Source organism: Clinocottus analis, unplaced genomic scaffold (genome assembly GCF_023055335.1).
Source record: "Clinocottus analis isolate CAN_PGR_092001 unplaced genomic scaffold, fCliAna1.0.p SCAF_7, whole genome shotgun sequence".
NCBI classification, from domain to species: Eukaryota; Metazoa; Chordata; class Actinopteri; order Perciformes; family Cottidae; genus Clinocottus; species Clinocottus analis.
In genome coordinates this window covers 1,057,938-1,130,026 of record NW_027176229.1, presented here as the reverse complement: position 1 = coordinate 1,130,026, position 72,089 = coordinate 1,057,938, and the positions used below count along the sequence as shown (strand labels likewise).

The following is a 72,089-nucleotide window of genomic DNA, read 5'->3' as shown; positions in this document are numbered from 1 at the left end:
TTATTCAACGCGGGTAATATATATATATATATATGTATGTATATGTATATATATATATATATATATGTATATATGTATATATATATAATCCAAGGACGAGTCAGTTGTCCTTTGCTGCTTGCAAACGTCTTTGCAAGCGAACCACAAAGCCTCACAGGTTTTGTTCGGGTTCCTGCTTGCATCCAGTGTGTGCTGCTCTGTCTGTGTCTCTTATCTGTGTTGTTGTTGTTTGCCATGTGCTCATGTTATGCTTTTGTCAGCCTACAGTTGCCCATGGCTGGTTTTCCACCCACTGCCACGGGCCCAGCTGTGGTGCTTTGACGGTAATCACCTGCAGCCGTTAAAAGGACCACGGCTGTCCCTGACGCGTTGTCAGGTCGTTCCGGCGTTCACGTCCTTTGTCTTCTGTAGAAAGAGGTTAGTAAGGAGCTCGGTTGAGTTGCCACCCCAACTCAGCAACTGATTTAAGGACACTAGCTCGGTCGAGTTGCCCTCCCGACGCTGAGAGGATTTCCTGACTTTTCTGTTGGACACAAGACGGTAGTTTGTTTTGTTTTGTTCATATGTGATGTGCAGCCTTCTACGGAATAAAGTCCACTCTTGTGTTTTGAAGAACTGTGTGAGCGTGCATTTGGGTCCTCACACCACACCCACCTTAACAGAACGACCTGACCAGAATGATGGACCCAGCCGCCACAGCAGCTTCACTACCGGCGGATCATCTGGGCGATTTCCACGCAGGGCGCCCTCCTCGGCCAACACCAGCCTCGCTGGGCGGTTCTCCTATGATCGCTTCTTGGAGGAGTTCAAGAGAGTCTTCGACCACCCGGTGTACGCCAGGGACGCTCTAAAAGCGTGGCGGAATACTCCAGTTTTTCAGATAGCCTGAGGGATGAACTCGCCGTCCGGGACGAGACGGACTCGTTAGAGGAGCTTATCGCCCTCTCGATCAAGATGGATACCCGCATTCGGGTATCCAACCACCGTGTTTCCAATCAGAGCTGCGGTGCCGAGTCCGGCTCTTTCCCCCTGCAGACCGGACACCGGTTCTGAGGTCACCACAGTGCCCCATGAATGTGGATTTGAGAGAGGTTTTCAGTAAAGAGCGGGCCCTCTCACTTCCTCCCCATCGGCCCTACGATTGTGCTATTGACCTACTCCTTGGCGCTCCCTTTCCCACAAGCCGATTATTTAATCTTTCCCGGCCAGAACGTGAGGCCATGGCGAGATACATTACAGACTCCGTCGCCGCCGGGATCATACGTCCATCATCTTCACCTGTGGGAGCGGGTTTTTTCTTTGTTTCAAAGAAGGAACAGAGCCTTCGTCCCTGCATTGATTACCGAAGTTTGAATCAAATTACTATCAAAAATGAATATCCGTTACCACTTATCTTCTTTGTTTTTGAGTCTTTAGCAGGAGCAAAGATGTTCACAAAACTAGACCTCCGTAACTCATATCACCTGGTCAGAATTCGTGAGGGGGGCGAATTGAAGACCGCTTTTAACACGCCCCTGGGACAATTTGAATATCTGGTGATGCTGTTTGGATTAACTAATGCCCCTGCGGTTTTTCAAACCTTGGTGAACAATGTCCTCTGTGACTTCTTAAACCGTTTTGTGTTTGTATATATTAATGACATTCTCATCTTGTCCCCGAACCCCCAGGAGCACACAAACCATGTTCGCCTGGTCCTGCAGCGATTGTTGGAGAATCGGCTCTTTGTAAAGGCTGAGAAGTGAGAGTTCCACGTCACCTCTGTGCAGTTCCTGGGCATTTTCATCGAGGAGGGCCGGATTAGAAAAGACCCCGAGAAGGTGAGGGCTGTAACGGATTGGCCGGTGCCGGCCTCAAGAAAGAAGCTCCAACAGTTTCTGGGGTTCGCCAATTTCTACCGTCGGTTCATCCGGGACTACAGCAGAACCGTCGACGCGTCTCACATCCTCCAAAATGCGTTTTTCATGGACCACAGAGGCCGACAGGGCTTTTCGTGCCCTCAAGGAGCGGTTCGTCTCGGCTCCAATCCTGGTCCACCCAGACGAGACCAGTTTGTCGTCGAGGTGGACGCTTCGGATACGGTAGTTGGAGCCGTACTTTCCCAGCGGTCAGCTTCTGACTCCAAGCTTCACCCTTGTGCTTTTTTTTCCCGTAGACTTTCCCCGGCGGAGAGGAATTATGACGTTGGCAACCGGGAACTATTAATGGCCTTAGAGGAGTGGAGGCACTGGCTGGAGGGATCGGCGCTCCCCTTCATAGTCTGGACCGATCACCGGAACCTGGAGTATATTCATTCGGCGAGACGCCTCAATTCCCGCCAGGCCCGCTGGGCGTTGTTCTTCACCCGTTTCAACTTCACCATCACCTTCCGGCCGGGGTACAAGAACACAAAGCCGGACGCACTCTCCCGTCAGTTTGCCCCGGAAGAGGGGGACTCGACTCCCGACACCGTTCTACCCGCCTCATGCGTGCTTGGTGCGGTTACATGGGAGATCGAGAGGGTGGTCCGTGAGGCCCAGCAGACCCAGCCTGACCCGGGAGGGGGTGCCCCGAACCGCCTGTTTGTTCCTTCGGCTGTGCGGTCCAGAGTCCTTCGGTGGGCCCACGAGTCTCGTCTCTCTGGCCACCCCGGCATCTGTCGGCCAATAGGTTGGCTCCGCCGCACCTTTTGGTGGGCGTCCCTTGAGGAGGACACCCGTTCCTTTGTGCTGGCCTGCACGACGTGTGCCCGTAACAAGGTTTCGCACCGACCCCCAGTGGGGTTACTACGACCACTCCCTGTGCCCCAACGCTTGTGGTCCCATATTGCGGTGGACTTCGTTACGGGCTTGCCTCCATCAGACGGCAACTCGGTAATTTTGACAGTGGTGGATCGGTTTTCGAAGGCGGCTCACTTCATTCCCCTGCTCAAGCTTCCATCAGCCCGCGAGACCACCGGGTTGCTTGTTCTGCATGTCATCCGGCTTCATGGCATCCCTGCGGACATAGTCTCGGATCGTGGTCCGCAGTTCACTTCGCAGTTGTGGAAGGCCTTCTGTCACACCCTTGGCGCCACGATCAGCCTCTCTTCAGGGTTACACCCCCAAACAAACTGGCCAAACGGAGAGGATGAACCAGGAGCTCAAGGCCATCCTCAGGTGTGACCGCCACCAACCCCGCCTCATGGAGTCGTCATCTCCCGTGGGTCGAATATGCCCACAATTCCCACACGGCCACTGGGCTATCCGCATTTGAGGCCTCTTTGGACTATCAACCTCCCCTATTCCCTCGCCAGGAGGTTGAGGTCGCGGTACGGTCTGTTCTGAGCAATGCCCGTCGCTGTAGACGCATGTGGAGAGTGGGGCGGGCTGCACTGCTTCGCACGGCGGAACGGAATAAGCAAGTGGCAGATCGACGACGAGTCCCAGCTCCGGACTATCAGATTGGACAATCAGTATGGCTTTCGGCCAGAGACATCCCCCTCCGCACAGTGTCCAAAAAGCTCTCCCCCAGATACGTCGGCCCTTTTCTTATCGTCTCTGTCATCAACCCAGTCTCGGTCAAACTTCAGCTGCCTCGTTCTATGAGAATTCACCCGGTATTTCATGTCTCCCTCCTCAAGCCTGTCCTCTCCAGCCCCCTTTATCCAAAACCAGAACCACCTCCCCCCCCAGCTCGGTCAAGTTGCCCTCCCAACATGAGAGGATTTCCTGACTTTTCTGTTGGACACAAGACGGTAGTTTGTTTTGTTTTGTTCATATGTGATGTGCAGCCTTCTATGCAATAAAGTCCACTCTTGTGTTTTGAAGAACTGCGAGCGTGCATTTAAGTCCTCACACCACACCCACCTTAACAGGTTTGACTGGTGATGATCGCCCGCTTGATGAAAGATCCTAAAAAGGAGGAAGAGAGGAGAGGAAGAACATTAAAAGTTTTAGTGTGTGTGTGGAGGGTGGGGGATAAAGAAAAAAAGGATACTTCTAAAACACTTTTCAAAACAGATAAAGAATCGAACAACGCGATCAAAAACACATAAATCAGCCTGAGAGCAAAACCACTGCACTGAAAGGAATAATAAAACAGTGAGTAAAGCATTGTCTTATCAACAGAACAATTCAATACAGTCAGAGAAATAACTTGTCACCTGATTCACAAACATTAAGCCCATTTGACCGCTTAGAAAGTCTCCGCTTGTTGTTTCTTCACTCCAATGTTTGACACTCGGCATGTTTTTTAACGTTGAATCTTCATATAGGACTTGTGACATCACAACAAGATGGGAGCCAATCACAGTCCAGTATGGCAAACAATTTAATTAATTTTATTTTTTTTGCATAGCCCAAAATCCCAAATTGAAAAATGTACCTCGGAGGGCTTTACAATCTGTACACATACGACATCCCTGTCCCAGGACCTCCCATCGGATCAGGAAAAACCCTTTCACAGGGAAAAAAGGAAGACATCTTTGGGAGAGCAAAAGAGGAAGATCCCTCTCCCCGGATGGACAGAAGCAAAATGTCATGTGTACCGAATAAACAACGTAACAGAGTTACAGCACATTACATGAATATGACAGAAATGATTCACATAATAAGTAGTATACGCATGGCCAACGATCCAAATAATCAGCCATTGTCAGCAGAAGAGGTAAAGAGGCTGTGGAAAGACAAGTAAGTGTTCTTTGTTAATGTCATGTGGAAGAACATGGTTGAGAGTGTGGTTAAAGCCAGTAGTGTCTAGTAACAAAGTAGAAATACTTTGTTACTCTTCTCTCATTTTGTTACTCCAAAACATTTCTCTTGAAACCTTCGTTACTCGCTACAGAATCAAATCTATCGTTAGAAAAAAAATGAATCATGAGACCAACATTGGGAACTGTGTGGAACACTGACTCCACCAAGCAGGTTTGGAGAATCACAATATTACACATTTGCCTCTACATCCTCTCGTCCAGCGGTCCCAAACCTGTTTTGCGCCATGGCCCGGTTATGTGAAGACAATATCTACACGGACCGGGTCCCACCTTGGAGTGACGAGAGAAACGACACTGGACATGTAACTTAAACCTTTAGTCTACTGCTTAACTTAATCCTTTATGTCAAGTCTACTCCTTAACTTAAACCTTTAGTCCAGTCTGCTCCTTAACTTAAATTTTTAGTCCAGTCTGCTCCTCAACTTAAACCTCGAGTCCAGTCTACTTGGTAACTTATAACGTCTGAGCCTCTTGTCGAGGGACTCAGAAAGGTGGATGTATCCGGTCATTTTCCAGCTTGATTTTTTTTTGTGAATTTTTTTTCATTCATTCTTTCTGTGCTGCCCGATACCAAGGTACTAAAGGACCCACAATCCAGTACTAAAGGACCCATGGCCCGGAACTAAAAGACCCATGGACCGGTACTAAGGGACCCACGGCCCAGTACTAAAGGACTTATGGCCCGGTACCAGGGGACCCACGGCCCAGTACTAAAGGACCCACGGCCCAGTACTAAAAGACCCATGGACCGTTACTAAAGGACCCATGGCTCGGTACCAAATGACCCATGGCCTGGTACCGGGCGGAATGAGCATACTTACACACGCATTGTTACAACTCCTTCATAGTGTCATCTTACCTTTTGGAGAATGATCATAAGTTGATAGTAGATGCAAAAGTATTCTTATGTACAATATATCATGTTGAACAGTGTTGCTCCTGGATGAATCACAGGTAACACAATTAAACACAACTTGGTCCTTGGTCACGATGCCACAGCACTTCTCAAAATTTTGACCCCTTTGCTTTTTTATTAACGTTTACTTTTATTTTCCAAAACGTACATCTTATATCAGAAACATACTTGGATCCTCAAGTACAGAAAATATCAAATTCTTTAAGACTTTTACTCAAGTAGTATTCCAATAGGAGACTTTCACTTTTACCTTTCCAGTAAGGTATCTTTACTTTTGCTGTGGGTACTTCATCCACCGCTGGTTAAAGCAGTGAGTCGGTCCCTGTACTCTCTGACAGAAGCCAATCAAATCATCATCTCCAAACGATTGCCTGCTGCTGATGTAGCGCTTCAATATTTAATAATGTCCGAACATGATTCAGATGAGCAAAATCACCTTTTTATATCTTCTCTGCCCGTAATCAATGGGTCTCGACGCTTTTTGATCGCAGAAACCCACACAAGCAGGATATGATTAATATATCCCCGTCTGGCCGCACAGGCTATGGGTCGTAACTTTGGTGGTGCACGTTAACGGGCATGATGAACGACATAGCAGAGTCCGCCACCCAGATCAGATTTTAAAATGTGCTCCGTCGCCCCCTTTCTGTCTGCAGGATGCATTTACATATTTATCTATATATACATATATATTTATACATACAGCGGGTATGATGAATATTGAACACATTTTTCTTAGTAAATATATTTCTAAAGGTTCTATTGGCAAGACATTTTAATCAAATGTCGGTAACAACCCAAGTGATCCAGACATACAAAGAAAACCAATCAAATAAGTTCAGAACTTATGTCTAATAAAATGGAATGACAGGGGAAAAGTATTGAACACACAGGACTAAAATGTATTTACTACTTGGGACAAAAGCCTTTGTTGGTTCAAGACACCTTCTGTATGAGAAACTTGTCTCATGCATTGCTCAGGTGTGATTTTGGTCCATTCTTCCACACAAACAGTCTTCATTCTTGAAGCCTCTGTGGAAACTCTGATCTTTAGATTCAATAGTTATTCCTGACTGGAACCCCAGAGACTCTTGGGCCAGTCTACCAGCTTTATTTTCATTCTCTGAAGCCAGTTGAGAGTTTCCTTGGCTGTGTGTTTGGGACCATTGTCTTGCTGAGATGTCCACCCTTGTTTCATCTTCATCATCCTCGTAGATGGCAGCAGACTTTTATTAAGAATGTCTTTGTACTTTTTTCCATTCACCCTTCCTTCAATAATATGAAGTTTGTCAGAGCCGTATGCTGAACAACAGCTCCTCCCTATGATGCTCCCACCTCCAAGATTCACTGTTGTCTGTTGTTTTTGGGGCCTTTGACCTCCTAACGTGGTGTATTAGGGCATCCAAAGAGTTCCATTGTGGTCTCTTCTAACCACAATATATTCTCCCGATATTTTTCAGACTTATCTAAATGTTGCGTACAGGGTTCGGGTTGCAGGTTAGCTCATTGCAGGCTCGCAGCAGACCTTTTTAAATTATCATTATTAAAATAACTAATGCTATGAGGTTTTAAATTAATGTGGATTTAGACTGTAATACCACACGTTACACACTGACTGCGGTTACATGTATTCGAATTACTGGCTTAATCGGACTAAAATCGAATTATCACGTTCATGTAAACACCTTTGTTCGAATAATTGCGGTCCGACTACGATCGGTGAATCGGATAGGAACTGGATGCGTTTTTGCGCATGTTCAAGATCCCGCCGCCTGCTCCCTCCCTCCCAGGTCGTGACCCGGAAGTTGAAAGAGACGATAAGTTGTCACTGCCGGGAGCCGGCCGGCAGAAACAAACAAACGTAAAAGTCGGGATACTACCTTCAGTGGGTGTCTTCGCTAGCTCTCTGATGTAGCCAGCTAGCGCTGCTGCTAGTTCCCTGTTTGCTCTCCGCTAGCTCCCCGACAACCACCGAAGCTAGCGGGGCACTCTCATTATAAAGAGTGAAGAGGTCAAGCGGAGATGGCTGTATCACCACTAGATGTAATGAAAACAGCGCCACCTATTGTATCGGATATGACATGCTTTCGGCCAATGATTCGATTTATTCACTGCCATGTGTATTAGGATAATAGCAGTTGCCCCGAAAGAGAGTATAGTCCGACTAAAGCAAGATTCGAATTAATACCATCATGTAAACGCACTGACAGACGCGTCACAACTCTGCCCGTTGGTTTCCATCGTGTTCAGGAATGAATGGAAACCAATGGCTCCATCGCTTTATAGGAGGCATTCCAAGATGTACAAATATCCATGATTTGTCGTGAAGGTAAAACAAGAGAAAGAAGATTGTTTTGGTTCCTCTTCCAACACGGTGTTTTCATAGCGCCGGGAGTTAATTCGTTTGTGATCTTCTGAACATTCGCTTCGCCTTCCGTTCGATAGCGAGGCGCAGAGTGTAATTGTCGGCTAATGGACTCCCATTAGAGGCAGAGGCTCAAATGATCTGCACTCCTAATTGATTCTGAGCCGGCTAAATAAAATGAAATTAACGACGCTGAAAGTAAACTGCAGCGCTTTCAGAAAATGCTGATTGAGGACCCGGTGGCCCTTTGTGGTCTGGAACCTCTCCTATTAACTGCTCTTTACTTTCCAATTTGTCTTGGATCTCTTTCTTTGGAGGGCTGCGTTCCCACATAAGAGTTTCCTACTTCACTTCCCTCCCTGCAGTTAGTATGAAAACAAACACCTCCCCGCTCAGGTGGAGCTCTTGGGCTGCGGTCAAATAGTCCTTTTGCGTTAGGAATCTTCCTAACTGAGGGAAATGACCCTGAAGTACAAAAGTGGGCGCCATGATAAGTGCTGGTCAAATTCTCTAAACGCAAAGGAAAGGAGCTATATGCCTCCTAACTTAGCTCCTTTAGCTTAAGAAACACTGGAACTGCCTTTACAAAAGGAAAGGAGATAATGCCGACCCACAATCCCTTGCGGCGGCAACATTGAGAGTGACGTTTCATTCGTCCGTTCACGAGAACAAACTATTATGATGACAAAACGCAGATCATGAAAATAATAATTAGTGTAACTTAGAAATCCTTGTAATAATCGGTTAAACCGGCTGGCAAACTACGAACATTACGTTGCTGTTGCTGAAAACTACTGTAAAGTGATCAAACTGTTGTAAAGTGATCAAACTGTTGTAAAGTGAAGAAACTGCTGTAAAGTGATAAAATTGCTGTAAAGTGATGAGACTGCTGTGTTTGATATTCTCTCTCTCGTGTTGAACTTCCCTCATTCTTTCACTTTCATATTCCTTCTTTCATTTCTATTCCAACCTCATTAATAAAATAAAATCATGAACCAGATTGTTTAAATCGTCTGCATGACGCAACACAAATAAAGTATTTAAAATGCTTTATTGTGGTCCGAGATGGACTACAATGTTGTAGTTTCACCGATGCAGACAGACCAACGTCACTAACATCGCCCGGCGTTGCGTCAAAACTACGCCGTTAGTGTAAGTAAAGTCTCATCCACTAAATGCTGCGCTTGTCTTTTCCGAACCTCTTAATGAAGTCTCATTCCCATCTTGCCTTGATCCCGTGACGTTTCCACAGAGCTCAAGGAGAAATGCTTAGGGTTAGATGTTAGGAGGTAATTAATGACTATTCGTCTGCAGCCTTGGACTTCAGTCATATTTATGTCACTTGTTTGAGGCAGCCTGCAGTGTGCTTGTGTGTGTTGCAGGTCCCTGGTTGGCGGAGCTAATCAACCCAACTGGGCGCACCTGAGCAGGCTGTGTTGTGTAGTTCGCCATGTGTGGCTAAAGAATGTTTGTTCCCCTCTTTGTTGTGACCTAAGAGCCGGGTCGTGACAAGTGGGCGCTCGTCCATTGGAATCTTGTAACTTGTTGATTTTGCTGTCGAACGGGCTTTTTTAGGGGAGTGTTAGCTCATGCCAAAGAGTTTGTGATAGTTATATCGGCTTTACCCCTTTGGTGTTCGTTTGGGGTATTATTCTGTTGTTGCTTCTGTAAGCTTGGTTCGACCACTTGCTCGGAGGATGGCCATAATCTCGGGAAGGTTGACAATTGCTGGAGGCCTTTTTCGTACTACTGGTATTCAGCGTGTAAGTACCCGCCACTTCATGAAGATCTTAGTTAGCCTGAAGGAGGCAGTTAAAGGTATTAGCGTCCATATTAGAACATTAGAGGCACCTGGCTGACACTTGCTTTGACCCACGGTACAGGGAGATTTGATTTACTAGTTTTGATTTTTTTTTTAAATCGCTGAAATTGTTGCTTTTGTTAACCCCCCCCCCCTCCCCCCCCCTCTCCCATCAGAGGAGCTCTTAGAAAAATGCACAAAAGAGCAGCTACTACAAATAGCAGATCATTATGACGTTTTCATTTCTGTGCAGCGGCTAAAAGACACGGTGAAAAGGCTGAGCAAGCCAAGTTGGCTCTGCAGCAATAAAGGCTGCATTTAATCAGAAGTGGGAAAATAGTGGAGAGTTTGAAGGACCTAGACGGTTCGTCACCGCGGGCGCCTTCGGATGAGTCGTTTGTTATTTTGGGTAACCTGAGTTTGTTTAGTTTAATGAAAGGGATTCGGAGATGCTGCGCTCTCTCTTTGCGCACATTGCCGGTTCAAAATCGTGGCCCGAGTCAGCTCGCACGTTAATGCTGCAGTGTGCGTTGACTGGGAAAGCACAGGAGGCCTATGGAGCGCTGAGTGAGTCTGTACGGATTATTCGGTCGTCAAGTCGGTGGTGTTGAGGGCTTACACGTTGGTCCCTGAGGCATACCGCCACCGGTTTCGGCCGTGGAGAATAGGGGATAAGCGTATGTTTATTTACTACGCAAACAAAAACACGTCTTGAGAGCAAATTTCTCATTTGTGTAAATTATTTGTTAGTTTTGCTTATGAAACAAGAATTTCTGGTTACAATTCAAAAACCTTTGCTCTTAAAACAAAAAGCTACAAGTTCAGTTTGGACGTAGTGGGCGGGGCATGCGCTGCTGAATGAGCGAGGAGTTTCTATTGGTGGGTTTGACTTGCTCCTGGCACGCTACACTAACGGTTGATTGCTTTGTTTTGTCAAAAGTATCTTAACTGTGGCAGCGCTTTACTTTGTTTCCATGTTAGTGCCGTTGTATTTTTTTTAAAGAACGACGTGGAGGGCTGTGTGTTGATGTGCAGCCCCACTTTCTGCCAAAACCGTGTCGGATGGTGTATCCCTTGGGATTTTACTCTCGCTACTTCCTCATTCAACAAAAGGGGAACACATCCTTGCGCCCCTTTTTTAGATCTCCGTGTGTTAAACGGGCACCTACGCAAATACGCGTTCAGGATGTTAGCACACAAAGGGCTCTGTCGTTCGATTTGTCTGGGGCCTTTTGTATTTATTTTATTAAATGCATTCCAATATGAGGTTAATTTCAAGTTCTTTTTTTACAGCAAGAAAAATGTTAACAGGTGGGTAAAATCATAGGATTCAAAGATATGTGTATCTAAAGATGGAAAGAGGTCTGAAGTTAATGAGGCATAAATGCAGAGTTCAGTGTAAAATAGTGAAATGTAAAGATATTGAATGTTGGCATAAAACATTCACAGTCGAACATAGAAACACACTTGCAGTATTTGCTGATTTATACTATCTGTATCTAAAGATGGAAAGAGGTCTGAAGTTAATGAGGCATAAAACAAAATATGTTTACGTAAGAATAAATCCAAACATGATCTGTAAACTACAAGTAGACTAAAAAGCGTGACTAACAGGAAGTCATGTTTTCTGTGACTTCCTGTGTACACTTTGAAGGCTGCTTAAAAACTGTCCGACTTGATCGCAGTTTTTTTGGCAACCCCTCATGCTGCCGCCGCCACCCGCTGTCATCTGAATTCCAGGGGAGAAGCAGCTCTAAGGAACGAGCCTTGTGACTCAGACGGCGCTGAAGGCACAGGTACAAAGTCCATGGTGCAGTCACACCAAAAGCCAGGACATGAAAGTACAAGAAAGTATTTATTTACAAAAAGCAACACAGGGAACAACGAGGACTGTCGGTGGCACCAAAGAAAACATAAACCCACCTCCCCATTGACAAGTGCTTTGCACCCAAAAGTACTCCAAGCACTCTAACCCAGGGAATTAACAAGGAAACCTACGTGCATGTAATATGTAAACCCTGGGGTATCCTACCTGTCCTCATTGACCCTGTGCACAACAAAAGGAATTAAAGACAAAACAAAAGTATGCTGCTAACAACTGAAGTAATAGAGTTTAACAAATGTGGTGTAACTAGAGATGGGCAAATGATACCTGAGCTCCGAAGTTTGTGTCAGTGTAATGAACCGCCGTGTGTCGACTCCAAGTGTCGGAGCGTGTATCAAATGACAATCGTCACGTGACTGATGACGTCCGAAGCTTCGAACGTCACTTGTGCTTCACGAAGCGTTTCATTGGTTTGATGCGTTGGACAGCTTGAATGTGTTGGCGCCTGACTCTGCTACACATGATGCCTCAGTGTCAATCAGCAATGTTGCACAAAACACTGCCACTTTTACCATCCCATGTCCATAAGCACATTCCACTGCCACTTCTATTACATCTTACCTTACTAGAATAAGCTTTGAAGGACAAATACTATTCATAAATCTCTAGGCATACAAATTTAGAGCCGTAATAAAACACAAAAATGAATTTCATTGTAAATGCATCTGTAGTCTAGTGGGTTACACACACGCTAAATAACCTTTTCCGTTCCGTGAGGAGAGGATCTAATCCCATCATGAACATGCCGTTTCATATTTATTGACCAGCATTTTGTTGTATTGCAATGTAAAGAAGGACAGAAACATTGTTAATGGTTGTATATAACATCAGATACATGAATGAACAGGCAGCTTTAATTGACTTTTACTGCAGGAATGTGAGCATTGAGGTGTTCTGGTGCTTCGGCCACACTGTTAAGCATTTGCTTTAATTCCAGTCTGCCACCTGATGTCACTGTTCTTCTTGAAAGTGAAGCCCTGACACTTCGAATCATTTTTGGTACGAATAGGAAGAAAGCCTTAAGGCTTTATCGCCCATCCCGAGGTGTAACTAAAGACAAATCAATAAACCAGCAAAAAAACAAACAGTAATACCAAACAAGCAGTCAGCGCTCAACCAAAGCTCAACCCAAAAGCAACCAACCACTCCTCACAAACACAGGACTATTTAAAGGGGAACGGTTGATGGGAGATCTGGAACAGGTGTGCACATCTGTGAAGTAGGAGAATGAAAACAGGAGGGGGAGACAAAGCAATAATACAAAACAGAACACTATACATGGAGGCCTAAAACATGTACACATACAAGACGTACAGAACAAAGTACGTAACAGTGACATAGCAAATTATTACTTTTTTCTTGTGCTAAATGTATAATACACACTACCTCTTGCAGATCTGGCTCTGGCACAGGTACTTGTAGCGTTTAATTCTCTAAAGCTGACAAGAGGGCAAGTGTCCCTCTGAGCTTAAAGGGTGGCAATTCCAGGTCTCCACAAAATGTTCCAGATCTTTATTTAGACGGGGAATGAAGACCCTACACAAAAGAGGTGAACCACATTTGAAAGGTCAATGAAGCCATCTTCCAAGCACGTTGTAGTATTGACATGTTACAGCACTCCAAACATCTCTCCAAAGGCGTTCCACCCTGGAAGCAAATTTCATGATGAAGTGGCTACATTTCAGTCTTTTAATTTTTATAATGTAAAGATTTATAAATATGCATACATTTTTTACCTTTGCTTGTGGACCCTTTTGCCAGCAATAAAGCTGCCACGGTGACCACTGCGAATGTAGCCGTCTCACGGTAAACACGCGTCTCGCAATGTCCACATTTTCCACCTCTTGATCAGCGTGGACTCTTAATGAGGCAGAGTAGCGTGACACGGGTTGGACAGCTACACTAATTACATCGAGAATGATGGTGTACCTTCAAATATTCAGAAGATTTGACAATATCAGTCATAAAAAAAATCCTTAATTAAAATGAATATATTTGGTAATTCAATTAAAAACAATACCTGATCAACTTGTGATTGGTGTCAATGTGGACAAGAGACAATGGAGCTGGAACAGAGTGTGTCTGTCTGGCAATGCATGTCAAATGAACCAGTCATGCAGCGACATCGACACGCTGCATGGACAGCTTCAGTCCACTCCATGTGACACGATATTCCATAGCCAGTAGAGACCCTTTCACTAGCCCATATCCCGCATCAGGCATTCTGGCTTTAATAGAGCCTACCTTTTGATCAAGTACAATGTCTGATATATCAGAGTAGGTCTTTCTGACCGAGAGACTATGCTCCCTCATCCTCCTGTACAGTGTGGATCTTGAAATGCAATGGGAGGTTGCCAGAGTGTCCTTTGGTAGCTTCATGCTTCGAAGGTTTTTTAAGTTCTTGGGTATTAATGATAAGTTTCGGTAGACCGACAGTACCATTCCATTCAACTACACTGTCAAGGAATGGAGCAACAGTGCTGTTTGAAGTGTAAGACTTGATCTCTTCACTTGGACTTTGTAAACCATCGACTACACACTGAGGAATATCCATATAGGCTGCCTCGGCTCGGAGAAACTGGGATTCCTGAGAGATAATCATGTGCAGCTAATCAAAATCAATTGGCTCCATTGGGATTACTGCAGAAAGCCGATCCCTGGTCCTGCATTAAAGTGGCCTTCTAATGGATTCCTGTAAGAGGGAAGATAGAAATGTATTAGAACAGTGGTATACATTTTTGTTTTAGATGTTTATACCGATAAATGACATTTTGAGGTTAAGATACCTGAACAGAAGCTCTTTGCGGAAAAGGTTCCATTCTGTAGGAAAGTGAATTATGATCACATTTTATTATTATTATTATTATAAATACAGAGAACATATTGTTATATTGTACAACAAGGGATGCCAGTTATTGACAACAAACTAACCAATGTAAGGATTTAACTATCATACAGAACCCGTCCATAACACACAGACACATATAAATCTAATTTCAATGTCTTTTGTGTCACTATTTTACTCTCTGGTGCTTACCATGAAAGGCACAGGTGGTACAATTTGGTTAATTATCAAATGACACAAGCCTTTGTATCCACTATGTATGTGTGTATACTGCACAGCTTCCTCCACCAGGTGGTGCGTTTGATAAAGGGATGTTTCAAGCAGGTGGCTATGAAGTAAAAGTTCTTAGCTAGACTGTCACGTTGTCAACTGTACCTACCTCTGTTGGAGAAAACCAAACTCAAGTGCAAACAAATCCACCTTCATACAAGCAGACCCATCTTGAGTTTGCCCGTGACCTGACGGCTCATTTTGTGCGCTGCAGTTTTTTTCTTCTTTCAAATATGTTTATTGATCAAACCTCAAAACATGAAACAAGCTGTATAGGAAATGACTGGTTAACAAGGTTTGACTTTTTTTTTTCTGACGCACAAATCCCCCCCACCCACACACACACCTCCTTATCCCCCAAGCAGGCAGTGAACAAGCATCTCCCACCCATCCACCCTCCCATACCCCTCCCCCTCTCACCCACCCGTGTGACCTATTACAGTTTTTCTTGATTGCTTTAATGCAACAAAAATATGCAACAAAAGCAAATTTTGCCTCCTGACAACACAACTTGCAAACAAGTGTATGAACTCTTCCAATCAATCATTACACTATGGACAACAAAATCCAAAATACAGCACTCAGTGCAAATCAGTGCACCAGTGCTTGTCATTGTAGCCAATTTCTGTACGCAGCTTTCATGCCAGTGCCATTTGTTGTCAAATTTGCCTTCATGCAAAGAATTGGATGCTGAATCAGAAATGCTTTGATGCAAATATTACACAAAATACATGTAAACCAAAATAAAATCTATAAGAGTATAAGAAATGAAGAAAACAAAAATAATATCAATTACAGTAAAGTTTAAGAAATAGCCACTAGTTTCTTCCGTCTTGACGATGTGGCCACATGGCCTCATACACATCACATTCAATATCCTCTCTTGCAATGCACCAAGGGAAAAATCTTCTTGTATGCCTTATCCAACCTTGACATTTCTCTGCACCTATTTGTCGGGCAGCAGCAGTCATTGCATTCAGCAAGAGCATCTGCTCACAGGGACAGTCATCGTGAACCTGCCACCTCCAGCACTAAAGAACTTCTCTATGGGATTCAAAAATGCTGGAAAGAACTGCATCATCATTCAACGGTGTACTGCAAACCACTCATTGACAAGGTGAGCCTGGTGAAATGCCACATTGTCCCAGATAATGATGAAGATTGGCATGCCAGGCCTCAACAGCCCTCTGTTGGAAGAAAAATAATATTCACACTTAATCATGTACTATTTCACTGTTATATTCAGACTTCTCATTGAACTGTCTTTGTTTAATCTTACACACAAACTCAGCATGTCTCCTGACAGCAGTGAGACTGGGGAATGTGTATGTTTTATCTGAAAGAATGTGCAGTTCCTTTGTTATCGTATGACCCTTTCTTACAAACCACTCTATGGGACGAGGGGAAAGGTTCCCGATTAGGCCGAAGACGTCATGAGGGTTTCTGTTTGTGGGTCATGATAAGTATTTAAGAGGTGGTTCTTTGAGAGATCTGTGAGCAGTCTTGGATATGCAATTTGTCTATCACCTTGTACTTCTGACTCTGCTCCTTCCTTGCAACGAATACATGTTCCTGTTTTAATGATTTTACTCCGAGGGGGTGAGTGAATTGTTCCAACACCCTCTCTCAGGTGGGAAAAGCCTGTCATGAAATGCATTCAAGAATCTTATGAGGCTCTCAGTGTTGTATGGGCCAATAGTGGGGTAACAGCATGGGACACCATCATTGGAGATGGCAGCACACATGGTTATGTTGGCGCCCCTCTGTCCTGGAACTGTGATAATGGTCCTGTACCCAAGAGGTTCCTTCCATGTCTCCTTACTTTACAGAGATTGAAGCCGGCTTCATCAACATGAATGAAGACATGATGTGCCCCGTCAGCTTCAAGCTCCATTATTCTCTAAGTAAAAAAGGCTAAATGACAATGAAAAGTGACTCCAACTGCATGGTATGACAAGGCATTACAGTAAACTGTAGTAATGTTTCCTTACCTCCACATATTAGCATCTGGCCTCCTTCACAACGTCAGAGTTCCTTTGAAATGGAGCTGTATAGAGCTGTTTCATGGCCGTATGGTTCCTTCATAGGATGCGGTCAATGGTGGTCACACTCGCGTTGTTGAAGTAAATTATACAGACAAAACAAGCTTAAATGAAGAACAGGCCGACACAATTTTTTTAATATATTTTTTTCCACTTAATCAAAAATGCATGAACCTCAATCAAACCAGTTCAGCTTGTTAATACACACAGATTAGCCAGCCAGCGTTAGCGGTCACCTGAGGTTAGCAGTGTGGTGATTCAGCGTTCCTCAGTCGGGCTTCATTTCTCCGGCGTACGGATGCGTTCTTGATAGAATGCCTCCGCGTCGGCAGGAGGGTTGAAAAGATGTTCTCTGTTGTCATAGGTAGCTCACCCGCATCTTGGATTTTGTCGACCTGCCCGTCATTTCTGTCCTTTTCGAGTGTCGATATCATACGAGGCGTGCAAAATTAGATAGTAGATGGTGATAAAAGGTATTATGGTAGAAATAATCTAAAAGTTATCGGAGCACAGCCAACGCACGTCTTACTGCCACATTGCGCAACCAGAAGTCGAGGGTGGAGAGTTTTAACGGCCTGTGTAACTTAATAGTGCTGGAACAGGTTAGGTATTGGTATTAGGTACTGTATTGTCAATAATGTACTGTTCAAGGGTGTTGTTCGGCCCGACGCGCACCCTTGAACTCTACATTATTGTAGATACAGTACTGCCTCGAGTGCCTTATTTTTTTTATAATACGGTTACCAGCGACATTATGAATAGTAATAATAGCTGACTTTCAGCACAAAATAGATAATAAAATAAAAATATCGCATTCAAACATTGTGTATCGCATTTCAGTAGCGTAGAGAAAATAGTCCCACATACGGGACTATAAAACTGACTACCGTATATAATCTCATTATTATCATCTATCAAGAGTTGTGTCTCTGCTCCAAACTATCTGCTAATTGGTTGATGTTTATTTCATATTGGTCGCTGCAGCTTTTAAGGTCATTTTGTCTGACACAAGAGAAATGCAGAGTTCAGTGTAAAATAGTGAGATGAAGAGATATTGAATGTTGGCATAAAACATTCACAGTAGAACATAGAAACACACTTGCAGTATTTGCTGATTTATACTTTGTGCAAACGTCTTGTCGTAGTGCATGCATGGATCGTATGAAGCGTGGGAGCTATTTCTCATAAAAGACATACGTGCTGATAAAGATCCACCTCTGGGAAACTCCTGGAAAGACATGCTGAAAAAAGGAAAAAAACAACAGTTGGCAGGAACAAAAGAGAGAGAGGAGGCGTGAGGAGGTAATTGTTTAGAACTTGCAAGAAGCGAAACTCTTCATCCCATTTCCAGTCAACGAGCACCCATCTCACTTTCACTTTCTCTCCACAGCTGTATAAATACACCTGCAGCTCCTCACAGCAGCACCTCCACCCTCCTGAAGAGACTCATTGCAGCCTGAGCTCAGAGCCACGAAGACACCAGAGAGCAGAGACATGGCCTCCACCACTGCAGCGCTCCTCCTCCTGGGAGTCCTCTGTGTTGGGTTTGCATCCGGTGAGTCTCCTCCACCTCTTCCACGGCCTCCATACACATGTCTGCTGATTTCCTCGTCCCGGTCCACATGTTGTGTTGTCTGACTCTGTCTCTCCGTCCTCCTGCAGCTGAGATCGCGGTGGACTGCTGTCTGAAGGTCTCTGAGAAGCCCATGCCGCTCCAGCTCCTCCAGAGCTACACCCTTCAGGAAGCTGGGAAAGGATGCCAGATCAGCGCCACCGGGTGAGTGCTCACATGTTCCCGCAGTGGGATCATAAACTAGGACAGAGAGGGGAATCTTTCTGCTGATCATTTGGTTTCACGGTTACAGTCGCCTGTTTATCTGATCTTTACTACGTCAGAAGGTGGTGTTTTCTCCTCCAGCTCTGTCGTCTGAAGTCTCTCGTCTGCTTCCACAGGTTCATCACAAAGCTGGGAAGGACTCTGTGCGTCTCCCACCCCAACGACAAAGCCTGGGTGAAGAGCTACATCAAGCACCTGGATGAGAGGAGACTAAGACCTCACTGAACCAGGTACACATGCCAACAAATACCTTCTCGCTCCGTCAGTCCAACGCACGGCGTCCCTTTTTAAAACTTCCACCGACGGCTCATCGCTGCACTTCCTGTCTGCAGGTGCGGAGAGTAGAGGACTCTGGGAGAAATAAAGGCGGCTGCAGATCAAGAAGGACCGACTGATAGACGAGAGGCGTTCCCAGAATGCTGTTCTGTAGAAGATCAACACAGTTCCATATTTACTTCAGTGACTTTGCTGTTTGAGTCATAACTTGTACAAAATGTTGAGATGAGTGTGTGTGAAATACTACTGTTGAGAGGATTCTAAAATAAAGTTGTATATTGTTTTGTAACCTCTCGTTGTCATCTTTTATTAACACTGACACACTTCTGCATCCTCTGCAGAGCTTCTGCAGCAAATATGAAAACACCCAAACACATGAATATTTCTGAATAAACCATATTTTAAAAAGATAAGTGCACTTGTTCAGCAGCACTTTGCTGTTAGTCTCCTCACTCAGAATGGTGGAACTGGTTATAGAGTTATGAAATATTAAATCTCCGAAGCAGGAAACACATGATGGTAAAGAAAGCAGCCGCTGGTCTGGCATGGAAAGAAGAGAACTCTGCCGGTGATGTGTGAGAGAGAGCCCTAAACCCTCACGGACTTTGCCTCAGGGAATTACCCACAATCCATAGCATTATGACGATGAACACAGGTTTACTAGGGAAAGCCTGAAGGTGTAAAAAAGGGTGAACAAAGAAGACGGCACATTGATGTTCAGCCTGACATTAAAAATGGGAGATAAAAACATGTGGCACATATTACAGACCTCACGTCCTTTCAGACACTCGCAGCCTCTCACGCCTCTCATGACTTGATTCTGTGTTCAGGGTTGTCTCCTTATCTCTCCAGATTGTGAGTGATGATATTAATTCCCAACATGTTTGAGAATAAGCCGTTATTGAAAGATAACAGGAAGTCCATGTCCATGTGATGTGTCTCTGGGCTCACAGCCACAACGTCCCAGAGGCCAAAGAACAAGCGTCTGAATGTCCGAGAGTGTCCTGCGGAGTTTCCCACAATGCATGTGGGCTGCGTGAGGTTTTTGGCTGGTCCGTGGTGACCTCACGCAGTGTGAGGCCACTACGGACCAGCCAAAAACCATTAATAGTATTTTATTTGAATTACATTCATCTGGAAGAGATCTGCTGCTGCACTTTTTAAATCAAACCACAGAAAAATGAACTGCTACGTTCTAAAAGGAAAAGTAATCACAGGAGTCTTCTGAGTAAAATATTTAGCAATATATTATTGGATTATTATGACTGATTCATTGTTATAAAGTACTTTTGAATATTGCAGCTAATTGAGATGGAGCTATGTTAATGTACTGTTGGTTAATTTACTCTTTATTACAAAAAACATGTATTTTGTTCGTAAAATCATATAAATGTCAAATGACTTGCAGAGTACAATAAATAAAATGAAATGCAGTTTTGAGTGCGAGACAAGATGAAGTGTTGAAGTAGCACAAATGTGAACAGTACTTGAGTATATTTAGATTTATGTCTATAATGCCATGCCATGACTTCCATAAGAAGGATTCAAGACAACGTGAACAAAAAGTCACTCGAAGTTTCTCAAAGTCCTTTTCTCACACAGTAAGTGAAGATAAGTCCAGCTTGACTGAAGGGGCGACTCAGATTAAAGCAGCTCCTATCTGACTGTTTAATGTTCAGTATCTCTAGCCCCTAATCCTATTTATTGTTTGAGTTGTATCTTGTGACCTGATACAAAAGCTCCTTATCAAAGCACTCAGACTGCTGAGTGGGATTATTTTCGGGCTGCAAATTAAATCATTTTGGTTTACACACCTCCAGACGTCAGATTCTGTTGTGTGTCTGACGGGTGTGCAACACTGATAGACACATGTACTGGACACCTGGTGGTAAAATCATTAATCAGCACATTTATTGGTTGCAAGGAAGGAGCAGACAGAGATACAACCTGTTCTTTACTTATGAATATCCAAGTCTGCTTAACGATCTGTGGAAGGACCACCAATACTCATAATACTCTTCAATACTCATCATGGACCATTAATAAACACCCTCAAGACGTCTTCGGCCTAATGGTGAATTTCCCCCCACTCCTCTTACAATATGATAAATAAAGATTAATACAGTGAAACAGTAACTGATTAAGAGTAAATGAGTTTTTCTTCCAACAAACATGTTCACCTTACACCGTGAGGTGTTGAAAAGCTGAGGCGCGATACGTCCACCTCATGTTGCACCTCCACAGATGAGGCCGGGACATATTTTTGTGGGTTTTAATTGCGGTAACGTTCTTTTAAGTTCACACATAATTTGAATCAAGAAAACTTGTTTTGAAATAAATTGCTTGACTGGAACTGCGTGAGTATTGAAGTTGGCGTAGCGAGTAAATAAATAGTCCCTGAAGCCTTCAAGGGCTCCTCCGGGAAGGTAAAGCATGTCCTCTCCTGTCGGGACAGGGTGCGGAGGTGTAATGACATGCTCGGCCTTTAAACACTCCTCAAGGATTGCCGCCTCAGTTCCATGAACTTCTTTTTTCTTTTCCCGTAAATGCTCCAGCAAGGGAAAGTCCCAAGAGAGTAAACACGACCGACAGATATAGCAAACACCCAGCTGCTGGTTTACAAGAAAGAGAAACTCAATCTGTAAATGCTCCATCGGCACACGGCGTGGGACTGAACAGGGACGATGCAACAAGGTCAGCCTGTTGCATCGTCATGTAGCCCTCAGCATCATTTCTGAGAAATCAATCTTGCAGCAAACACATGAACACAATGGGTCACTCATTAAAGACCAACGCTGCTTCCAACTGAAGCTTCTGGAGAACAGGAAGTGGAGAAGATAAAGTCTCACTTTGTGTAATGTGGCAGTTTCAGCTTCACAGGAATCAATCAACAAAGGGAAGTGAAATTGTGCAACAATGCAAGTGTTTGTTCCTACTTTGTGTTTAAATTTGTTTTATTAATAAGCATGATGATAACATGCACTGTGCTGTGTTAATGAACTAGAATCTCCTGCGTTATCTTCAGAGTGAAAACACTTCACTGTAGATTGAAGATTGAAGATTGTCAACATGAAAGTGAAATCTAAACTTATCTTTCTATGGTCAGAAAATACTTTTCGAGGAATTGAAATGAACTGCAAAATTGTCGTGAGTTATTACAGCCTGAGAATACAGTTTGTTATTAATTAGAACAAAATATTGCTTCATTGAGAAGGTGAGACCAAAATCTTGCTTTGATGTTGCTGTAAAAAATCCTCACTTCCTTCTGTGGAGCAGTAACTTTAACAGAGCTTGCACTTCTTTGACATTCAAGGTCAACCACAAGCTGAACGTGAGCGTCGCGGCAGACCACGATGACCTCTCCCTCCACCGTGCGACAGTAGCCAGCATCCTGCACTTGGAAAGACTTTAAAACACATTCATTCAACCTTTTGGAAACAGACAATCTTTTGGCATAAAATATGTAATTTTTGGATTCTTGATCCGAACGACACGTTTTTTTTTTTGACTGAAACTCCTTCCCAACAGGCCATGTCTTTGTTTTATTGTGAGTTTTGTTGCAGATTCTGATTCTTATCTTTCTAAAAAGGTGTCTTATTGACACTCCAAGAGATATTTTATGGGGAATCTGGCTCATATCATGCTGGATGTTCATAAAAATATCTTTTAAAAGTGTTTTTTTTGCAGATATACATTTTTTGCTGAACACTTTGCTGAACAAATCCATACAATAAACATGAGTATTCAAATTAATTTGGGGTTCATACGACAAGTCAAACAGGGAAAAACACTCAAACAGGGAAAAGGAGGTCTGGAGACAAAACTTGGTTCCACAGTTTTTAACGGGTTAAGAGTCGGGTTTACTTTCTGTTCCCTAAGGGCGTCCCGCAGGGAGCCGCATGGGATCCACTATGATTGTACATTTTGGACTTAAACACCGTAAATATGAAGTTTTCATACATTCCCTTACTTTATTTATGTAGATAGAAAGTCAGCTATTCTAATCTACTTATTATAATGCCAACAGAAAGATTGAGTATATGTTCATGCTTTTGTCTGATATTTATCGTGGTGCAGAAGTGTAACACAAGTAAAAGTATGCTGTCGGTGAACATTTTGCAGGTCTATGATCATGCTGCGTCCATTACATTCTCTTCATTTTGGGTAAAAAGAACATTTGACATTCCCAAGAACTCATCGGCGGATGAGAGAAAACAGGTTGCTGATCATTCAAGAAACTCCGGAGGGAACGCTTCCTATTTTATTTGTGCAAGAATCACTTTGGTGTTTAAAGAATCGGCGCGTTACACTTCATCCCACTGCTGTGCTTCCATTGTGCAACAATAGAGTACCATGTATGTTCAGATCAAGTTACGTTATGAGTTTTAGTTTAGTTTAGTATGGTAAAGAGTGTTTCTAAAATAAAAAAAACCTGCATGGAGCACATACATTTTATTATGTTTTATAAAACTTTTCTACGTGAAAAGTATAAACGTCAGTTGACATGTCAGAGGAAGTAGGTTTTGACTGGTTTCAGTTTCTCAGTTCCTGATAGACTCTGAGTGGAGTGACCGGGAGGGTGACACAAAGAGGACGAAGAGGAGGAGGAGGAGGAGAGGGGGAATGGAAAATGAAAGTGTGGACATCGCCTCCTCAGGCTATATAAGAGCAGTCAGGCCACACAGAGGCCGTATCCTCTCTTTTGCCACAGCTCGTGCTGACAGGAAGAACCGGCTCCAGCCAATCAGCAGCCTCCAGAGACACCCCAGACATGGCATTGACGGGTCACGCCAAGCTCTTCTTCTGCATCCTCTTCATCACCTGCTGCTGCACAGGTGAGTTTCTGTTGTTTTACACTTTTCCTTCTTCTTCTGGAGGAATCTTCAGGCTCATCAGCAGACAGTAACACTGATGCTTTTCAATCTTCCATCTGAACCAAATCCCACCTGGAGCGGCTCCAAAAACAAAGCAGAGGTTCACAAAGCAGGAAAATAAAAGGAAGAGGGAGTTCCTCCAAGCAAATACGTTTGAGGTTTAAATACACACATCTGTGGTTTTCCCACCTGACCTGACAGTTCAGCCATCCAAGTTTGACTCTCTCTGAAGTTTGTTAAAACTCCCCTCCCTTTAAAAACCTCACTGCCATCATTTTCATTTTATGTATTTTAATTGTATTTCTTTTTCTCATGTTCTGGGCCTGAGAGAAGTTCATAGTTTGTGCAGCAAATCAAGAGACTTTTAATCCAGAGAAGAAAATATATTCTATTAAAAACGTTAAATCAAAGTACAATGCAAAAGATGCCATGGAAAGTGAATGTGCAATAGTTTTCAAGTAGTCAAATATCTAATTGAGTAGTGAAATCTCTGCAGCACTTCTGTCACCAGAGTTAACAGAGCTGCTGGTATTCCCCTTTACTCTCAGGGGGTTAAAGATTAACTGCTGGAAATCCCAGTCGGGTGACAAAAGCCAGTGAGGCAACTCTCATCATTATATTGATGACACAGCACTGTGTATGTGTGTGTGTGTGTGTGTGTGTGTGTGGTGGGGGGGGGGGGGTGTGTGTGTGTGTGCGCATTCGTCACTCCGAGAGAACGTCACTACAACAAATAAATTGCTCATGAGCATGGCTCTTAACCTCAGATTTACTCCATGAATTTCCTCCTGTTGTGTATTTATTTTATTCCAAGCACTTTTATTTTTGCAACTTAATCTTTGATGAAGTCAAGATCCACTCGGCATAACTTTTTGTGTACTCAACATAATATATATAATTATATCCTTTAAAAAAGAGCAATAAAGTTATGTCACAAGGCATAGCATGCAAACCCAAATATTACACCAAAAATAATAAAGATTGAGTACAACTTCAAATGGAACACCGCTCCGCTGGAGCTTTGAGGAAGACAGTGCTGGTTTCAAAATGTACTTTCCAGCTGTAAAAAAGCGCAGTTATTGGGATTATTTGTTATTGAGGTGAAGTCAAGCTGCTGCCTGTGAAGAAGTGGACTGTAAACATTTCATAAGAGTCTGCAGAGCAGATCCCTTCACGCTGAACTCCTCTGTCCTCAGTGTCGGTGGCTCAGATGGCAATGGACTGCTGCCTGAGCGTCAAGAACCAACCAGTTGAACGACACATCGTTGTTGACTACCAGCGACAGATCAGCGGACACGGCTGCTCCATCAATGCCACCATGTAGGTTCAGGTGTCCAGTGTGTGTGTGTGTGTGTGTGTGTGTGTGTGTCTTCATAGCTCACCCTGACCTGGAGGGTTTGGTTGTTCTTGCAGTTTACTAACCAGACGTAGCAGGAAACTTTGTGCGCCCGCTGACCAGCCATGGATCCAAGATATGGTGAAGCACGTGGACGCCCTGAAGAAACGCTGCAAGAAACTCCGCTACAAGGTACCGCCAGAGAACTGTAACCGTGACCATCAGGTGTTTCAAAGGCGGTGAAAATAAAAGTGTTGTATCGAATGTAATGGTAAAATCTGGCTCTTATTTACTAAGAGAGTCGGCTCTGGGCGAGTGTTATCCACTTATGTTATGTTGCATTGCTGCGTTGCATTGCTGGGTTGCATTGCTGCATTGCATTGCTGCGTTGCATTGCATTGTTGCGTTGCACTGTTGCATTGCATTGCTGCATTGCAGTTGCCTTGCATTGCTGCGTTGCACTGCACTGTTGAGATTGTACAGAATAGTACTGAAACTAAATGCAGCTCTGAGTCGTGACGCCGTGCAGAAGCCAAAGCAGCAGCTGACTTGAATCTTGAAGCAGTGATGACGTCATCGGCTTTCCTTTCTAAAATATTTGTGTGTCTACAGAGCAACCGCTGCAACGGAGTGAAGCGCGAGTAAACACCAGAGCAACCTTTGACCCCTTCAGCAACAACGGTGGACCCCCGGGGAGGAAAATGAATTCATAATTATAGTGAGTCGTGAGACTATGAATATATACTATATAAATATATATATATATATATATATATATATATATATATATATATATATATATATATATATATATATATATATAGCTTTATGTAAATAAATTCTACCATTATATTTTAAAAAATGATGTTTGAGTCACAATAAAAACAAAGTATATTTTTTAAAATTCTATTTTTGTTTTAAAGGACTAAAAATGTGAAAGTTCATAAGAGCGTACAACTGTTTGTTCTTTGAATTGTTTGGAGATTATTTTTTAAGTTTTTTTAAATAAAGCCTTATTTTGATTTTTGCAAAAAAGAAAACCCTGAGCGTTGTCTATCATTCTTTGTCGATGACACATTCACTTTGTTGGAAGTAAAGTTTAGGAAAATGATCCATATTCTTCCATTTCTTTCCTTTTAATCCCAAAACAGCTGCACATGATCATTGGCTTTATTTTGAGGGTTAGTTTGTTAACACAGCAATCCTAAAAGGTCCAGAAGCAGCAGGAGGGATGAAAGGATGAAGGGATGAGGGGACCAATCAGAGTCCTGGGTGGAAGGATGGAGAGAGGGACTTTGAACTGTGGAAGAGAGAAAATAAAAGAAAAATGTATTTGAGAGGAAGAAGCATGCGCTTAACCCATGTATGGTGTTCTGGTCCGTGAGACCCGTTTTCATTTTTCGTCAAAACAAAAATAATGATTTATTATTTTGATTTGCAACTCAGACGTATTGGCCTCATTTTCTGCGAAGAACATATCAGACAAAATGTTCATGGACCGCACACCGTAACCTCCTCTACACATTTACATTACACACAGGGTGTTCGGGTCCACTGGACCCGGGCTCATAAAAGTGTGGCAACTGTGTAACTGAATTAACTTATTAACCATATTTGCTGTTTATATTGCTTCTAATTGGGATGAAGAAAACATCTGTTGAGTATTTGAACGTCAAATTGTTTGACTATGTTGAATTAAAAACCAAAGAAATACAGCGGGTCCAACAGACCCGCAACATCTAAAAACTGTTGTGTGGTAATGTGATGTTTTAAGACGTTGTTACTTATTGCCCAATACTTTGGCTCATGAGCAAACCTGTAAAACTTCAATGCGTTCCCATCAGCCCCAGCTGCACTTAACACCGACGTGGTGAAAAAAGTAAACGTTGTACCTGCTCATCAAGCTGCGTGCATTATGAGCCTGTTAGCATGCAGACATTAGCATTTAGCTCAAAGCGCCGCCGGGCTTTAAACAAAGCCTCAAAGACCTGCAGTGATTTGACTTTGGAGACGTGCACCTTTCTGCCATGAACGTATGAACTTGTTAATTGAATGTTATGGTTTTGTCATTTTTAATTTGTATTATCGTTAAAGACAAACGGCCGTATAGGAGACTGTTGGCGGAGCTTCGTCCTCAACCTTTAGTGACCTGGAGAAAGAAAATGTTCGAAAAAGATCTGTCTCCTTTCCAAGTAACTCAAAACCTCTTTGCGAGCTTAAGTGCACGAGAGATTTGTTTTCATGACATGCAGAGAGGGAACAATACTGCTGACGAGCAGACGACCTCCATGACCTCTGGGTTCCCACCTCTTCAACAGACTCATTCATCCAGGTGATCATTAAATTAATCTCCGTGTCACTCATTCACTTTGTAATCCTTCACATTTCCTGGATGAATAAAAGGATTGTGTTTCACTTTTTTAAATCTTTGTTTGGCAGAGACGCTTCTCTCAAAGCGCCATAATTAACTCGTCTCTCTTTGTTTACTCAAATGTCGGCAGGAAGAATCCATGAAAGTGTTCGTGCCAGGAAGTGAGAATGACCTGTCGGATGTAAATTATGAGGAAATAATTTACAACAACAGGTGACAGAGACAGTAAACCTCCTGTTTGCTCCCAGTTGTGATTCAACTCACCGTTCGCAATTTTTTTCATGGAAAGTGTCTTCACTGTTGGGAGGAATCCAGATTCCTCTTCCTCCCCGTGAGAACCGCACGAAAGATGATGGAACCGTGAGACAAGCGCGTGAGGCATAAGGATTCACGGTGACGTCTTCATACACGAGACGACCTTCAGATGCACCGCGTGCCAGAAGCATGTGGACACACTTGCATTAACACCTGGTGGGATACGAGTTCACCTAAGATTTGTCTTCTAAATTAATTGCAGTAAATCTTTTTATTAAACAGTAACTTTGGTATTTCTCAATAATTCTTTTGTGTCGAAGTGACCAATGGGGACAAGAATTAATATACATTTTTGAATTGGTCCAGTGTTGAGGCAAAGCAGCAACCACGAAACCAGGCAGTGTAACGTAAAAGAGCCTTTTTTATTTTGTTTTGCTTTACCTTCCACTTGATTCCTTTAAATATTTAATGTACGGATCCTTTTATGAAACATGGTGTTCCTGCTGATTGAGGCATTATAGAACTTATATTCTGAGAAATATTCAACGAGCCCCAAAAACTGAATACGTAAATTTGCTTTTATTCAGTAAAAACTAAATCTGTATCTTTAGGAAGTTTAGAATCCTCATTAGAGCTTAAGATAGTTTTCTGTTGACACATTTTAAATTATGAATCCATTTGTTACCATAAACCAGGACGTTGAGTTCACTAAGTTGACCTTTTAAGACAACACGAGTGTAAAAGTGAACTCAAACACTGAAAACTGAAAAAAGACCACAAATAAAAGAGGAATAAAACATTTACGGTTGTAAATCTGCAGAGTGGCAAAGAGACGATGCTGATCATCTCTTGAGACGACAGCGCCACCTGCTGGCTGAACTGCATCCTCATCCCCTTAGAATGAATGGATGTGGTAAGATTTTTATGTTATTATACAACAGTACACATTGTGTTTTTTTCATTCAGCTACGTCTGAACGGCAGTAACCGAACACAGAAGACAATCTTTCAGAGACAGTGAGCAACTTTCTGAACACTTCATATGAGTTATGCTTCACTCGGCCCTGATGTTTGGAGGATGTGACACTCGTTTTGTGCTTCATGTTAAACCTCGGAGGTTCTGGGAAGAGTATCAAACACTCATGAAAAACATAAACTACTTCTTCGCTCTTCCATCCAAGTCATAAATAATTTTACAAAATATCTCTCCACTGGCGCATGAAGCTGCTGCACTTCACCCAAAACCCTGACTTCTTCCCAATTAAATATTGGTTTCTTATTTTTTTGTAACTTTTGCGTTGCTTTACTTTGGTGTTGTTCTGTCATGCCTTTGTGCACACGTATTGTTTTTATCACAACAGATATATTTTATAGCAAAGTCAGTATTATTATGAGGAAGTGATATAGTGATAACTCAACTTTATGAGCCGATTGGAGAAGCTCAGCAGGAACAAACCAGTTTGAGGTTTGGACCGGACGGCCGAGAACAAACAGAGATTGAAAAGTTCACAGCTGGTTTGAAGCCTTCAAGACAGCGCTCGGGACAAAAAGACAACAGGAGCCGTGTAGCTTTGTGATCACATGAGCACTTTGTTATTGAACATCCATAGTAGTTTGATAATGTCATACGTACACGTCATATAGCCGCGGACACGGAGAGAAGAGCGCTGCCACCGATGCTGAAGGTATTTACAGGCAGGAGGAGGCGGCGGCGAGGGAGGGAGAAGGAAAGGAAGGAAGGAAAGGAACCCCAGCGGCTTCTCTCTCTCTCTCTGAGAACATTTCAGCTCGACCGCCTCTCGCCGCCGCGTCTCTCCGGGTTTCATCGCGACCACGTTGTTGCTTTCTGAACGGGATGTCAATGAACAGCAAACTCGTCAGTGCTGGAACTAAAGTATATACTCGCTCTCTGTATGTACCATAAAAAAAAGGCATTATTAAATCTGAATTAACATTCATACATGTAGCTCTGCAGGATTTAAATATATTTACAGGTCAATGGAAACTAAATTGCTGAAATGAAATGTACATAACAATACATACAAATAAAGCTGTACAATAATGCAACAAAAAGGAACTTTTAAGCTGGTAAAATCATATCCATGTATGCAAGTTTTTCAAAAACTACACAAGTATTTCTTGATTTAATAAATGCACACTGATTTGTTTTAGCATCGTATATGGTGAAGTATTTGGATTGGGCATCTGTTTACACTCATATATCCAGGTTTGACGCGTACAGCCGGGACTTTAGCTCTCCGTCGTCTCATTTTGAACCTAAGGCCACGACAGGCAGCGTGTTGGGGTTTCCCTTTAAAACTTCAACAAAAATATCACCTCTATATCCTCTCGACTCTGAAGTAGAGAAGAGTCTGTCGCAATAAATCTGAGGAAGGTGTCACACGAGACACTTCATATAAAATATAATGTCTAAGACAAATATCGAGTCACTCGCCTTAAAGTGTCCAACATTCCTCCTTTTTTTCCATCAAGCGCTTTAAGGCATGGATAAGAATATTTACTTCTCTCTCAATGCAGGTAACTAATGAGACTTCCTGGACCCCCAACACCTTCTCAAAGGCCTCCACACGTCTCCTCAGCTCCGCTTTGCTTTCATTGGACATCCTTTCCTTGTTTTTCTGTCCAGTTAAGACGCCGGTCAATAAATAAATAGAACGGTTACGCATTTACAGTTTGAGATGCACATGTACAGCTCAGACTGAAGCAACAGGATTGTGGGGGTTAAAAAACAAAGATGATATTAGGTTTAAGTTACTATGAGGAACTTTCATGCTGTGTTGATTCTGGCGCCCCCTGTGGACTAAAGTGGGAGTGTCTCTGAGCGCCACAGTCCCTTTAGAAAAAGTTCCTGTGTTTCGTTCCTTCCATCTTCCTATAAACAGCCTTTAAAGAGCAGAGATGAAATAAAGGATGGAAACAGATTCAAACTTGTCATCCGAACAAACTCCTGTGTGGTTCTTTCTACTCTCCAAACAATAATAATAATAACAATACGTTGAATCATTGGTTTTCTACGCGGATCAGTCGGCTGAGAGTAAGCGCGTGAAACCGACTGCGGGCGGAAGCGGCGCAGCGAGGTGGACGTACGTGACCGCACAGCGCCATGCTGTGTCATGGAGCGCCGCCGCTGTGTCGCGGGTAGAGATGGAGGACAGTCACAGAGCAGCAGAGAGAGGGAGAAAGAAGCGCGTGGGAGTGTCTTTTGGTTGTTGTTTGGGGGATGTATGCATGCATACTTGTCTGGATGTACCCTCTGAAGTAGACGTGTGAGTTTGGGTTCTAGCCTGCATGCTTCGCTCGCATGTGTCTGTACATCATCTTCACATAATCTACAGTGTTCTTCTTTGTATTTTCTCTTTAGGAATCCTCCCCAGAGATCTCAAAAATTGGGTATCATTCATTGTTTCAGCGGTTTGACCTTCGTCTCGCTCCGGTTCCTCCCCATGGCACAGCTTTCTCTCTCTCTTCCGCTTCAACGGCGCCCGAGTCCAGCGGCGTCCTGGCTGTCCTCCGTGCCGTTGAGGGTGACGTAGACGATGGGAACCAAGCCCCGGGTGGAGCCCAGCGAGCACAGCAGCCAGTCGGGATCGGCCCTCCTGCTCAGGACCCGCAGGACGTCGCCCTTGTTGAAGCTGAGCTGGCCGGGCTCGGTGGCGATGTGGTGGCACAAGGCTCGCACCTCACTGCGGGGCGAGAGGGGAGGCGGAGCCAGTCTGTCACGCACTGTTTTTATACCATTATGTTATTAGAAATCATTCATTCTGTTGAGGGTTTCCTGCTTTTTTTTATCTTGTGTGATAATAAAGTTTTGGACTGTTGGTCTGTATTCTGAAGAGCGAATTTCTTTTGCTGAAGTCGACCTTATGATCATCTCTTCATCAGAACTGACCATTACATTAGTTATTAGCAATTAATACACACAGAAATCTAATCATCTTGATGAGTCCCATCCTTTTGATTCTTAAACATGCATATTTCTCATTGTGAAATGTATCAATCTGGACCCAAAGAATATAATCAATATAATCAGGAAAAAGACATATTATTCTTAAAATCTGTAAATTAAAAGTACATAACAGTATCATTTATATACTAGACACCAAATACTTGATGAATCTGTTTCATTATTGCACAATATTTAGACTTGTTAGTGTATTTCAAACACAGTGCACAAAGACTAAACATATAGTATGATATGAAAGATTTTACTTTCACTTTCACTAAAGTAAAAAATACTTTTTTTTAAATCTATCAAGTCTCTTCATGAGCATTTTCTTAAATTAAAAGTGAGATGATTAGTTGTTTCTTGAAAATTAATTTAATGAACAATTCTTCCCGACAGAGCAGTGCATAAAGCGTTACCATGGAGACTGTTGTCTGGCTTTAGCCGGCCGGGTCGTCGTCGTCGGTGGGGGCGAGGCGGAGGTCGGGGTGGGCGCTGCTGGAGGCTCCGCCTTCTTGCCGCTCCCCGCTCCGATAGTCTGAGCCACGAGGTCAAGAACCGACCGGTCCAGAGAGAGCCAACCCGACGGCGGCCTGAGAGAGACAAACGTTTCATAACTTTATGGTCTGTTTGACCCTAAATGGACCAGAATAGACGAAATGGACGTCATGCTGTATTGAAGAAGACTTGAAACTCCAGAATGAACATCATCACACGCTTCTTATCAACTCACCTGGTCTTCTGAGCTTTCCCCTTCTGCTCGGCCGCCTCCGCCCTCGTAGGAGAACCGACGCCGGCTCCGAAGAGCCGACCCCAGCGCAGACCCTGCCCCTGTGACGGGCTCTCCTCCTGGGCTGCAGCGGCGCCCTGCGGAGGCTTCGCCTCTTTCTCCTGGTTGAGCACAGAGTCCGGCGGGCTGCCCATCCACGACGACCTCCCCCTGGACCCGGCCGACTCCGAGCTGCTGCTGCTGCTCTTCCTGCTGCTTTGCCCCTCCCCCTTTTGGCTGGACTCCGCCCCCTCCACCACGCCCTCTCTGGCGGGCGGCAGCTGGTTCTGCCGCCTCTCCGAGGACTTCCTCCTTTTCTCCGTCTTGACGAACTTCGACCCCTCTGCCGATTGGTCGATGTAGACCTGGGAGGACTGCATGAGCTGGTACCACCAGCCCGCCTGTCTCTCCTGCCGCTGACGCCCCTCCTCCGCCACGTCCTTCTCTTTGTCCTTCCTCCTTTCCTTCTCCTGTCCGTCTCCTTCGCTCTCTTGTCCCACGCCTTTCATTCTCTGGCTGCTCATCCCCCTCTCCCTCCACAGATCCATCGTTTCAGTCCTGCCGATAGTCCCGGACGCCGTGCTCTCCGTCGTCGCCCCCTCGCTCCTCAACCTCGGTTTCGCTCCCGCTCCCTCTGCCCTCGCGCCCACCCCTTCCATCCTCGGCCACGTTCCCTCCCGCCTCAGCCCTGGCCTCTCCCGCCTTGCCTCCGCGCTGGAATCCCTGACCATCTCGCTCACCGTGGCGCTCCACCCTCTCATGAGCTGGAAGGTGGAGCGGGTGGACTGGTCGACGCTCTGGCCCGCGGAGCACAGCTGCTCCTTGCGGCGGAGATGCTCCTGGCCCTTGAGGAGGAGGTGCGGCTCAAACAGCAGGTCCAGGTCAAAAGGGAGGAGCGACAGCGGCTGCAGCAGGAGGAGGAGTTCCTCGAAGAGAGGCCTGCACGCCCCCTGCGAAAGGGGCAGGAAACCCCACGGGTTGTAGTGTGCTGCTATAATGTCTGAGGACAGGATAACAAACGGGAACATGATTCAGAGGAAGCGAGACATCACACGCTTATGTGCATCAAATACATATCTGAAGATGGATAAGTGACACCAGCTGAGTCTCACCTTCATGCGTGTAGAGGTGATTGAACCAGAACTCCAAAGATTTTAGGCTGAAATGGAAGCAGAAACACGTTTTAGTTGTTATATTTCATTAGAGCAGCATAAATGCAGCACAGCTAAAATGGACATGAATAAAGTCCTCTCACACATAATAAGCTAAAAGGAAGAAAATCAAGGGCCTTTAAGTTAAATAAGCCTGCAGAAAGTAAGAGGTTGAAGCCTGCCAAACACGTCACTGCAACTTTTGCACGTCACCGCAACTGCATTTTGCACATTTAATAAAGTACATATCTATCTATTAATGTTACAGTGGGAAACTAAATATTTAGACCATGTTGGTACATTTGGGGGCCACTTGAGTCTCTCAGCTCAGTTTTTGGTCTCAACCGACTCTTGAGCGTGCTAAAACAACTGTCCGTATGCCGTCTGCTGCTGAGCAGGTGTATACGGTGAGGTTTTACAGCTTTTTGCTCTGAAAACAGCTGCCTGTGAGAACGCTGTGAGAACGCTGTGAGAACGCTGTGAGAACGCAGTGAGATCGCTGTGAGAACGCTGTGAGAACGCTGTGAGAACGCTGTGAGAATGCAGTGAGAACGCTGTGAGAACGCTGTGAGAACGCTGTGAGAACGCTGTGAGAACGCAGTGAGATCGCTGTGAGAACGCTGTGAGAACGCAGTGAGAACGCAGTGAGAACGCAGTGAGAACGCTGTGAGAACGCAGTGAGAACGCAGTGAGAACGCTGTGAGAACGCTGTGAGAACGCAGTGAGATCGCTGTGAGAACGCAGTGAGAACGCTGTGAGAACGCTGTGAGAACGCAGTGAGAACGCTGTGAGAACGCTGTGAGAACGCTGTGAGAACGCTGTGAGAATGCAGTGAGAACGCTGTGAGAACGCTGTGAGAACGCTGTGAGAATGCAGTGAGAACGCTGTGAGAACGCTGTGAGAACGCTGTGAGAATGCAGTGAGAACGCTGTGAGAACGCTGTGAGAACGCAGTGAGAACGCAGTGAGAACGCTGTGAGAACGCTGTGAGAACGACGGGAGTGAAGCCAAAAATAGTGAAGTTGCAGTCGGATAGAGAAACTGAGCTGAAACTCGCTGTAAACTGAGGCCCCGCCCAGGATGAGCCGTCCTTGACAATAACAGTAAAACAGTAAAAAAAAAAACAGGATATAAAGAAAAAGGACTCACTTGAGCAGGCCGAAGATGAAGGCGTTGAGTCTCATGCTGTGGCTCGTGAGCTCCGAGTACTGGCTCACCTTTGAGAACAAGCTGTGGAGAACACGAGTAGACGGACCTGACGGAGACAAACGGAAAGAAACATCATCATCATCATCACCCCGTGCTGCGTTTCCCACAAGCACCCAATCCTCCTGCTAACTGACAGCTGCCATGTTTGAAAATAGTGACAAATCTTTTGTGATTTGGCCTCCTGTGGCTTCGGCAGGTCGTGATGTTATGGAAAACCTGCATTAAGCATGAAGCCGGCGGTGATGGTTGCGGCCATTTTAGGTCCTCACCCAGCTGCGTGGAGGCCTCCACCAGGCTCCAGGGCCGACAGCGCCGCTGTCCGATGATCAGGTCCAGCACGTAGGCCTTCAGGCCGTCCTGCAGCACCTCGTGCAGGGCCGGGCACAAGTACTTCAGGATGAGGTGACCCACATTGGGACTCACCCAGCTGTTCCCCAGCTTGGCCTGGCGGCGGGGAAGAGAAACGTTAGTGCCTCGAAGGAAATGAAATCAGGGAATGTGGAAAGGCGAGATGAAGGATCAGAAATACAGACGGATGCTTTGTGTTTGCCACCGCTGCTTTGGTCCGTGTGAATAAGTACCACGTGTTGTTACCTGCGAGTGTATCGTCATGGATGTTACATTCACTTTTCATTTCTTTGCTCAAGTTTCTCAGTCAATGATTGACTGGTGATAGGCTGCGATTGCCCCTTTGGTTCTCCGCCTTACGTTCATAAAGGTATTTGGCGGCGTGGCTTTGGCGAGAGGACGGAAGGGACGGGCTCGTCAGCTGTTCTTTTCTCTTGAAATACCTCAAACAAACAGACACGAGTCCTGAACGTGAAGCTTGAATGAGCTACACACCTGAGGTGTGTCTCCAGAATAAAGATCGAATGAGGATTTTATAAAGTTCACCGTTGTTCCATGAATTGAAGACAAACAGCTGTGTGAGAACAACTCCTGTAATTGATCCACTGGAAGGTTTTGTGCTCTTTTGTACTTTGTACAGTTCTACAATACTGTCGTGTTTGTGAGTCATTTAGCCTCTTGTGAGCTTTGACCGGCCTGGTGGGATCGGCCCTGTGTGTTTGTCTTCATCACCACCAAAAAGAACTCCTACCTTTACATCTGGGTCTCGACTGGTGCTGAAGTGCGCCACGATCAGATCCACCGCTGTGTTCACGGCTTTCACCGAACCTGAAAGAGTTAAGAAGGAAAGAATAACGAGTTTGTTAATCATCCCATTCGGCCTCAAGTAACAAGCGTCTTTCTCTTCTTTCAATCCATTGTACTCAACCCATTGTTTGATTTCTCAGTTTTTTTTGAGGCATTAAGATCCAAATTTAGAACAAATCTCTCTGTGTCCTTCACCGACAAAAATCTGCGTTGAACTCATCGTTCGATTCCCGGCAGCTCGCTGTGCGACGATCAGCTGGTTCTGCCACCGGCCCGCTCAGCAAACAACCCACAAAGGTCCATGAAAACACTCCAGATAATAGTATTTCAGCTTTACCTACAAGGATCACGCTAAGACGCGTGACACAGGAGGCGTTTGTGAAACAAAGGGCCCACTCAAAAGGCGCTTCAGCAGCGTCGATGTTGGTCCGTTTCGGGGAACCCGGGCGATGCCGCTGCTCAATATGAGACCTGAAGAGGCCTTGAAGGACCCTCCTCACAGTCAAGAGGCCTTTCTGTGGCCAGAGGCGCTTATCAGCAGCTTTCAAAAGACATCACTTCACTCCTCGCTCTGCCTCTCAGCAACTGCTGCGTCTGCGCTGCGTAGTCCTGAGGAGTGCTGAGTAGTGTCTGTCATCATCTCCTCGACTCACAAAGAAAGACCATGTGATTCGTTTTCTGAAATCTCAATCTGTCTGTCATTAGTTTTATTTTTTACTTCCATGAAAGTCGGCGACATGACACGTGTTCAAATATCAATTATGTCACAATGTCCTAATACTGATTATTCTACCTATAAACGGTGCTTGCTAACAGTGTGAATGCAGAATACAGATGTTTGTGTTTTGAGTAGAATTTACGACCGCGGGAGAGAGGAGCCTATTTTTATTTCTTTTATCTGAGCTAAATTTCATATAATAAAGTCATTAAGTTGCTGAGCTTTTAAAAAGCTTCCTCACAGGCCGCCGCCAAAGAACACGGCATGGTCAAATGTTACACACACACACACCCACACACACACACACACCTCTCTTCTGAGTCAGGTCCACTGAGACGTGGGACTGAGAGGAAGAGCTGCAAGAGGAGGAGGTGGAGGCGTCGGGGGAGAGACAGAACTCCTCGGGAGGCTTCTCGGTCAGGGAGAAGTAGTCTGGAAGGAAGTCGCTGTAGATCTGCTGCAGCTTCGCTGATTGGCCCACTGCTGAGACACACGGACACACACACACACACGCACACGCACACACACACACACAGGTGATCAGAGACACACGTATACAAAGAAACACACACTGCCACAATGTATCTATCGTCACAATCCTGCATTCCTTCCAACACTGTCAGTAAAATCATGAGCACCGTTGAGCCGTCCCAGCGCGTGGGGGGCTGAGGGGAAATCAAACACATTCCGTCTGGCGGGTCGCGGCCCCGCGGCCCTCCCGGGTTCAGGGTGACCAGAAAAGTGGCCCCCCGAGTCCCTCTCCAATCCCAGAGGGTTGCGACGGCGGTACTCCCTCCATTTGAGAGCCTGGGGAGAGAGGTGGTGCGCTGAGGGGGAGGAGTTATGGTCGTGATGGAAGCCGTTAAAGGGTGGATTATGGAGGAGATGGAGAAAAGGAATATTGAAACATAAGTATATGTAGGGGGAAAAGAGGAGGATGAAGAGGACGGGCAGGCGGGGAATAAGGTGGAGGAGATTTAAGAGCATGCATGAAGGGAGAGAAGAGAAGAAGAATAGTAAGAATGTAAAGAATTCACCAACAGGACTTTCACAGCACTGAAACCTAAAACCTTTTAATGTAAGCTGCTACTATCGGAGAAAATGTGAAGGGCAGTGATTAAAGAGGACCACAAACAGGGAAGATGGCCGCAGTTATATATAGTTGAAAGGAAACGGCAGGAAAACATTAAAGAAAAGTCTGATGTCGAATCCTGATTGTCGTCTTTAAGGTTAATTTAAATAAACGTCTGTAAAGTCACCGTCTAACGCTGAAGGAGGTAACATGATGGTGATCTTTATAAACCTGCAGGACCAACTGTGTCCAGGTAAAAACAAACAGAACCACACACAATGTTAATAAGTTGAAGCTCATATATCGCAACAAATCTCATTGTTTTCACTCAAATAGAAACTATAAATTAACCAGGATTCAACTCTCAAGGGTTGCCACTTCACCTCAATAAATAACATGAACAAAAACTCCAGGAAAGTTAGTTTTAACTAAGGCTGGCCGGGCCGGTTAAGCCAGCACTTGTTGAAGACAACACAGACTGGACTTTTCTCACTGAGGAAGAAAAACTGAACTGAAGACATGAAAAGCACTTATTGCTTTTGTATAAAGTGAATAAATTGCTGGTCTTTAACATCTTTAAGGTAAGCAACAGACTGAACATGGACCAAAGAAGGAGTGGCTTGTCCCTCACAGGGACCCTTACTACTGAACAGTACCTGTTCAGAAAAAAAAAGAAAACAGATTTATGAACTATATGTATGTATGTTAACTTGCTGTTCCTCCAGAGTGCTGTTATATTGTCCTGATAACATTACAAAAATAAGCCTGCAATACCCTAGTTTTTACTTCATTATTGAATTTGGCGCATAATGCAGATTAATGCGATTAATCAGTTAATTTCTTTCAACTTTGCCCAGCCCTACTTTGAACGGTTGTGACGTTGGAGATTTGTTGTGTTTTTGAATATCTTATGATCAAGCCTCGTAACTTATTTCTGCTTTTGAATAATTCCTCAAAGACACACGTTCAGGACCTACCATTATGCGTCCTGGCTCCGGGCGCTTGGCTTCCCTCCGCGGGTTTCCCTGACTCCACGCAGCCCAGCGGGCTCAGCGTGTCGCTGTGGAGGGCCGGTAAACCGGCCAGAGCTCCGTGATGGAAACAGTGGCCCTGCACCGGCGGCAGCATCGGTGGCACCGCCCCCCTCTTTGCCCCCAGAGACGGAGGTGGAGCGCTCGGCGGCAACGACGCCAAACACCCCGCCTGCTTCGCCGCAGGGTCGCGCGGGGGGGCGAGGCCCGCCGACAGCGGGCACGAGGGGCTGTGCGGCGGCCGAGGGCTCGGGGTGCAGGTGGAGCACGTCCCGGAGCTGGGCGCCCCCTGGAGCCGCACCGGGGAGTAGCTCCCGAGGGGTGAGGGGCGAACCGATCCCGGCGGAGGGGCCGCCGCGGCCCCCTGGTAGTGGTGCACGTTTTCGGCCACGTCTCCATCGTCCTCCCCCACCGGATCTCCGGAGCCGGACGAGCCCGAGCCGGAACCGGAGCTGGAGCGGGCCTGCATCCCAGAGACGTAGCCCGAGAGCAGGGGCAGTAGCGGTTTGGGCTGCGGGGGTTTGGAGGCAAACTGGTGGTGGAAGGTGAAGGGCTGGATGGGGAGGGTGGTGGGCCGCTGGTCCTTACTGTAGCGGACCACCGGCGGGCGGCTGTCTGAGGAAGTCGAGAGGCCACCTGGACGAGAACAAGAAGGGCGGAGAAAAAAACAAAAGAAATGGTTTGTTTTTCTTCAATATCTTTAAAAAAAATCCCTTTGGTGACAGAAAACAAAGACATCAACCTTGCCCCCCGCCATGGACCGTGGCTGTCTGGAACCCGTCCTGCATGCTATGATAGACCGTGGCTGTCTGCAACCCGTCCTGCATGCTATGATAGACCGTGGCTGTCTGAAGCGGGTCCCGCCTCGGTTACCTTGGCCCTGCCGATGCCCCTCCTCTCTACCTTTTCCGCTGACATGGACTGTGGCTATTTGGATCGTGGTCCATGCGTATACTACTCACATGCATAGTTTTTGTCACGTTCATGTGATGTGCTGTAACTCTGTAACGATGTTCATTCTGGTCACATGACATCTGTTGCTTCTGTCCATCTGGGGAGAGGGATCCTCCTCCGTTCTCCTGAAAGTTTCTTCCCTTTTTCCCCCGTTAAAGGGTTTCTACGATCTTTATTTGGGGAGTTGTTCCTGATCTTGATTGTACAGCCCTCTGACGCAAATCTTGTAATTGTGATTTTGGGCTATACAAAAGAAATTGAATTGAATGGAAATGAAGTAGGGTTTGTTACATGAGAATGAATTTATTTGATCTAAATGTACCTGATAAAAAGGCTACCGAGGTAGTAGGGGATTATAAGAAATGTATTATTCCAGTTTAGGCTTTAATTTAGAGCTAAAGTTAAAAGTTATTGCATTTTTGATGAATTTGCAGATAACTTTTAATTACCTGCAAATTTTGAAAAATCTAAAACTAAGATTTTTAATTCAAAAATAACCACACAATGCCTGCCTCACTTGTCTTCAGGGATATTAATTGACAACATTTCAGTACATAGACTTTCATTCGGTCATGTCTTAAATAGGTCCGTAGACTTGCTCAATCCACCAGGAAACTAAAGAGTGAAAAACACAATTTATGGATTAATATAAAAAAATGCCATCTTCACAATTACAATGGAAACCGGATTAGGAGAATAAACTATAAAATCGTTATGACGAGGCCTGAACACGGAGTCTAGAAGTGAACAAATGCAAACGGACACAGAAAAACTGTCCAGTCATGAGTCACAACATCAGACAACCATGCCACAGTTCAGCACTGCTGACAGGCCCATGTACACACACACACACACATTCAGAAAAACACACACATGCACATGCACACACGAGAGAGAGAGAGAGAGAAAAAGAGAGTGAGAGAGAGAGAGAGAGAGAGAGAGAGAGAGAGAAAGAGAGAGAGAGAGAGAGAGAGAGAGAGAGAGAGAGAGAGAAAGAGAGAGAGAGAGAGAGAGAGAGAGAGAGAGACACACACACACACACACACAAACACACACACACGAAGACTAAACCTGAAGGCCTTTCGTCAGGAGGGACACCGGCGAGGAGGAGACTTTTTATTCCTGTACTTCTTCTGAGTCAGTCTGTCTGTATATGTGTGTGTCTGTGTTTTACTGTGTGTATGTGTGTGTGTTTTCCTCGATCCAGTGCAGCGGAGGACAGATAGAAGAGGGCGCGTGACGTCGACGACATTGCGCAAGCTGTTTTGTCGTGCTGAAGGCCGGCCCACCGGGGCAACCTGAGCCGGGTGCAGCGACCTCTCTCGGCCACAGAGGGCGATGCAGAGCTGCTGCGGGAACACGAGGGAGGACGAGAGAGGAGGGAGGAGGAAGGAGGGAGCAGGGAGGATCCCACCAGGCCTGAGCTCACACTGGTGATGGAGGATGGGAACACTCCGTCTCTGTCTCTCTTGCTCCGTCATCCCTCTAATTGCCCCCTCCTTTCCTCTCTTTTCCTCTCCACACCCACCTCACCTCTCTCCCTTTTCCATTTCCATCGTCTTCCCCGACGGATCCATTATATTCGTTCTGCCTTGCAGCTCCGTGCTTCATGTTAGCATCATTAGCGGGGGAGCTGCGACGCAGCTGAAGCCCGATAAATAATAGATGTACGGAGACGCTGCAAAGCCGCTCGTTATAATCCTGAATCCTCACCGTCAGTGAAAAGCGAAGAGGAGGTTTTTACGAGGCAAATGTCTTTAGCATCCTTTTTTTCAGCTTATGCTGAAGTCAACAAGACGCTGCTGGAGGGCTTGAAGCAGGTGTTCTTTTGTTCTCGCTACCTGAACACTGTGAGAAGACTCTGCTGTTGCACATCTGTATTCACAATATTACATTAGAGGTGAGCGCGCTCCAGCTGCCGAGGCCCCCGGCTGATCAGAAAAAGGCCTCGCAGATTCAGTAATCTCTATTAAATCACTTCTCAAAAACCCAGACACGGCTTTTATTTTGTTATTATTTTTCATGGACTGTGTTTTTCCTGTTTCTTCTATTGGGCTGTGTTTACATGTGACCTTAGTTTGCCCTTCACTGTTGGGCTTCCTGTTGTTATCGTTTTGTCTTTGTGCTGTATACATAAAGTTTGAACATCTGCAGAGAGACCATGAATTAGGGTCTGAACTGAATAATCTGCAGAGTATTTACTTAATTAATGTCAGAAAATAGTTTAAAAAAACCCAACTATTTTCAGTTTACTGTCATATAATATTTAGTTTTTAACAAAATTCCTTACCTCCCTTCGACATTTAATGGACAGTAAATAAATAGCTTCTGTAGGAAATTATGTTTTTCCACCAGCAGCCTCATAATGCACGCTGACCTACATCTGGTCCACTCTGTCCATGCCAGGCTCACTCAATGCTGGAGTTACACAATGGGGAAAAAAATAAAAGAGCACAATCTACACTACAAATCCAGAGTAAATGAAGCAGAAACATGTTTGTTTATGCTGGATTTGATTCTATTTAACCAGAAAGGTATCATAGAGATATAAAAACCTTGGTAATTGGCACCAGAAACAACACTTAAACTTAGTGCTGGAGAATATTAACCTTTAGAAGCTGAGGGAGTCATTTTGTTAATTAAACATCATCATATTAGCAACTTACATTCCATAAAAAAAAAGAGAATTTATTCTCTTTCTTGGAGTGTCCCTGGGATGATTTTTGGGCGCACCGGCCCGTATAACAGTGTAAACGGGGACAGCTGGAGCCTCCTGGGACATTCCCCTCCCTGCTCTTATTCCAGTGGAATTCCAAGCACTCACAGTTTGTGTGTTTATCTAACCAGAAGCACACGGTGGTGTCCGTTCTCTCAACTTACCCTGGGCTTCAAATAAGAAAATAGGAAACGGCAAACCCAAGTCTCAATAGCTTTATGTGGGAGAGGTGCAGCTGTCAGCCAGGCGGGAGGCCGTCTCTTTTAGAGGAGAGGCGATGGACAAGCTGACGCTGATGGTATTTTAAGGACACACAGTCCAAGACTTAGATCAAACGGCAACCTCCAGTTCTTCAGAGGGAAGCCAATGCTGCCAAAGTAACTAAAGCTGCGTTCTCTCTAGTGACCACCAGAGTGATTTAGACTGAGGCTTGTTGTGATTGACTGGGTTGTCTGTGTTTGTCTTAGAACTCTCTGTTTTCAGGTCATTAAAACACCAAAGATGGCAACGGCTAAATGACCAATGGGTGATGCCAAGCTGTGCTCTGCTTATTCCACATTTTTTATATATTGACCGTGATCGCTGTTCTTGGTCCCCATGCTGCATTCAAAAGGCCAAACTACATTCAAATAATCCGTCTGACTGTTGCATCGCCTGTGTCTGATATGAGGACACAACCGTGATGCCACTCCTGCTCACCACTTCGCTTCATTCATGGTCAGATGAGATGGAGATGACTGAAGTCGTTTGCTTGCTTTCCTTGACTTCCGTTTTCTCGCCCCGAGCGCTGATCGGCTTAGACTAAGCGGCCAATCAGAGGCCAGCGTTCAGCGAGCTGAATCAGGCAAGTTCAAAAACCCAGGGCCACAGGAGCTCATTGTGGGTCGAGACACACCTCCAGGCTCTCTGGATGAGAATAACACGCACACACGCACGCACGCACGCACGCACACATACACATACACACACACACACACACGTGGAGCTCAGAGGGGGTTTCATCTCCTCGCTCACCTGATTGTTATTCACAGCACGTCTGTCCCACTTCAACCTCCTCAGTCCTGCTGAAGCTGAGGATACACACTCTGCTGCACAGCGACACATGCTGGCAAAGGGGGGTTTTCACACACACACACACACGCATACACACACACACACGCATGCGCACGCACGAGCAAAGGACGACTGGACTTGCCGAATCATTACAAAACCATGAGCGAACCATCATACAGTCACAGATACAGCTTAACAAATTTCCAAAAACTGAACAAACACTCAAACCAAAAAAAAAAATATTGTAGAAATATTTGATAACGCAATTAAGACTTAATTTCAACATAGTTTCTTTTTGCATTATCATGTTCTTCGGAGGAATACCTCACGCGCATCAATTGCTCACCTGGCGTTATCTTGAATTTGTGAAGAAAACATTTCTTGCAGGCCTCAACTTCTACAGCGTAGTCCCATTTATCCACTGGCATGTTTACTACAACATGTGCACGTGTGTGGGAAGTACACAACTGGATAAATGAGGTTATACGGCTGGAGGTCATTTAGCTTTGCGGTAGTTAAACGCCGCCCATTTACTGCAATTCATCAAGACTTCTCACTGCTCTGGAAGAGATTTAATATCCAAAAAGTCTTTAAAAAAAATAAATCTTAATAAGGATTCAAATGATTGTATGAATATGAAAAGTGGCGTTTGTAGAGTGACGAACTCGGAACAAATCTTAATCATTTAACTGTCTATTCTTAAAACTTCTTTTTAAATCTTTATCAAATTGCTTTTAAGTGATGTCGTCCTTTGATGTTTTAATTTTTAAGATCTATTATGCAGTTCTTTTGTTTCCATTGTTTTGTTTGTATACTTTATATAATTTGTTTGTTTGGTTTGGATGTGTTCAATGTTTTTATGGTATGGTCTTTTTTGTTTGCCGCCATTTGGGTCATGTTTTTACTTTGAAAAAAAAAGAAGACATGTTTACATTTGACTTGACGCTTATGTGCTGTTAGATAGAACACAGTAAACGCTGTATTTATTAATGTGCAATGTTCCTGTTAAATAAACCAATACGTAAATAAATGCAGTAAGAGGAGACGTACCTTCGGCCTTGGTGCGGCTCTCTCTCGCCCCCTGCAGGTGCCGCTCAGCACTGCCTTGACTGTAACATCTGGTGAAGGGTACAGGCGACAGGCTCTGACAGTCGCCCTCCGAACGCTGCTCCGGGATCGGAGAGAAATCCAGGGAGGAGTGGGAGTGGGTGGAGTAAGTGGAGGAGAACGGGTCGGCGGGCGCCTTCACCGGCGGCGAACCCCCCGAGCCTCCGTTTCTCCGCTTGCTTCTCGCGATCTCCGCGAAGGAGGTGACCCGCGGGGGAGCCGGCGGCGTCGGAAGGGCGCCCTCGCTGAGCCGGACGGGGCAGCTCAGCATGCGCTCCAGCGATCCGAGCCGGGGGGACGGAGACTTGTCCAGGTTGCGGTCGTAGCTGCGAGAGCGGAGGCGGCTCCCCGAGGAAGCGCCGATTACGGCGCGGCCAATCACGGGAGGGGAGACGTTGACGTACACCTGGCCTTCCATCGCGGCAGCGGCGCCGTCGGCTCCAACGGCCACCTGCTGATTCTTCTTCTTCTCCTCATCCTTCTCATCCTCCTCCTCCTCATCACCACCATCGTCATCATCTCGCTGCATAAGGAGGAGGGATAAGGAAAGATGGACGTCAGATTTTTTTCCAATAGTTGATCAGATAAAACAGATTACTAACCACGGTTCAAAGGTCAGATTACTCATCGACAGGACATCGGTACCGGCCCATGTTTGCCCCGTCGACCGCCATCAGCCAATAAGATGACATTCACCGATGGCAGCGGCTGATATATTTCTGTTGTGTGATACTAGTATCAGAAATCCGGTATCGCGTCATTTATCACTCGACACCGATCCCTACATCCTGCCCAATCGGTACTGGACATGTGCAAAATAGCACTACACACTCATGTGTCGCTGACAGCAACGCTACATTGTCAACAACAAATCTGTGTCTTTAAGTCAGCAGGGGAGCTAGTTAACGTTAGCTGTTAGCTGTTAGCTGTTAGCTGTTAGCTGCCGGTGGTCAGCGCAGTCCTGTCGGCTCAATAAAGGAGCTAACAGCTAACGTTAACGGAGGTTGCATTGGGTTACATTTTTCATACGTTCAAGCTCTATTAAGGGAAAGATTAATATTTGGAAGAGGTAAATTAGGCACTGGCTTGACACGATGCAATTTTTTCCAAAAAAAAGTGGGAGAAAGTACATTTTGTGTTGGACTATTACATTATTAAGAGGTAAAAGATGTGTGTTTCTAATTACCTTTAATTTACTTTTTACAAAAAATATATTTGTTTGGAAAATAAGCACTGAAACATTCTTTAATTAAGTAGGTTGTTATTTGGCAACTATAAAAAGCTTTTTTTTTAAAGAGATATTTTAATTTGAAAGAAGGTTATATTGCAGTGTGTACTGAAATGCTGAATTAATTTAAAAAAGGGGGAATAAATAACTACAAAAACATTGGCATCAGCCCAAGTGTTATTTGAATCCGTACCCCCCCCCCTCCCCCCAAATATCTTTAAAACATTGTAAAACATCTTTAGGACAACAACAAACCTGCCGGTCCTGAATTGCCCTCATGCTAGACACAGTGGCTCTGTGACTGCCCGGCATTAATATGCCGGCAGCTCTACATGACTAAAATAATCCTCAGACATGGTATCAGATAACCCCAGACTGTGGCCGTGGTTTAAATAATAAGACTAATACCAGGGTCATGGCTATTTTAAGATTGTGTCACTGTCACAGGGAATTTTGGGTGTTAAATAAATGTAATGTTATTTATTCCAAACCATTTAGAGTCTATTTATGTCCCTGTTGAGTCTGATGCAGTCCTTTCCTTTACCTACTCAGACTTTAATTCGTATCACTTAACAAACTACTTTAACTTGTTGGTGTAAATGAACTAAACGCACTGCCTTGACTTAATTAATTATGCATTCCGCCTACGGCAAGCTGAGTGTTTTAAAACTGGAGTAGAAATTGGATACTAAGAGAAAATGTTTTGATTAGGTATTCATCTCGATTTTCAGTTCTATTTATCTGAAACGCTGCATTAAATAAGCAAATCTGTTTATTTCTACCAACTTTTGAACTCTACGTTCTTCCAAGTCCTGTATTACAGACACATTTACCCGTCACTGTTTTATAAACAAAATAATAGCAACACAGAAAGCGTCGCCTCTGAGAGTATAGCTGATCAAGAACATGACAAGCAAGGAGCCCACACAAAGGAGGAGGATCTAAACACCAAGAATCAGCTAAAGATACGGCAATACCTGAAACTTTAAGACCTTCTGTCTAAAAATACTTTATTACTCCTATTTCAACAGGCCATTAATCCAACAATATGGAAACAGATGAAGTAGTGGCCAAAAATACAATATTGTTGTATGTTGTGTGAGCAAAGGTGAGTACATCTTACAAACATAATTATGGCGTCACTTTTGAAAGAAAGTCAATGTTTTATGTGGCCAAACATGTATAAGTAGACATAGTTTTTTAAAAGCAACATATTCTGAAAATATATATTGTAGTGCGGGGAAGACTCTCTACTCACCCTGGAAGACTCTCCATCTTCGTCCTCTTCCTCCACACCCTCCTCGTCGGCTCTCTGCCTGAACAGGAAGTACTCGTTGGGCTGGGTCGGGGTGGGGCTGCCTTTGCTGTGCTCGTCGGAGCAGCTGTTGACGGAGGAGCCCGCGGGGCTCGGGGACGACTGCGACGACAGGTCGCAGGTCACCAGCTTGTAGTAGTTCTGGGTGGCGACGACCAGCCGCGCCTGGCTCTGCAGACAGGAAACGAGGTCTCCGGACGACCCGGAGTGCGGAGGGTGGTAGGAGTTGCAGTTGGCGTCGAGGTCCAGCAGAGCCCCCTGGTGCTCCGCGGCGCAGGAGCAGGTGGAGGAGGTGGACAGGTGCGGCTCGCGGATGAGAGGGAAGGCGCTGCCGAGGCAGGACGGTTGTTGTTGTGAAAGAGGGGGTTCCGTTGGGGAGGTGTGAAGGTCCAAATAGAAAGCCCCCCCCGTGGAGTCTCGCTTGCTTCCCGGCAGATCCGAAACAGAGGAGGTGCAGGAGTGCTCGGTGGAGCTGTTGAGGTTGGCGTGCCCGGACGCCGGCGGCTTCTCCGGAACGCTGTTGTTCATCTTGTTGTAAATGGCGCTGAAGTTCACCAACACGCCGTCGGAGCTGTTGCAGGAGGAGTCGCTGCCGTAGCCCCGCTGGCACTCCGAGAAGGGCTCCGAGAAGGACTCGGGGAAGTGCCGAGGGTAGTTCTGGGAGAGCGCGCAGCAGGAGCAGTGCTGCGTGCAGGAGCTGGAGGAGCTGCGCCCGCACCGCATGGGGTGGTCCTCGTCCTCCCCGTCGTCCTCGCCCCAGTCTTGCTCGCCGCAGTCCATGGACGCGTTGGAGCCGCTGCTGCCGAGGCGCAGTTGGCCATCCAGTCCCAGGATCTCCAGGTCCTCCAGGTGGGCAGAGAGGTCGGAGGCCGCCGCCCTTAGGGACTCCCGGGTGCTTCTGCCCGCTGACCGGTGCAGAAGGAAGGGCTCGGCGGCGAAGCCGAGGTCGTGCAAGTGGAAAGGAGCCATCCCCTCGTCCAGGGCAGAGTTGGTGTCACTGTGAAGGTGAAAAGAGGAGTCTTCAAGGTAACCGCTCAGGTTGTCACCGTCCTCCTCCTCCTCCTCCTCGCCCTCTTCCTCCTCTTCTTCATCCTCGTCCTCGGTGTTCAGCAGGAACGGGTTGTGACGCAGTGGGTTCCTGTTCCTCGGTTTGGCCCTGGGCAACGTGTGAGCGCTGATCAGCTGGTCCTCCGAATTGCTGGAGGTGAACGATGAGTCGTCGCTCGCCGTGCTGCCTCCCCTCCCGCCCACCTTCCTCTGCCTCCCGCCGTTGTGGGAGGCCCAGGAGCCGCTGGAGGTCTGAACAAGGCTGCTGTAGACCAGAGCCTCCCTCTGAAGGACGTCTCTCTCGGGGAGCGACGTGGTGCGACTCAAGCCCAGGTTCTCCGGCGGGACGAACGGCTTGCCTCTCTTCAGCGAGATCCCGCAGCCGCCCTGCCGCCTGCCGGTCACCTGGCAGTGCACCAGCGGGATGTGATGCACGATCAGGGTCTCACCTGACAGCTTGGGAGCGCTGTCCATGATCGAGGTGAGAGGGAGGGGGGGGGACACTGGAGCAGAGGGAGGCCCTGTGTGGGTGAAGGGGCGGTAGATGTGTGGTCTGTTGGTGGTGGCCGAGTTCACTCTCTGTGTGCCAGGCCCAGCTCTGAGGGGCTGCCGGGGATGTGGAAGGAGAGGTCATGGAAGTCAACACCGTGGTCCGAGTGGTACATCTGGAAAGTACAGAGAGAGGACAGGCATTACGGGCACATTCAGCAACCTCAAGACCACATGGCCGTAAATCACAGAGAGAGAGAGAGAGCGAGAGCGTCCTGGAAATGGAGCGATCAGATTACAACAATAATTTCCTCATTAACAGTTGAGACAAATACTTTTTTGTTTTATGGCAAATATGTTCCTCATTGTCATCACATCTTTTTTTTTGTGTTTCCTAGGAAATATCCAAGTCAAGTTCACCAATAATGATGTTATTATCTAAAAGTAGTACAGCGCTACATCCTTCTAGACTCATCTGTGCACTGAGCATGGTGAGTCATCCCCACACACACACACAAACACACACACACACACCAGCTGACTCTGGCTATGAGATCATTCGCATGTTACACCCTAAATGACGCGCACACGCACACCAACAGTTTCCCTCACCATCCTCTGTCACACCGAGATGGAAATAAGAATAAATAGACGCCTCATCACACAGTTCACGTCGCTCTCACTTTGAAGGCCGATAAACAGTTCAGCTGATTATTTGTTCATGTCATCAAACGGTTCATTTAAAATCATGTGACGGGTCTTAGCACTGTGTGATTCTGATTCGTGGACATTTGACACTAAACCTAGATGCAGATAATGATACACACGGCTGCTGAAGCATCGATCAGCAATGTTTCCATACTGATGAACCTTTACTCTGTTTGTGGTTTTAGATGTCAAATAATAATTAAGTGGAGTATTGCAGCAAACAAATAGCTTTTTATCTTATGCTTGTGGAATAATGTAATACTTTCTAATGTGGTATTTTGCATGATTGATATGAATTCTCCAGTGGTATAAGACAAACAGTTGCCATTTTAACAAATAGAATCAACACTTTATGAGACAGAAGCGAGCATACGAATGGCCATCATATACCTCAGTCTTAAGCCGTACAATCTTATTTAATGAATTTCTTCTCTGACACACACTGCTGTATCTCAAAATAATCTTCAGGTTTCCAGCTTCCAGTAGGCATTCACCACTATTATGTGGCATCTACTGTTGACCTGCTGTGTCACACTGAAGATCCCCCTTATCTATGTTGGTGTCTCAGGGTTGAGACAATGTTTTCTCTGCATTGCTGCAGGATGTCATTTCTTCTGTCAACAGTTTTCTTATTTGGCTCACTGATGTTGAGAAGTCATTTTTCCATCAGCCGTTCTGTCGCACGCTTATCTAAAATGACATGGAAGTCTGAGAGCTTTGTTTTGCACAGTGTGAGATGTCACACAGTGTCACATTGCACTGTGAGCAATGCAGTTCAACAGCTGGGAGACGCTGACAAACCGGTTTTCATCATGCGTTTATGGAGCTTTTACTGTTTCCTAAAATAAATGTTGTCAGTGAAACTGAATTTTGGATGGATGGATATTTCTGTCTCTGGTTTATCAAACTCGGCTTGCGTAAGTTAATTCACCCTTTGTAACATGTTTCATTTCCCCGAGTAAAGTACTACAAAGTACAATATGAGCTGTATCAGGGATGAAGAAAGTTTGCTGTGTTTGCTCACCGGATCATGACCTGGACCGGACTAACGTAGACTTAGAGTAATTCCTCTATTATAGCTGCTTAGTGAAACATAATCCCAGATAGAGTCGGCCCATTAAAAAGCTAATTTGAAATTAAATTTAAGTGTGGTTAAGACGAGGGAGAGAGAGAAAAAATAAATCAGGTGTTACATTACGACACATTGAAGAGACACACAAATACAGATTCTGATGATGACAATAACTAACAGGACCTTTATGAGCACAAGAACTAGCAGGTGAGGCTGCTGACTGCAGGTCTGTGTGTGGGACCAGTTCAGGAGGAGTAATAACGGAGACGTCACTCTTGATAAATGACCTTTAAAATGGAGGGGTGGAATGGTATTACCTGTCAGGGAGGCTTCAGCTTCACCTACAAAGGAGGGGCCACAACCTTTTTATCTCACAGCCCTAAACAATAACCTCCTGCTGCACTGTGTACTTAAAAAAAAAAAGATGAATTCTTGATGGAAGGCAAGACCATTATCAGTTAAACCATGACATATCTTTTAGTAAAATGCATATTTGCTGACAATACAACCTATATATTATAATAACCTAAGACAATTTTGAAACTGTAACTAAGTGTAAGTAAGTGACCTAACTGTAAGTTAGGTCACTTAGTTAAGCAACAAATAACTTGTACTAAGCTTACGAGTTTACTAACGTTAGTAATTGTCGGATTTTATCATTCTTGAATTTTCCCATGTAAAGCACTTTGTTTTGAAGAAGTGCTGCACAAATAAGGTGACATATTTTATTAATTACTCTCTGGCGTGACTATAGATGAGTGCAGTCTGTATTGTTTGTGTAGTAGCCGCAGCAGAAAAAGCCTGTTATTCTCAGAGCACCGCTTTAGTAACCTGACATCATGGAGGAAGTCAGAGATAAGCCGATACATAACACTGAAGCACAGAGATCTACGATACATAACACTGAAACACAGAGATCTACGATACATAACACTGAAACACAGAGATCCTACGATACATAACACTGAAACACAGAGATCTACGATACATAACACTGAAACACAGAGATCTACGATACATAACACTGAAACACAGAGATCCTACGATACATAACACTGAAACACAGAGATCTACGATACATAACACTGAAACACAGAGATCTACGATACATAACACTGAAACACAGAGATCTACGATACATAACACTGAAGCTCAGAGATCTACGATACATAACACTGAAACACAGAGATCTACGATACATAACACTGAAACACAGAGATCTACGATACATAACACTGAAGCACAGAGATCTACGATACATAACACTGAAGCACAGAGATCTACGATACATAACACTGAAGCACAGAGATCCTACGATACATAACACTGAAGCACAGATATCCTACGATACATAACACTGAAACACAGAGATCCTACGATACATAACACTGAAGCACAGAGATCCTACGATACATAACACTGAAACACAGAGATCCTACGATACATAACACTGAAGCACAGAGATCCTACGATACATAACACTGAAGCACAGAGATCCTACGATACATAACACTGAAGCACAGAGATCCTACGATACATAACACTGAAGCACAGAGATCCTACGATACATAACACTGAAACACAGAGATCCTACGATACATAACACTGAAACACAGAGATCCTACGATACATAACACTGAAGCACAGAGATCCTACGATACATAACACTGAAGCTCAGAGATCCTACGATACATAACACTGAAGCACTGGACTGCAATGAACAGCCCAAGCTATAGCAGTCGTAATATTTCCAGACATTTCTTTTAATAGTGTGCAAATAGTGTACAAATACTTGTATATGTCTGTGAATGAAGTCTGATGGTTCCTGCCAGTGGAAGTGACATTATTAAGATGATGGTGATGCTTCAGGTCAAGAGTGCAGTCACTCTCAGACAAGGAAGAGAGCCACTGGTTTAAGAGATTCGCTGCAGGCTCTGTTGTGTAATGTGAGTTCAGACAAGACATGAACATATGCTGCTGGCAAAACTGTATCTTTTGTGTCTCTAGCTTTTGCTTTATGTCTTTTTTTGTATTTTTAATGAACCATTCTTGTAAATATCCTCGTCGAGAATGTAACGTCAGTAAATGACTCAGACTGTTACTGAGTATTTATACACAAAACGATCAGCGCCGTCTAGTTCTTAATATCGGCTGGTTCCTTCAAACTTTATTGTTTTTACTGATGGTGGAAGATGAATGAAGGTTGGTTGATTTAATTTATTGCCTTTTAATGAGACACTGGTACCAAAAGTTTCTGGCAATTATTTTTAGCGTCTATTAATCTGTAAATTATGTTCTCAATTTAATCGATTAGTTGTTAAAATGTCAACTAGTTTTTCCCAAACGTAAGCCGACATCCTTAAAGGTCTTGTTTTGCCAACAACTATATATATTATAGATATTCAGTTTACGATCACAGAGGATTAAATAAACCAGAACATATTCACATTTAATCATCTGGAATCAGATCATTTTTCTTTTTTTTATTTCTTAAAAAATCATTAAAAATGATTTATCAACAATCAAAATAGTTGGCAAGTAATTTAATAGTTGATAACTAATCCATTACTTTACATTGCTGTACTTTACTTTACATCAGTACGGGAAGACGAGTACAAATGTCTGAACAGAGTTGGACTGTCATTTTCATCAAAAGGCTTTAAATTAGCTTCCAAAAGCAATGTCAGGGAAACTGCTGTGAGCTTTTAGGCAAAGAAAATGAGTTTTTAAGAGGAAAAAAAAATCAGAAAAGAGTTGAGACCTGACAGAAAATCTAATGAAGATAATTACAATACAACCTCCACCATTTAATAAAAAAATACAAAGATGACCCTGATAAGATTGAAAAACTCTTATGAGCGGCATTGTTCACCCTGTTGATGCTGTGTGTGTGTGTGTATATATATATATATATATATATATATATATATATATATATATATATATATATATATATATATATATATATATATATATATATATATGGCATTCCTGAAAGACAACAACAAAAAAACAACAACAAAAAGACCTCAGAAATGTGTCCCATGTGTCACACATGGACACAGCATGTTGTGGTGGTGCTGGACTCAATGCTGTCTCTTACACAAACGCCTTTTTGGCTGCCAGACTGTTCAAGTATTCAAATATGCACACAGAAACTGAAACAGAGAAACTTCTGAATGGGACCATTGAGTAGAAGCGGCCATTATGTGCCCTTGTTTTGAACGCCACAGCCAGAGGAAGCGTCCAGCTTTATGCACAAGGGCCTTTTCATGCTAATAAACTAGCAGGAATTTATGTTAATTATCTGAATGAAGGACAAAGGCACAAATACAACTTGCCCTTATCGCCACATCTCTCTGCATGAACGCTAAAATTCAAAGAAAGTAATAGTTGAATGATGATATTGTTCAGCTTCTCAGCAAAGATAATTTCACGGAGTCGGTCCTTGTCCCTTTAAGTCAACAATAAGACCCTGAGATCTTTGTTATTGCCAGATTACAGCGGATCACATCGGATCACGGGTTAACGAGAACAAAGACGCGGAGCCGGGCCAATCGCATTTCATTTCCCACGCAGCATCAGGGGACTCTGAGCGGCGGCCAGCCAATCGGGCGCAGCCGTGCTGCGGGCGAGCCACCGTGAGAAGAAAAAAACCAACACAAAAACAACCTATAGAGGGGAAAGTGCGTCAATGACAAGTAACCATGTCAACCAAGGAAAATCCAGACACGTGTGCCTTTCGACTTAGATAACAGCATTCACAATTAACTTCTGTTTTTTTTTTTTTACTGTCTCACGGTGAAATGAAAACACATCACAGTAACTTTTTAATGTTTTGCTGGCGTGGCATTCACAGCATTATTGATTTAAAATCCCTTCATGGAGTATTATAGGATACATTTAAAGCAGCATTGAACAGAGGGCTCTCAAAGTCCTGGTTTCGAGGGGAAAAAGCAACGCTTGACAATTCTTGAGCATCCCGAACATTCACTAGGACCAAGTGGGACATACAGTAACACTAAGGGATTCAACAGAGAAAGTTTTCCAGACAGAACCACATGATTACAAAATGAAGAGAAAACTAGAAAAGACAGAAATGCCTCCAGGGTTGTCTTTCCGATGCTCTGATAAGGAGGGATTCATTGTAGGGTTCTATTTATTCAAGATAACCTTTTCAAAAAGACACCCTGAAAGAAGAGAAGTTTCTGAACCTGGGCTCATCGGCCTTATTGGCTGAAGAGCCAATTAGATTGGAGTTTTCTCCACCAACACGTCCTCGACGGGGCTCTTTGGCAAACCCCACATTACTGTACGTCATCATGTTGGAGAGCAGGGTGGGAAATTGACCCATTTATGAAACTAGCACACACACTGAGGGGGAAAGGAAACCAAAGCTGTAACAAAGAACATCCTCCCTCTTATATCATTAGGGCTGTACTTCCAGGAATAAGTCGGAGTCCGGGTGGGGGCAGGGGGGCACACCCTAGCTGGGCGGAGACATGATGGATGTTGTCACTGTGGGACGGGGTGTTTATTGAATGTGATCGTGTGCCATTTTTTGTCGAACTGAATGGGGAAGAAGACAACATCTTTGTGTGGAGGTTGGAGCAGAAAAGGACTGAAATGTATCTGGAGATAATGTTGTTGAGATTTCTAGCATCATGACCCACGTTAAAACATTTGAAGCTACAAATGTTAAAAAACTAATTGATCAAATTATATATATTTTACAATCCCCTCTATTTTACATGTCTGATTGTTTCCTCACGCCTCTGTGAGCGAGTATTCAAGTTAAATGTGTAACTCAGGTGAAGAAGTGAGGCAGTAAGTCATAAAATGGATTAATTATGTATTTTCCACCTGTGTGATACTCTGAAACAGTTTACAGTGACCGCATGATGAAGACGACCTTGTAGTGAATACGTTAAATAATAAATAAACTAAAAGCATTCTTGCATCGCCACTTTAAATAAATTAAATAAAAACGTAGAAGAAAAAGCTGCTATGGTAAAACGAGGGATTTCTTCATACAGTGCAGTTGGTACCTGAGATGCCAAGTTTGGTTCATTTGCAGGTCAAAAGACATCTTAGCATCTAGGTTAAGAAATAACAAAACTAATCTAAAATTGGACTGAAATCATTTCAGTTGTCCTTGTTTGTAAATTAATTTAGTCAGGACCTGATTCACACTGGAATAAGTAGTCTCTGTTTTCTCTCGTCTCCTGCACCATTGGTACCGTCTGTAGCTGTCTAGTTGTTGAGTCACAGGCTCTGTGTGTGTGTGTGTGTGTGTGTGTGTGTGTGTGTGTGTGTGTGTGTGTGTGTGTGTGTGTGTTATCTCGATCCGCTCACCGAATGAAAAGAGCTTTTGTTTGTTGCACACATTCAGCATCTCACTGCAGTTTCAAATGAGGCCTGACAAAAAGAATGTGGCAGCTAAAAAAAAGAAAAGAGGAGGGACTCTGAAACTGAACGACCTTGAAGGTTTCACAGGCCTCTCACATCACTGCATGCAGCTCAATCAATGACAATTTGTTTAGCGGCTTTTTTCTTCTTTTTTTTTACTAACATGGAAAACACAGTGCACCAAAAAATATGTAGATCCAGACGGATGAAGTGGAGAAAAAACAACCAAGAAATGCCACAATGACACGGTACACTGAGCCGTGTGTTCAGGGTGGAGTTTCCCACCAACACCAGTTTGTCTAACTTCTGTCAGCTTCTTGGGGCTCAGCGAAATGCTTCAGATATATTTATTTTCAGCTGTACTTTGAGCTGAATGACAACATGTATATTAGGTCCTACGAAACATTCAGACCAGCTGGCAGCGAGGGAGGAAAGTCTTCAAGATGGATCGTCTGGGAACCGTGAAGGCCTGAAACTTCCTCGGCCGCCGCGCCCAAAAAGAGATTTAGCATCTGAACTCTTCCAGACTCGACTCTTTATACTTCTTCTGGAAGGAGTCTTGAAGCTCTGCGGGCGGCTCTGAACGCGTCGGTGCGATCCGATCGCTCACTGTGCTCGTTGACGGAGCGAAATGTGAAGCCTTTTCAATGCAGCGTTCCTCCTAAGAGAACGCTCCCATCCCTTTGCCTCCTTCACAGGTCGAGAGTCTAGGCCAGCGACAAGTCATCATCCTGGCTTGAGCTGGAAAGGGTTCAGTTTATTCAAACCAGTTCTTTTAAAGTGCTGCATCAACATCAGTAAACGGAGCAGACTGATGGCGAGTCATTAGTGGAATTACACCATCGATCGCTATCCTCCATCGCGAGGCTCTGGAAGCAAGTGCACTGATGCTGCCGCCTAATGGCACGAAACAAGGTGCATGTGCTTCTTTTTTTTCTTCACCCAGAGCTGATCCCTTGAGCTACCGGTGTGTTCTAAAGCGCCCTGAAGATGAACACATGGCCCTGGTTTCAGCTTCCTCTCAGAGGCTTAGTGACAGTTTCTCCTCCTCAACAGCTCTTCTGCTTCAACTTGAGGAGCTTACGGACGCTTGCGTAACAGCGCACCGGTGTGCCGCACCGCTAACTGGTATTAGTGTGAGCTGACATCCAGTCACAGCCGGGAGGGACAGGCACGACCTGGATCTTTCATTTTTTTTTTTTTACATTCAAAGCCTCTATTACGTCTGAACGTCAAAACCCATAAAAATTATTCTATTATTGTGTAATTTATATGCATGTAAGTCATGGTGCCGTTAGATTGCTGCTAAACCACCTCATATATATTTTTTCAAATGAATGTTTCGTTGGAAATGTTTACGTCACATGAGCCCGGAAACAATTGGAGGCAGCCAATTCTACAAATAGTAGAAGTTATCTCTTTCCTCCAGTGTCCTCGTATTAAAAGTAAGCTTGTTTCAGGGGATTAACTGATCTGAATTATTACGATGGGTCGAGAACGGTGACGATTCAATTGACTGCCAACTATTTTAAAAACGGAATAATCAGCATAATGTCACACTGCTGCACATCCAGGTTTACTTTACATAAACACACTGGCTGCGTGAATACAAAACATCATGGAGGCAAATATCTGCTTTCTAATGCTGCAGTTCTCTTCTTCCAACCTTAATTCATCTCTCTCTCTCTCTCTCTCTCTCTCTCTCTCTCTCTCTCTCTCTCTCTCTCTCTCTCTCTCTCTCTCCCTCCATGTGCTGACTCCTCACTTCTCCCTCTCCTCTTTCTCTGGTCCATTTCCATGCACCTCTCATTCTCTTCACAGCCCTCTTTCGATCCATCACCTCCCTCCATCTCCCTCAGCTTCACTAAATCCTTGCTCCTCTCTCTTCCATCCACTGTGTGCATTGCAGTGTTACTCGTCTCTCCTTAGCCCACTTCTGCCTCTCTAATTGTCTCCCTTCGTCCCTCCATGCTCCCGTCCCATGCTGCTGCACACACACATATGTCCACCCAAGCCGTACTGCAGATGGTTACAGCCAGAGCGCCTCACAAAGCCCTCGCAAACACTTTTAGTGGAGGTGGGCCCCGGCACACTCGCTAACCCTGATCCCTTCGAGAGTTGCTCTGGAAACACCCCACTGGAGTACTACTCGTGTCTACTTCCAACACAGCGAGAGAGAGGTATCTCCATGGAACCACAATAGCACTTAGAAGGCTGAATGCCTTGCTCAATAACAGCTGAGTGATGTTTACACAGGAAGCGGAGGGGAGTGTTGACCCAACAACCCACAGAGGATTTCCGGTGGGCATTCTGGATGTTTCCCGACTTATAGTAAAGTCTTATAAGTCATTGTGTCATTTGTTTATCTCGACAATATAGTAGTGTAGTATAACAGGTTACACAATTAAACTTCTGTTCAACGTTTCAAACTGTGGTTTGCCGTCACACAAGCCAAAACTACGGCGGCTGGCGGGGTCAAAACCCAAAACATTTCTACTGGGAGAAGCGCGTGGCAGCGTCATGACTGACGGAAATTTGAAAACGCATTAAAAACCAAATCTGACAAACACGATAACTGAAACGCGCTGCTTGCTTTCATAAGTAACAAACACGCTCTCGCATTTGTTTTCTTTCTCCTGGGTTGAAAAATTAAAGCTGTTCCACTAATTCAATGACAAATATTGTCATTTGGGATTTTGACTGGTCATTGGTAAAAAGCACAGCGCTAAGTAGTAGCATGGTGGCTCCAATCCACATGGCCCACACACACTGCAATGCTATCATTACTGCAATTAATAGGGATTTTCATAAACTGCTGACTAGTTCTCTAATCGAAAGAGGAGTCATTCAAGCTAAAACAAATGTCCGAAAAAGATTGGAAATCATCATGGCACTTGAGGACATCTTTCAAGTTGTCCCTCCCTTCAAAGCAGATAACTGAATGTTTCTGCCAGTAATCCTGGAACTGCAAAGGCAGCGGAGGAGCAGAGTCTGTGGAGCTCCATCACGAGCAACCAGGGATGCATTCGGTGCAACTTCAGGTCAGAAGGATTTAAATATTTATATGACGCTCAGCTATAATCACAATATTAAAAATGTGTTCAGGGACAGAGAAAACTAGCAGTCACGATGTAAATTACCAGACTGTTGTTTAGCTGCAGCCACCGGCACGGTGGGAATGTCAACAGTACATCGATAGTGTCCCGGCAGCCCTCGGTGCTCCTTCACACTGAGACAAATGAGCCCGAAATACAGTGCAGGCCTGAGCAACAGTCATCTGCTGCAGCAATACACACACACATATACACACAAACAAATGCACATGCACTAACAGCTCATTCTGGGAGCCTTTAAATCAGTGAGGCATTGCAGGCAGAGAGCCATGAAAGAAACAGAACTACCGTAACAAGCCTGAGGGCAAAGACTGTGTGTGTCAATTAAGTGACTCAAAAGTCCCAAAAAAGGGCAGCTGTTACATACAACATGCACATATTTTCCATTCAGACACACAAATTGCGGTCATGCACTTTGACTCACAGTCCCAAAGCAACGCAGAGGCCGAAATATTCAAGTTAACTAAACGAGTAAAAGTAGAAATGCCACGAAGTCAAATGCTCAGCGGCACGTCAGCCGCAAAATGCATTTAAATATGAGAAGTGGTAGTTCGGTGGTGATGTTTTCATTGGGACAGTGGTAGAGTTTGCCAGTACAAGTGCAACTAAAAAGAAAAGCAACTGAAGTTTGACTGTGAAATGTGTGCTGGTTGAAAGTACGAGTACTTCTTGTGCAGAGTTGGACTACAGTCTGCATTAGTCGGCATAATTCTAATCTTTCAATTAAAGCCCGACACGGATATTGATATTTGGAAGTCTAAAAAAAAAAATACAGAACCACATCACATAAGCAGACAGTCTTGATAATGGTGGCTTTGTGTGTCGAAACGAAATAACACAAACGGAAAAGTGCAGTAATACCTTATTATTTTTACACTGCTGCCCACTCCGTAGTAGTCAAAAAAGGACTTCATAGCCTTTCCTCCGATTTGAAACGAGTGGTTTCCTCAGTGACTCTGAGAACCTTGACAATACCTTGAAAAACCCTGAGACAGAAATGTTGTATCAACATCCCACACGAGGCGGTTCACGTCCAGGCCAAACCACCGCGGGCCTGCAGGGGCTACATATGGGCTCAGCCGGCTGGGAAGTCACATCCCCGCATGAGACTATTGTTTCTTTTAGCATCGTGGTCACAAACTCACCTTGAAACACACTTGATTCAGCAATTGTCATAAACTGACATTAAGATAAATGTGCCCTCCACCCATCTATATGCATGATGCAAATATAAAATATTTGGCGGAACACAATTTAGTAATAGATTTTTTTTCTGTTTTCACTGATAGCAGAGAGTGCTGAAACAGTCTATTCGAGGAAGCTAGATAACAGACAATAGGAGCTGCATGATCTCTGCAGATGGTGTTTTTTTTTACAGATCAGAGACGCTCGTACCACGGATCAAATCACACAAACACAGAGAGAGAGAAACTATGCACATCCGTCCACAGCAAGTTACATAACGCGTTGAGAAAGACACATTCCCTACACGCTGAATCAGCTGGGATTTTAAAAACGTGACGTTGAGGCTTGGAACTTGCTCGATACCCTCAGGTCCCTTCCTACGCTGGCTGGCAGATCCAGCTTTGATCTCATTCAAAAACATGAAAAAGATTGCTGTAAATGACTTTCACTATGAAGAGAGTTACTTTCTGTCAATCGACAGCTGTACGTCTGAGTCATTTCTCAAGCAGAAATGCCTTACGTGACTGAACTCTAACTTTTAAAAGTGGTGGCAAGCATCAATATAGTTGCCGAAACTCAAAATATGATTGTCATTTTTCGTAGCATCAATTTTGAGTCATTAAGGCAAGATGACGTGCAGCGTTGTCCTGTCACTCTTCTGACTGTAACAGCAATATTTAATCACCAACGCAGAAAATATTGAAAATATAACTATTTGTTTATACCTTTGCTGTTCCTATTTTTTTAAACCAAAGGACACGAATTGGTCGCCAATTTCTCAAAGCGATTGGGATTTGCAACATGGCCTTTACACATTAAAAGAAGAGAAAGGGTCTGGGCTGGCCTGACCACGCACACACACAATTTATAAAAAAGGACAGAACAGAAAGATGCTCAGGAGACTGAGATCTTTTGGAGTGCAGGGAGCACGACTGAAGACCTTCTTTGACTCTGTGGTGGCATCAGCCATCTTTTATGGAGTTGTCTTCTAGAGCAGCAGCATCAAGACAGCTGCCAGGAGGAGACTGAACAAGCTAAAGAAGGCCGGCAGCGTGCTGGGGTGTCCACTGGATGCAGTGGAGGAGGCGGGAGACTGGAGGATGATGGAAAAGCCAACAACACCTCCCATCCCATGCAGGACGTGCTGGCAGCTCTGCACAGCTCCGTCAGACACCGACTGATTCATCCCCGGTGTGAAGGAGAGGTACTGCAAGTCCTTCCTTCCTGCTGCTGTCAGGCTGCACAACCAACTGAGCTCACACTCACAGTAGACCACATAGAAACACTTTAATCACTTGGGTCACTTGAATTACTTTTAACTGGTGCAACATACATACTTTTTTTTTTTTTGGTACTGTTTTTAAAACTGTCTTCACTGTTTATATATATATACACACACACATATATATATATATATATATATATATATATATATATATATATATACACACATATATATATACACACACACATATATATATATATATATATATATATATATATATATATATATATATATATATATATATACACACATATATATAAATATATATATATATATATATATATATATATATATATATATATATATATATATATATATATATATAACTTTTTATTTTACTATGTGTCTCTGGTGTGCACTGCTGCTATAGTCCTGCAATTTCCCCACTGTTGGCCAATTTTTTTTCAAATCCCACTGTGACATTTTACTCTCAGGAAGTGACAGTTTGCTGGCTAGTGTTGATTTGTGGTATTTTTGTGACCTTGAAACATCCCTCTGTATTCCCTACATCAAACGACCATGTTATTTTAAGACACCAATGTTATTTTAACTGTTTGGATCATGGCCTTCTTCTTCTTGCCCCAGTGTCTCACTTTTTGAAAATGTATTGTGTTTTGTTAGATATTCCTAAATACTTCCTCCCTTTTCACGTTTTGAATGTACTACTTAATTCATATTATTATTGTATTTTTATTGACGTCATATTTCCTAACTCTTTCCTAAACGACACCGATCTCTTATTTTGGTAACCGTAAGCGGAAGTCGCGTCTCTTCATCCGGTCAAATGTAACGGTAGCTGTTGTTTCCAGCGAGCGATATCGGGTCAATACAGAGATAACGTCGAGGGCGCGGGCCGCCCGCGCGCTGACAACGTCAACACCAGCTCACGTTGTCACAAACGAATTAAAAGACTGACTATTTGTGTATTTCCATTACATTTAACACGCGTGAAAAAACAATGAAACCCCGTTGAGGTGTTTTAACCGTTACCTTCCGATGCTGCGCAGCCTTTTGTGCCACTGCGTTATAAAACAAAAAACAAGACCCGTAACGCCACCAAACATACTAGCGTGTTGTTTTTAGGGCGTTTAAGGCTTTTCTGTCTGAAGACGACGTGGCTATGAGGAGCGGGGCGGACGGAGACGCGGTGTCTTTCACGTTAGGACCGACAAGAGGCTTCAGCTTGTTTTTCAGCCTCTGACGCGATGCTATTTCCCCCCCACGACCAAATAACCCCACTAAAATCTAAATGTAACGACACTCACCTTGACGCAGCCGGTCGCCAGTCGGTCTCGGCACAAAGCAGTCGTAGCTGTCGGTGCAGCGGGCTGCTGGAGCTGCTAGTCCGGGGTACTTTCGGTTGTCTCCGTGAAGGACTGCGGGGCAGACAGCGGCGGTGCGTCGCGGGGAGAGATGGGTTGGGCCGGAGCGGCGGCGCGTCATCCTGAGGTCACAGTTTGGTCCCAGACTGGATTATCTAATCCTGGGTGGGACGGATGGAGCTCATTAGGACCGTTAATCCCAGTCCCGTTGGTTTGAGACTGAGACACAAAATGTTATCTTAAATATAGATACTAACATATTTATTCATACTAACACCTATATATTTATTATGTTGTATTATATTACAGCATATATTATATTATGTTACATTAAATTATATCATACCTTATTATATTACATCAATATATTATATTACATAATACATGGTATTATGTTACATTATATTATATTACATAATGATATTATATTATGTTACTTTATATTATATAGTATTATATTACATTACATTATATTGCATAATTATATAACATGATATTATATCACACCATGATATTACATGATATTATATCATACCATGATATTACATTAAATCATATGATATTATATTGTAATATATTAGATTATTAGAGACGCATAGACTGAGTGCTAGGGTCTTTTTTGTGAAATGATACAACTGGAATCACCTGATTGAAATGGCAGAAGATAGAATAAATATCATGTTTACTGTAAGTGGAGCGCAGATGTCGCCACTGGCCATATGAGCACTGCAGAAAATATCTGTGTTCTTAAGTTAATTTAAATTTAAAAGTAAGCTTATATTCACATTTTAATTCAATGGTTTTCTAAATGTCATGACAAAGCATTGATGTGTCATTAAGATATCCCAACTTCAGCAGATAGAATGATAATAAACACAATCAAGACACAATACTGTCCCGACAGACTGAGACGAATAAGGTTTTAAATATCTATTAGTAACTGGGATTGCATTCAACTTTGCAATTTAACACAGCAAAACCTAAAGCCTTTGTCTAGAGCACGCTCTTTGATTTGGTAAACTAACCCTCACTAATGTTCAATTCATATATGTATGTTGATTTGAATCCATTTATCTCAGTTGGCTCTCGTCAGCTCCCTCTTAGTCCTGCTGATGGTCAGCAGTTTAAAAGCAGGAGTGTCTCCTTTTATGAAAACCATTACGTTACCCTGAGGGAAAAGGTATTATTGCTGCAGCAGTAAAGGTCATAGAGTTAAAAACATATTATTAAATATTATTATAACAGTAAGGACCATAAACTGGAAATAAACTGAGATAAAAAATACAGCCGTTTTTGATAGACCATACATTGCCAGGTAGTATAAAAGTGGACGCTATTCTAAGAATCTTGAATCCAAACTCACTCCAGTCATTGTTTTCCTCTTCAAATTACAAACTAGTGGTAGTAAATGAGAGATAAGAAACACTACCGACAAGAGATTCTTCCAAATATAGAATTAATTAATTGATTATTAATATTTTTAATCACAGGAGAATACTCATGAAATCTTGTTGTAACAGTGATATGACCTGAAATGTGTCGAGCATTCATAAGTAGCGTTCAGATAGTTATCTTTTGTCCTGTGCATAAACTGAGCACCATCTGCTGGTTATCTAATGTTACTGCATTTAACCAAGGAGCAGATTTACAACCTAAACTCTCACACCGATAAATTACTCCCTGTAGTTGACCAGGTAGCCCCGCCCTAAATCATACTCTGCTTTATGGTCTGACTGTAAATGCATAATAATTTATTCAATACACATCTTGCTTTATTGAAGAAGACTTGAAACTAGATTGAGAAGAGAGAAGTAGAGTCATTTTCTCATAGACTTCTATACAACCACAGGAGTCACCCCTGGTGGTCAGTAGAGATAATGCAAGTTTAAGACACTTCCCTCTTGGCTTCTGTTTTCAGACCCGGGTAAACATTTACATAGCAGTTAAAAGGGGTGTTTGCTGCATCGTCACCTCCAGAGACTTGATTGAGATTTTATATGTACTGAACACAGACTATTGACTTGGTTATAGGGCTGGTTAAATTATCCACCAGCAGTTTCTGTATCACTGGATTTTCATTATAAAAACCATGAAATTGAAAATGTCTCACTGACAAAAGGAATTCAACCAATAGCTGAATACTTTTCATTACCGAGCAGTTTAGTTACTACTAACAGCAGACTAATAGCCTCAGCCTCCTCGCTACCAGACCAGTAGTCTCCCAGCAATACGGTAAAATTCAATCCTCCTGATTCTGTATCATTTCAGGCCTGACTCTTCGTGGGTGTGCATGACTTCCACTTCAACTGACTGGTCATAGTGCAATTGATCTCTTAGAAATATAAAATGCAATTTGTCTCTGTTTGTGAACTTAATTCTGTTCCCTTTTAAGTTCATTCAAATTATCTGGGATCAACGGTGACCGACTATAAATCGCATTGTGCATCAGTTTATTCCGTATTTTAGCTGATTCCAAGTCGCATACTTTTTATTTTTTTACTTTTAGTACGTACTACAGCTGATTTCACAAAGTAGGTACTGTTGCATTTAGTATGTATTCAATTAGGACATATACTTCTTTATAACATGGTGCCTAGACCTTTTACCCCCTTTTTCATATATCTGTCGCTCAAAGGATTGAGGGTCAGAATAGCCATACTGAAAAATGTCACTGGATGTAGTCAAACATTCTGGTATTTTTGGCATTTGACATACTAAAAAATATTTTATGTATTTGTTTCTCTGTTGCTTTGAAATTATTTTTCTTTTTCATTACATTTAATTTAGCTGACACTTTTATCCAAAGCGACTTACAATAATTGCATTCAACCGTGAGTACAAACTCAGAACAAAAAGATTCAGGAAAGTAAAATTTCTTCAATAAAGTCAAACTACATAGTGCTATCAGTAAGAGACATTTAAGTGCTACTAAATTGCTACACTGCGGTACCTTCCTTATTCAAGGTGTAGTCGAAAAAGATGTGTTTTTAGTTTGCGACGGAAGATGTAGAGACTTCATGCTCCCTAATGTCAATGAGGAGCTCATTCCACCATTGAGGAGCCAGGACAGCAAACAGTCGTGACTTTGGGGTTTCATGGCAGCCGGCATCTGTTATGTTGCATACATATGTCTCAAGCTGTTGTTCCACAAGCTTCCAGCAGAGCTTGAACACTCCTTGCCAAATCCACTAAGGTGAGGGGAAACCATTCCTATGTAAGGAATCCTCTTTTTAATGACAGTAGCGTTCAACTGGTTTGAGATGAGGTGGTGACTGTGGAGGCTACAGCAAATGATTGACGCCATTTTTATTCATGTTTGCAAGCTTTTTATGTTTCTCGACTCATATATTTTTTATTTGTCACCTGTTATGTGCACAAGTGTTTCTTATCAGAGTAGGACATTGTTTCGCCCACTAGATGGCACTATCTGACATGAAAATTAAGTCTGCCTTAAAGCTTTGGTGCCAAAAGTTGTCATGAAAATATATGTATGGGTTTATTGTATGTGCCGACATCTGCTTGAATAACTGGGTCAAATACTTGTCTTTTACAGAGATAATATGATATGGGTAATGTCTGCTGTATCTTTCATTTTAAAAACTGCCATGCAATCAACTGCCAGAGGAGATTCCAAGTAGTAGGAAACTGCTTTGGGTCCTAGAATATATCAGATTGTTATCAATAATAACTTCACAAAAAATAATATATTTGATGCTTTCAGTGATATGGCACAATTGCAGTAATCATTGCCACCATGGCTGTTTGCACTTCTATCATAATTACCTTAACAATCAAATGTGTCTCACAATGCACTTTACTAAACAAAAATGATAAACTAATAATGTTTGAATCATGTAATGAACCCAGACAACTAGAGTCTTGAGATTGTGTCTTTCTTGCAGAACTAACATTATTTAAAATGAAAGAGACCTGTGTACCACAATAAACCCACCCTCATTGTGCCCACCTGTTCTCAATTTAGTCATTGAGGAACAGAGTGATGTGATTGGCTATCAAAACAAGTTTAAATAATTGCTGTGCAGGTTTCCTGCCAATGCATCACAGTGGAAAGAAGACACGTTTGGTCGTGGTGGGTCAGTGGAAATCATATAGAAGCAGTCGAGTTTGCATTTCATTGCATCTCTGGCTGAAGCCATGGGACTTGTTCTACGGTAAAATTGAAGTGGTTCTCTTTGCACTAAACTACAATTTAGATTGTTGTTTATAAATGGCTTTCTTTTGTAGTGTGGTGCTGCTATGGCTGCTGCTTATTGGAGAGCTTCAGACGAGCATTGAAAGTAAGAGAAAAGGTTAAAATTATACTTGTAATGCAGAGTTTTAATCTTTGAGTATATACATTTAAGAAGTGCTCTTGTAACATGTTGCATTTACCAAACTTGTGGTTCAAAAGAGGTAATGGATAGTTGACCTTGTGAGTCCTTTACCAACAGCCTCCTATCAAGGTTCTGGACCTATAATTTGGGACATGAGCTACCAGTCCCAGGGTCTCAACTATCAACATCCGGTCTCTGGCTACTCATCCAAGCCTCAGTCCAAGCTCCTGGGCTACCAGTCCCAGGGTCTAAACTACCAACGCCAGGTCCCGGCCTACCTGCCCCAGCCCCCACCGAACCAGCCCCCACGCTACCCGTCTAAGCCCCAGCCCCCGCAGTCCCAGTTTCCCGGCTACCCGTCCAAGTCCCAGCCCCAGGTCCCGCAGACCATGTTCCCCGGCTACCCGTCCAAGTCCCAGCCCCAGGTCCCGCAGACCGTGTTCCCCGGCTACCCGTCCAAGTCCCAGCCCCAGGTCCCGCAGACCGTGTTCCCTGGCTACCCGTCCAAGCCAGTGCCCCAGGTCCCACAGATCAAGTTCCCGGGCTACTCATCCAAGCCCCAGATCCAGGTCCCGCAGACCCAGTTCCCTAGCTACCCATCCAAGCCCCAGATCCAGGTCCCGCAGGCCCAGTCCCCACAGGCCCAGTTCCCGGGCTACCCATCCAAGCCCCAGTCCCCACAGGCCCAGTTCCCGGGCTACCCATCCAAGCCCCAGTCCCCACAGGCCCAGTTCCCGGGCTACCCATCCAAGCCCCAGTCCCCACAGGCCCAGTTCCCGGGCTACCCATCCAAGCCCCAGTCCCCACAGGCCCAGTTCCCGGGCTACCCATCCAAGCCCCAGGCCCAGTTCCCGGGCTACCCATCCAAGCCCCAGTCCCCACAGGCCCAGTTCCCGGGCTACCCATCCAAGCCCCAGTCCCCACAAGCCCAGTCCCCGGGCTACCCATCCAAGCCCCAGTCCCCGGGCTACCCATCCAAGCCCCAGTCCCCGGGCTACCCATCCAAGCCCCAGTCCCCGGGCTACCCGTCCAAGCCCCAGTCCCCGCAGGCCCAGTTCCCGGGCTACCCGTTCAAGCCCCAGTCCCCGCAGGCCCAGTTCCCGGGCTACCCGTCCAAGCCCCAGTCCCCGCAGGCCCAGTTCCCGGGCTACCCGTCCAAGCCCCAGTCCCCGCAGGCCCAGTTCCCGGGCTACCCGTCCAAGCCCCAGTCCCCGCAGGCCCAGTTCCCGGGCTACCCGTCCAAGCCCCAGTCCCCGCAGGCCCAGTTCCCGGGCTACCCGTCCAAGCCTCAGTCCCCGCAGGCCCAGTTCCCGGGCTACCCGTCCAAGCCTCAGTCCCCGCAGGCCCAGTTCCCGGGCTACCCGTCCAAGCCTCAGTCCCCGCAGGCCCAGTTCCCGGGCTACCCGTCCAAGCCTCAGTCCCCGCAGGCCCAGTTCCCGGGCTACCCGTCCAAGCCTCAGTCCCCGCAGGCCCAGTTCCCGGGCTACCCGTCCAAGCCTCAGTCCCCGCAGGCCCAGTTCCCGGGCTACCCGTCCAAGCCTCAGTCCCCGCAGGCCCAGTTCCCGGGCTACCCGTCCAAGCCTCAGTCCCCGCAGGCCCAGTTCCCGGGCTACCCGTCCAAGCCTCAGTCCCCGCAGGCCCAGTTCCCGGGCTACCCGTCCAAGCCTCAGTCCCCGCAGGCCCAGTTCCCGGGCTACCCGTCCAAGCCTCAGTCCCCGCAGGCCCAGTTCCCGGGCTACCCGTCCAAGCCTCAGTCCCCGCAGGCCCAGTTCCCGGGCTACCCGTCCAAGCCTCAGTCCCCGCAGGCCCAGTTCCCGGGCTACCCGTCCAAGCCTCAGTCCCCGCAGGCCCAGTTCCCGGGCTACCCGTCCAAGCCTCAGTCCCCGCAGGCCCAGTTCCCGGGCTACCCGTCCAAGCCTCAGTCCCCGCAGGCCCAGTTCCCGGGCTACCCGTCCAAGCCTCAGTCCCCGCAGGCCCAGTTCCCGGGCTACCCGTCCAAGCCTCAGTCCCCGCAGGCCCAGTTCCCGGGCTACCCGTCCAAGCCTCAGTCCCCGCAGGCCCAGTTCCCGGGCTACCCGTCCAAGCCCCAGTCCCCGCAGGCCCAGTTCCCGGGCTACCCGTCCAAGCCCCAGTCCCCACAGGCCCAGTTCCCTGGCTATCCGTCGAAGCCTCAGCCCCAGGTTCCACAGACTGTGTTCTCTGACTATCCATCCAAGCCCCAGGTCCCGCAGACCCAGTTTCCTGGCTACCCATCCAAGCCCCAGGTCCCGCAGACCCAGTTTCCTGGCTACCCATCCAAGCCCCAGGTCCCGCAGACCCAGTTTCCTGGCTACCCATCCAAGCCCCAGGTCCCGCAGACCCAGTTTCCTGGCTACCCATCCAAGCCCCAGGTCCCGCAGACCCAGTTTCCTGGCTACCCATCCAAGCCCCAGGTCCCGCAGACCCAGTTTCCTGGCTACCCGCCCAAGCCCCAGGTCCCGCAGACCCAGTTTCCTGGCTACCCGCCCAAGCCCCAGGTCCCGCAGACCCAGTTTCCTGGCTACCCGCCCAAGCCCCAGGTCCCGCAGACCCAGTTTCCTGGCTACCCACCCAAGCCCCTGCTCCCACAGGCCCAGATCCCTGGTTATGCATCAAAGCCCCAGGTCCCGCACACCCCGTTCCCTGGCTACCCATCAAAGTCTCAGCCCCAAGTGCCCCAGCTCCAGATCCCGGGCTACCCGTCCAATCCTCAGCCCATTGCCCAAAAGCTTAATGGCAATTTTGTATCTAGTCTTCCTGCAAAGACCAAAGCTGCACCCAGCATGGGCATTCAACAGGGTAAGTTTCCATATCTGTTAAAGTCCTTTGTTGTAAATTTTTGGACTGATGCTTGATTCTTGTAATTTTCTTCCTTTTTTTTATTTTTTTTAAAGTGGGCCCCAAAGTAAACTATAAAATTAAAGGAGGATTTGGTGACAACTGAGGGGTAAGTGTATATTGTAAAGGTGATAATGGTTATCTATGTTCTGTCCTTTCATCATTTTTACTCCCACTTACCATAACTACTCCTAAATTATGTTGTCATTTCAGATAACCTCTTGGGTGTTTAACTGATGAGCCTCATTGACTTGACGCTTGTACCATGATAGTCCTATTTTAGAGAAATAAAATGCAATAACAATTGCGTTGAAATCTATCTTATTTACAAGATGAATGGGGTTCTTTGAGCCAAAATGACAAGTCTTGGCAGCTTTTGGACCATTCAAAGCTTTTTTTTCTTCTTCTAAACCTTTAACATAGCAGTTTGAGTGGGTCCCTGAAATGGTGGCAACACTTCAGCCAATGATTTCACACTTAATTCTTATTATGGCACTTGGTGAGTAAACATGACTCCAAACCAAGTATTTAATTGTGCTTTACCAATGTTTCATTTGTAAAGACATACTTTGCACGTTAGACCGCAATGCGTTTAGTGACTATACTGAAAGTAAAGACCCTGTAACACTGAACTTATTACACTATTATAAACAAAAGCAGAAAATAATTACTATAACCCTGATCACTTTGCAAGAGCACATGATGCCTGACACTGGCGCAACTTCAATTTGTCAGCCTCAAATACATTATGAGCACTCATTTGCTCCAATGCTGCCTTTTTTTTTTTTTTCTTTTTTTTTTGACACTGGTAAGCTTTCAATCTGTGTAGTGAAAGCAAAGAATGCTTATTGGGCCCGTTTCATGACAAGAGTACCTGTATTTAACTTTTTTTGCAGCTGCTATTGGTGGCCAGACATTTTTAAAACTACAAAGAGGTTTCTGTCATATGATAAAAGAGCGCAATTATTCTGAATTGTATGTATGCTTAAAAAGTCTCAAGTGTTACACTAGAGACCGCTGTGACATCAAAAGAAACTAGGTTCACTCAGAGTAAATCTGACTTCTACAAGATGGCTTTTTTTTTTTTTTTAATTAACATTCATGGTGCTTTTGATTTTTTTTTCTTATGTATTCATTTACTCTCCCAATGTTGTGTCCATCAGAGCTCAACTGAACAATATGTAAAATAAAATGTCAATTTTAACTCATGATATACCCATTTTGTGAAATCTATTAAGGGAAACCTTTTTTCTCTGGTTGAGGATTTCTATGTCTTGAGTGGCATAAGTCAAGCGCATCTGATCGCGTTTGTTTTGATCGATCATGCAGTGTAGACAATGTGGAAAGCATTGTTTGGCTAATGCTATTCTGCTTTAATAAAGGTGACAGATGATGGCCGGAGTTTCTGTTGGTCTTCCTGCCCCTAGTTTTGTGTGGCACTACTGACAAAATAAAGTGCTTATAATGGAAAATATCAGTCATTGTCTGTTTTGGATTTTTAATGACTGTCAATAAAGTATATGTAATGCATTATGCACCACGACAAAGGTGTACCCACACAAACTGTGTTGTGCGCAGTGATCCAAATTCCCTCCCCTTTACGGCCGTCCCTGAACGCAGCGTAAGAGCCGCCCCGCTCTGCACGGATTTCAGCCGGTAGTTCGTCGGTGTTTGCCAGAGACAGCCGTCCCAAACTCCTCAAAACCCACTGGATTGATCCGATTGTCCTCACATCTGTACTTTCTTTTTCTTTTTTATACATATATATATTAAATAAACGACGCGATGAAGCTGAAAGTGCCCGGCAGGTAAGAGTCGTCTCAATGACTGCTGTGCAACAGGCAACTCACTGACGGCTCAGACGGCTTTGCAGGAACTGTTGCACACCAACAAAACGCTGCGATGTCGCTGCTGTGTGTCAGAGGTAAGGTCTCACTTCAGGTCTGCAGGTTGTCCTGTTCGTTTTGGATTTTTTTAAATAATTACATTTATATCGATGAATAATGGCAAGGGAGGAGGGAAAAAAG

The 72,089-nt window shown here is 44.6% G+C and overlaps 2 protein-coding genes across 5 annotated transcripts; one reads left to right on the top strand and one right to left on the bottom strand.

The window, feature by feature from the left end:
* The first annotated feature begins 18,296 nt into the window (after positions 1–18,296).
* LOC137805156 (uncharacterized) lies at positions 18,297–25,906 on the top strand. The gene is made up of 9 exons (XM_068604951.1): positions 18,297–18,408; positions 18,516–18,630; positions 18,807–18,913; positions 19,797–19,821; positions 19,920–20,040; positions 23,678–23,801; positions 25,037–25,160; positions 25,254–25,368; positions 25,789–25,906. Exons 1-9 carry the CDS (start codon positions 18,348–18,350, stop codon positions 25,819–25,821), a joined length of 825 nt encoding a protein of 274 aa, XP_068461052.1. The 5' UTR covers positions 18,297–18,347; the 3' UTR covers positions 25,822–25,906.
* A 3,465-nt stretch (positions 25,907–29,371) lies between these two features.
* Positions 29,372–62,986, bottom strand: rusc2 (RUN and SH3 domain containing 2). Of its 4 annotated transcripts, none has more exons than XM_068604799.1 (13): positions 62,816–62,986; positions 47,186–48,954; positions 44,643–45,222; positions 38,816–39,505; positions 37,405–37,593; positions 37,076–37,249; positions 35,993–36,069; positions 35,163–35,337; positions 34,834–34,939; positions 33,647–33,693; positions 32,499–33,534; positions 32,185–32,358; positions 29,372–31,505 (listed from the first exon to the last, which is right to left on the bottom strand). In XM_068604799.1, exons 2-13 carry the CDS (start codon positions 48,761–48,763, stop codon positions 31,295–31,297), a joined length of 5,037 nt encoding a protein of 1,678 aa, XP_068460900.1. In that variant the 5' UTR covers positions 48,764–48,954; positions 62,816–62,986; the 3' UTR covers positions 29,372–31,294. The 4 variants fall into 4 exon arrangements, with proteins under 4 accessions (XP_068460900.1, XP_068460901.1, XP_068460902.1 ...); XM_068604800.1 differs by having other exon boundaries at positions 37,076–37,246; XM_068604801.1 differs by lacking the exon at positions 37,405–37,593.
* Between the last annotated feature and the right edge of the window lie 9,103 nt (positions 62,987–72,089).

What these genes read in the sequence shown, in the direction of transcription:
- LOC137805156 (XM_068604951.1), top strand. Translation starts at nt 18,348, where the DNA reads ATGGCCTCCACCACTGCAGCGCTCCTCCTCCTGGGAGTCCTCTGTGTT. An exon ending in TGCCAGATCAGCGCCACCGG is followed by an intron (nt 18,631 to 18,806) that starts GTGAGTGCTCAC and finishes CTGCTTCCACAG; the next exon opens with GTTCATCACAAAGCTGGGAA. An exon ending in CCGTGGTGACCTCACGCAGT is followed by an intron (nt 20,041 to 23,677) that starts GTGAGGCCACTA and finishes CTTTTGCCACAG; the next exon opens with CTCGTGCTGACAGGAAGAAC.
- rusc2 (XM_068604799.1), bottom strand. Translation starts at nt 48,763, where the DNA reads ATGGACAGCGCTCCCAAGCTGTCAGGTGAGACCCTGATCGTGCATCAC. An exon ending in GGACCTGACTCAGAAGAGAG is followed by an intron (nt 36,070 to 37,075) that starts GTGTGTGTGTGT and finishes TAACTCTTTCAG; the next exon opens with GTTCGGTGAAAGCCGTGAAC. An exon ending in GGGAAAGCTCAGAAGACCAG is followed by an intron (nt 32,359 to 32,498) that starts GTGAGTTGATAA and finishes TGTCTCTCTCAG; the next exon opens with GCCGCCGTCGGGTTGGCTCT.